Genomic DNA, 69,484 nt, shown 5'->3' on the forward strand with positions numbered 1-69,484 from the left:
TACTACACAATGCGTACTGAGCATTCGGACGAGCTATATTTGTGGCGTACTACAAAATGCATACTATATAGCAGTCAAGTATGAGTATTCGGATTCAGCCGAGGTCTTGCATTTTGGCATGATGCTAACTTTCTGTCAATGTCATATGACGTAGCAGCACATGGACCCTTGTTTTACTTTTTTAACCAATGATAAGCAGGTCACCTGACACTGCTCTTAGCCGTCATTTGTTAGACCAGATATGTTACTGCGTTGGATGCATTTTTTAAAGTCTATGATTGGATATTGTGCTGCAGCCCAGCAAAGATGAAAAAACTCCGCTCTTCAAGCCTATGCCTCAAAAAGGAGGACAAATACGCGTCCGGCTTGATGCTGCGCCGGACGCCGGACAGGGCATTGAAAAGCCGGACGCCTGGTCACCCTAGGATCATGGGCATCAGGGCCATATATGTAGTCAAAAAAACAACTGGTATGACGTTATGCTAGCCGACTGCTTCTTTCAAAACATCACAACGGTGCTGCCGATTGGTGCTAGGGGCACCAATTGACGCGCGTGAAATGCGCACCGCTGCCGCTAGCAGTGACACGCTTTCAAAATAAAACCCTCTGAACTTATGTAGACATTTGTAGAAATTGCATGTTTTTTTTTATAATTTGACGTGAAATAAAGACACAATTCTCGATAACTTCTTGCAGTAAGTTATATGATCATAAAAAGTGATGCCTTTGAAACCTTTGAAACCTCACGTGCATACTTTGGCCAATGAAAATTGCATTGTACTTTGAAGTGAAGTACAGCCAAATTTCTACACTCTCTTGCAGTAAGTCATATGATCTTACATAGTGTTGCACTGACTAGTACACAATGAACCATATGATTTTACTGTATGGTTATGAGAAAATGTCCTTTGAAAACCACACGTGAATACTTCGGCCGTTGCAAATTGCATTACCGTAGCACTTTGACGTGAGGTATTCTCGTACAGAATAGTTGGAAAACCTCACATATTCTTATTTTTTGCTCTGTGTTAAGTGTAGACATGGGTACACAAGTTTTGAGGCTTTTATTTTGAATGCACGTAACGGCTAGCTTAACTGCGGGTGAACGAATGACTTGACCGCAGTGCCACAGGTAATTTATCTGACTTCAGTGCACTTGTTCAAGCCATGGACATAATAAAGGATGGACCACAGACTGGAAAATGGCCGCCCATTCATTCCTATACAAACTGCTCAGTGGCGCAGGGTAACATACAGGAGCGATTTGCTTCTGCGTTATGGGGCCAAGACACGTGACCTAGTCCGTGACGTACCGGATGCAGAGATCTTCTTCTTCTTCTTCTAGTTTAGTGGGGGATCATAGTTTTTCCCCTATATACCGCCACCTACTGGACTACTACACAGGAGTTTGTGACAAGGACGTTGCCAAATGATACTTTAAAGGGACTCTCACCTTTGTTGCATTTTTACACTTTTTTTGGATAAGGTTAAATTGGTATTAATAAGGTAATGACTCTCTAAAATGCAAGACAGACCCACCAGGAGTAAAAACAAACAATTATTTCACTCTCATAATATTTAGTGAAAACTTCAACCAATAAAATTCTTCGGACCGAAGGACCTTATTGACCGACAGACCTGTCTGTTTGCTGCATGGACATATAAGGTTTTCCGTCTGCTTCTTGTGGCGCAATCGGGCCCGCGTCCTCAACTAGAGGGTTTGTTTTGATTCCACGGCAGACAGTAGCGAGTAGCGACTGTAGCGACCGTAGTGACTGACGATGGCAGACCAAAGTGGTCCACGGCGTACTGAAACTGCACCATTCAGTCCGATGTCATGGCAATTTCTCTATCAGAGTTTGCGTCTAAGACAGATGAGATATTTAGATGCAAAAAAGCACACAATACTGTTGACAATTAATGATCATATTTATTTGTAATAAAAGTACGAACAAAGATACATCACAACATGCATCAACAAACAACACAACAGGCAAACATTACAATAATCTGAGGCCTCAGATGGGAGCTTCTCTTTGCGTGGTACTTCATTCTCTGAAGGTACGCTGGGGAGAAGTCCACTGAGTAGCTAAAGTCAGGAGCTTTTATACACTTAGATCGGATCCTTGAGGGCAATTGGCCCCAATAAACCAAAAACCTTTGTTAACCAGATGTTAATCTATTGATTGAAGTTTCTTCAGAGGTTAAGAAGGTGGTTGAGGCTGTTCCTTATCACCCTTTGCTTCTCTACGCTCCCCAGGGGGTCAAGTAAAACAGGCCCAAACCAAACTACATACAATACGGAAACGGAATGTGAAACCAGATTACATCACATGAAACACTAAGAATTACATATTTAGAAGACCTTGCAGAATAGCAAGATTCCAAGAACGGGATGTGAAACCAGATTACATCACATGAAACACTAAGAATTACATTTTATAAGACCCTGAACATAACTTGTAGATTTTCCATCACACCGATTAGGGGACTCATCTCGGACTCAGACTCACAGAGTTACCCTCCTCTGGAGCCTCAGGAAGACCTCCAGACTGTTGGCCACCAACTGCACCATTCAGTCCGACAAGGGGACCCGATACGGCCTCAGAAGCCAATTGGTCCCGCTCCCCTGGATGATTCTCAGGACCTCCAGACCGTTGGCAACCAACCGCACCACTCAGTCCGATTAGGGGACCCGTTTCGGACTCAGACGCGAAGTTGTCCCGCTACTCTGGAGCTCCAGGAAGACCTCCAGACCGTTGGCACCCAACCGCACCACTCAGTCCGATTACGGGACCCATTTCGGACTCAGACGCGACGTTGTCCCGCTACTCTGGAGCTCCAGGAAGACCTCCAGACCGTTGGCACCCAACCGCACCAGTCAGTCCGATTACGGGACCCATTTCGGACTCAGACGCGACGTTGTCCCGCTACTCTGGAGCTCCAGGAAGACATCCAGACCGTTGGCAACCAACTGCCACACTCAGTCCGATTACGGGACCCATTTCGGACTCAGACGCTACGTTGTCCCGCTACTCTGTTTGTAATGCTCATACACCTTTCTTATACTCAGTGGGACCACTGTCCTTCAACATGGGGCCTCAAAACGGTATCACACGAAGCCCATAAAATTACAGCTGCTAAATTTCTTGTTTACCTGACCTCTGGTAGATATTATGACCCCTGGGAGTCTAAACACAACCCATGGGAGTCTAAACACAACCCATGGGAGTCTAGAACTTTTGTACTCGCTTAGATAACGCTTAGTTTTGTACGCTTAGGGGGTGGGGCATTGGAGGAAGGCGGGATGATTTGAATGTGCTTTAATTCTCAAATGCAACAAAGGTGAGAGTCCCTTTAAATCATAAAAATAAATTCAAAGAAAAAACCAAACTAACGAAACAAAATAAACAAAATAAAACAAACTAACAAAATAAATGAATAAATAAAAGATATATATACTTAAGGTAAAATTCTTCTAATTAGGTTAGTATCTTTTAGCTAATTTATCAGCAATTTCATTGCCATATATTCCATGGTGGGCTGGAATCCAACATAACTGAATAACTAAACCAAGGCTTATAATATTTAAAAGAAGATGCTTTACCTCTATCACCAAATCTTCACGTATTGAATTATCTGTTATAAAACTTAGTTTATACAACGGGGGACCTAAATCCAGCGATCTGATTGGTTCCCAACTGTTGTATAATGAGCATATACATAACTGCTATGACGCCCGATCATTTTGTGAAAGTTTGCATATCACTCCGCGCCTAGAAGTAGAAACAGTTACAAAGTAAAACATGTGTTGGATGATGGAGAGGGTGTAAATGTTGTTACTCTGGGAGTGAGCAAGGCGATGGAGAGACTGAAGGCGGCTGCATGCTTCAGCGTTGGTGTTACGTTGTTGCGCAAAATTTACTCAAAGCAATTCATGCTCCCTTTTAGGTTGCGCGTGTTGCGCGTGTTGCCAAGCAATTTACCGCCAGAACAGTAGGTGGAGTAATATGTGGAGTAAAGTTTTTCGTTGAAGACGACCTCGAGAATGACGTCTTTGTCTGTGGGAGTCGTTGGTTTGTTTATGTGCCAGATCGTGTTCTCCCCATACGCAGTGAATGATGGCAACAGACAGAGGAACAGGGGTGATGAAGTTGTTGATCATTGGGGTTGTATAAATGTGCATATCTCTTTACATTTTAAAACGACATAATGTGTTGGCAGCAAAGTTAACTTCACTTCACGTTAATGCTTTTGTATATGAGCCTGCCGGGATACAGACCAGCAGACCAATCACAGCCTTGCAGGCTGCGCGGCTCGCGTAAAAGCTTACGTAAAAAATGACGCAAGTCTAGAAAAATCGCCCGACGCACGCAAGACGTGAGAAGTCGCGCAAGGGGTGCGCAAGGGCGCGCAAGGGCCATTTGCGCTTGCGCTTACGCTTACGTAACTGAGCATAAATCGGCCTTAAGGCGGCTGCATGCTTCAGCGTTGGTGTTACGTTGTTGCGCAAAATTTACTCAAAGCAATTCATGCTCCCTTTTAGGTTGCGCGTGTTGCGCGTGTTGCCAAGCAATTTACCGCCAGAACAGTAGGTGGAGTAATATGTGGAGTAAAGTTTTTCGTTGAAGACGACCTCGAGAATGACGTCTTTGTCTGTGGGAGTCGTTGGTTTGTTTATGTGCCAAAGTTTGATGATCTCCTTTCGCGAGTCATCCGATATCTTCCCGACTCTCACCAAAACCGGCCCTTGTCAGGGAGCAGCTGGCAGATTATTTTTTGTCAGATGCTGGCGTGTTTCCCCACCAGTACAATGTGCTACGATTGGGTATGCGCACTGACCAATATATATATATATACATTGGTCACTTGGAAGCATGACTTTTGATTCATTAGTTATCATGTTACACAAGTTACCTAATTTGGTTTACGTCAAACTCATTAATTCATATCCATATAAAATGTTTATACAACAGCTACTGCCTTGACAGATGAATGAATTATTTTAGTGTAGGCCTATAGCCAAAGGCTTTAAGCTATAGCGCATAATGTCCACATAAATTATATGGTAGGGAGCATTATTAGAGAAAAGGGGTTTATTTATCAAATACAGAAAATAGTCCCACCATACACGCACACATTTTTCATTCACTACACACTCACGCTTTCAAATTTCATTCACTCAAAGAGGCTACTGAACTTATGTTTCACACAGAACATGAACACTTATGTTTCACATAGAACATGAACACAAAACATTACGTAATTAATTCAAATAGGCTAACACTAAAACAAATAAGGCCAGTAGGCCTAATAGAACGAATATCGGGTGACAAGATCATTAAAATGGCTCACAATCCCGCATCAGCTGTATGATGTCGCGCATCGAAATAGCACTTTGCCCCTGTGGAAGGGTTCGCATAAAGGGTTCGCATAATTACGTGCCAGATCGTGTGGTAGGTGGCGGTATGAAAACAGGAAATGTGATACTCCAGACAGGAAGTAGTAACCAGACGAGCAGACCAATCACAGCCTTGCAGGCTGCGCGGCTCGCGTAAAAGCTTACGTAAAAAATTACGCAAGTCTAGAAAAATCGCCCGACGCACGCAAGACGTGAGAAGTCGCGCAAGGGGTGCGCAAGGGCGCGCAAGGGCCTCTTGCGCTTGCGCTTACGCTTACGTAACTGAGCATAAATCGGCCTAAAGGCCGATTTATGCTCAGTGCACCCCTTGCGCGACTTCTCACGTCTTGCGTGCGTCGGGCGATTTTTCTAGACTTGCGTCATTTTTTACGTAAGCTTTTACGCGAGCCGCGCAGCCTGCAAGGCTGTGATTGGTCTGCTGGTCTGTATCCCGGCAGGCTCATATACAAAAGCATTAACGTGAAGTGAAGTTAACTTTGCTGCCAACACATTATGTCGTTTTAAAATGTAGAGAGATATGCACATTTATACAACCCCAATGATCAACAACTTCATCACCCCTGTTCCTCTGTCTGTTGCCATCATTCACTGTGTATGGGGAGAACACGATCTGTCACATAAACAAACCAACGACTCCCACAGACAAAGACGTCATTCTCGAGGTCGTCTTCAACGAAAAACTTTGCTCCACATATTAGGCTACTCCACCTACTGTTCTGGCGGTAAATTGCTTGGCAACACGCGCAACCTAAAAGGGAGCATGAATTGCTTTGAGTAAATTTTGCGCAACAACGTAACACCAACGCTGAAGCATGCAGCCGCCTTAAGGCACACGGCGAGTGAACTGCTCCATAGGATAAATTGCCGGCGAACCGCTCTATCGGAGCCTTCTCTCGGAGGGACGCTAAAGTGTGTTGCATAGTGACCGTCGATGCATAGCGGCAGCCAGGAGGGACTACTTTTTTGTATTCTTTAACAAAATGGCTACTTTGACTTTCTTTGTTTCTTTTTAAATGTAGTGTGTCTATGACTTTCGTTTCGCCATAACAGTAACCGTTGTATAAAAGCAATAGATCACTTCAGTCAGTGGCATGTGCTCATTATACCACTGTGAAGGGGGTCGCCGGCCCTCCGCTGCGCGTTGGGGCCGGACAACGCCCCTTAACAGTGGTATAATGAGCACATACCACAGCCTGGCGTGATCTATTGCTTAATTATACAATGGGGACCTAAATCCAGCGATCTGATTGGTTCTCAACTGTTGTATAAAGAGCGTATACATAACTGCTATGACGCCCGATCATTTTGTGAAAGTATCACTCCGCGCCTTGAAGAGGAAACCGTTACAAAGTATCGTAAGAAACTTTATCACACGGAGATTTAGCTTGACCATGGAGGAGGGGATTCACCAGCGGGGAAATATACCCTTCGACCTTGAACCGCTCCATAGGAATAATTGCCGGCGAACTGCTCTATCGGAGCCTTCTCTCGGAGGGACGCTAAAGTGTGTTGCATAGCCACCGTCGATGCATAGCGGCAGCCAGGAGGGACTACTTTTTTGTATTCTTTAACAATTCTTTAAATGTAGTGTGTCTATGACTTTCGTTTCGCCATAACAGTAACCATTGTATAAAAGCAATAGATCACTTCAGTCAGTGGTATGTACTCACATTATACCACTGTGAAGGGTGTTACGTATTTTAAAGAATCTAAGCTACCCACACATAGACTCAATGATGCAGGACCAAACATATTAGCTGTAAATACCATACATAGCCACTAGGGGAGCCTTACTGAAGGCTGCAATAGATACTTTATCCACAAGGGACGGCACCACAGACCAAGCGATGAAAACCGAGGATTACGTCCCACCGGTTTTCTCCAAGTCTTCCGGTCCTATGAGTCCATAAGAAAGCCCCCTGGCCATGAAAACGGTAGAACTCTTCAGGCAGCAATAGGACATACGTGGGTTTATGTCTTGGATCAGCTAGGAGAATACTCTCGCACGTGCTAAGGCACATCTTCAATCTCTCTTAACTTCAGAGCATCAGTTTACCATACCGAAAATACTTTATACAAATAAAGTCTCTTTAAAGCTATTCCTTTGGATTCGACCCCTCTTTCCTTGAAGAACATTGCAATTGGTGAGCCCTGACGTTCTTGGAAAGAACCGGACCGAGACTGGCGACCGCGAGGCCGTTCGGAAAGCAGTACAAGCTACTTACAGGCGCCACAACAAAGGTAAACAGAACCTGTTGTCAATGACTAAACTCTGTATAGTTAGATTAGTAACATTAGGTGAATAGCTTGTACTGCGTCCGTCAGGCTGCGGGGACGTGTAATCTCGGACTGGTTTAAATTCATACAGCCGGTTACAAACGGCCTAGAATAAGCTAACAGATTGAAATTAAATAACGAGCTCACGAAGTATAAGGGCTAGGAGTGTGTTTTATATGGGTTTGTAGATAGACTGTATCCAATCCTGATTAGATCTAAATGTTTGTACCAACGTGGGAGACGTATTACCTGTGGTTAAGTGTTATTTATTTGGTGAAAGCGCCAAAGTTAAGCCGGGCCACCATAAGGTATATTTATTATCGACCATAAACTTCTAAACTCTTACGGCGGAGCGAGGAAAGGTCAGGTTTTTAACGTTAATCTAGCTTAGTTGCATATTAAACCGGATGCTTGGCCGTCGTTAGCCAAGGAATTCAAATCGAATTGATTCCTCACAGCCCGGTTCATGTAACATCTAATGTGCAATTTTGGTTAGTATAGAACGCAGTCGTAGAGGTAGACTTACGCAGTAATAACCCATCTGCTATCAAGTGCCTCGCTAACCCGCCGTGGGGACAAACTTGCAGGAATCTCATACTTCTTATAGAGATCCAATACATGCTTTTGACTAGAGCTACCTGGGTCAAAACTAGTTTGTCTCTACAGCCCTTTGGATGTACCACGTGGTGTACGATTTAAAGGGATCACGCGTCTTGGAAACGTGCGTTTCCTTTGTTCATACCATCAGTCGTTATAGTCAAACCCCTTTTTTGAAATAAACGCCATTTCTCTAAAGCAACGGGGGGCTCAACTTAAGTGTTACATTCTCTCTCTCTCTCTCTCTCTCTCTCTCTCTCTCTCTCTCTCTCTCTCTCTCTCTCTCTCTCTCTCTCTCTCTCTCTCTCTCTCTCTCTCTCTCTCTCTCTCTCTCTCTCTCTCTCTCTCTCTCTCTCTCTCTCTCTCTCTCTCTCTCTCTCTCTCTCTCCCTCCCTCCCTCCCCCCCCTCCCTCTCTCTCTCTCTCTCAACCCGCTCACTCTCTCATCTCTCTCTCTGCTGCAAGTCGGTAGGGGATGAATGGTCAGTCTTTTGTTAAGACTGCATAACCTCTGACCTAGGCAAAAGCAGATCTCTCTCTCTCGGTGCCGGTGCTATCTTGTGGCCTGGTTGCGCAGTCCGGTAGGACTGGAACAACTCGAATAGTTGTTGTACTTTTTCTCCCATACCCTAGAAAACCCCTTTGATAACCCCAACCCTTCTGTCTCTGTCTCTACAGATCCGGTCGTAAACCCCTTTGATAACCCCAACCCTTTTCTCTCTGTCTCTACAGATCCGGTCGTAAACTCCTTTTGATCTCCCCATCCTTTTGTCCAAATATCCCAAACCCTATCGTAAACTCACCCCCCCTCCCCACCCTTCTGTCCCTGTCCCCACATCCTATTGTAAACCCCCCTTCACACCCCTTTCATCTCTCTCCGCAGGTCCTGGAGTAAAAGCCCCCCACCCCTTTTTATTTTTTCACTTCTCCACCTTATCTCCACCCTCTCCGCAGGTCCTGTTGCAGATCCCTGTCCCCATCCCATTGAATACTTGTTTATTGACGGGTACACTCACAGCACGACGTGCGAATAGTGTGTGCTTGGTCATTTAAGTGTTCAGGCCTTGACAACCCGAGCAGTAATGGATGCGCGACATTCGTCATTTTAATCGTTAACATAACTACAAATATTCTCTTTTCTAATCAAGGAGTGGCAACACAAGCATTATAGTTGCCAAACACTCATCTTTTTACTTCTCTGCATTGATCTTAATTCTTTCTCTCTCCAGGCAATGGCAGTATAAGAACGAATGCCAAACACTGACAGTAATTATTATTATTTTTTTATTTTTTTCAGGTTGCTGAGCCCTTCTGTCTATTCAACATGCGTTTTGTGTAGCAAGACAGGTAGAGAACCAGGCTGGTTCAAATAGACACGGGGTTCAACTGCTAGAATAATATGTCGAATTAATAAATGGTGCACATGGTTTTAAACGGTGCCCAAGGAGGGAGTTAGCTCAACTGCGGTAGACACAATTACAATACGTTTTTTGCGAATATTAAATCTACATGGGTTAAATTCTGCTATAATCAGCTACTACATACAAACAAACACTGCGTGAAATGTTCAAAGGTCAACTATTACCTCCATTGGAGCGATTGCAATGGATATAATATCGTACCACAATATGCATGCATTATCTTGTATTCAACAATTAGGAAAGCCGGATTCCAGAACCGAAAGAAGTCCTACAAAAGGGCACCGACCCAGGGGTCTTGCATCAACCAGATCCCTGTACGGCAGTTACACAGTGATCTTAAAATAGCTAGACTCCACATCATGAACGGTTAGCCTTTAAAGTTGTCCATAGCGTGCATACCGCTCGTCCACAGAAGTCCGGGGTTATCCAGGCCTGGGGATTCTTATTAGAAGAGTTCTGGGACAACCTCCAATAGAGGAGTCCCCCCCCAATAGAGGATCCTGAGGACAAGCGGTAGAAATGCATAGTTCAACAGACCTGACGAGGTCCAAAATACCAAAATAAGAAATGGTTAGGATTGGTTAATTTTAATGCGCATGGCTGAAGCAATGCGCAAGGAGGGATGTAGTGTGAATATTAAATCAAGGATTGAAAGTTGTGTAGCAAGACAGATCACAGACCAGAAGCCGTCCGATCCAGAGGATCCTTCACCAACGTCGGTGACACCTGGCGAGTGGATCTGGGTGAAAAAACACCATCGAAAGACCTAGAAGACCGGTGGAAGGGGCCATACAAGGTATTCTTGGCCAAACCCTTTTCTGTTTCTGTAGAGGACCGACGTGGGGCCCAGTGGCACCACCTGAGCCGGTGCCGCAAAACAGATACTCCTGGCAGATCGTGGACTGAGACCCTGACCGACCTAGCTGCACTCCAAGCCAAGGACAAACACTCCTCATCCCAAGACGATGGGCCACAGCGTGCCCTTGGGAAAGTACCTGGTAGGATTCCTTCTGGTAGTCCTGTTCCAAGAAGGAGCGGGAGACAACATCGCCAGGTACCCACCGTCAAAACCAGCAACAACAGGTCAGGTCTGGTTAAGGTACTGTCGAGGGATAGAAAGTATCTTTGAGCTGAATTTTTGTGATATGCTGCCCTGTGGGACCAGGATGGACCGGGTCTACCAGGCAGAAAAGTACATGTGCGTAAGTACCAGACGAGACGGTAGCTACATGAGAGGTTATTCCTGCGAGGAGTGGTCTCAGGCATCGTGGCTTACCCATCCTGGGTACAAGGAGGGCTATTATCCCCTGTGGTCCAACTACAAGGAAATCCAAAAGGGAATCTCCCTTACCAGAAGATTATATGGCTATAAGGAAGTCTGGAGCAATAATGGTCTAGCAGTCAAGGGAGAGTCAATATTCATAAAAGTAAGGGCAGATTTACTCATTCCCGAAAACAGATCTCATAAGACAGACAAAGGCCTGGTTTTTCTAACGTTAAGGGCGGATACTTATGGAGAGGACCTAAAGGTAGTTATCCATCTATCAGGAATTGCATGCGGTCCCAATAAATTTCCATCTAGAAGGACGTATGATTCCTTAGAAGCGCCACATCTCTCACCACCCCCGGTAGTGCACCCAAATGGAGGGACGCACGAAGAATATTGGGAGGTAAAGACGGGTGAGCTTGATCAGAACATGTGGTTAAAATGGATGAACTACACGGCCCGAGCCCAGGGCAAGACCAACTGCATTATCTGTGCCGCCGGCCGCCCCTCCTTGACCACAGCCCCCGCTAGAATCACCCCGCATAATTCACCGCAAGGTTTTGTTTGTCTATTGGAATTATTCGTGGACGGCCACATCCCAGGGTGCACAATTGCAATAAAATCCAGACTAAATAACATGTATCCTCAGACCCCGATTAGATCTTTACCCCCAAGATTTGAAGTTAATTTAACTCCGGACTATCATTGTATCACAGGAAGGGGAACAGGGAGAAAGGTGGGATCATTTCCTCTTGACTCTTGTAACACCACTAGAGAGATAAAATTGTTGTCCAATATGACCCGTGCCCGTAGTGATATATGGTGGTTCTGTGGAGGTCTGATCCTCAGGGGAGTTCTCCCCTTTGAATTCTCAGGAACATGCGCAATCATACAGTTAATAATGCCCATCTACATTTTACCCGATAGCAAGACAGTGATGGATCTCACATTATCCAGCAACGGTGGTCTCCCGGACTTGACCCGTCGGAAACGAGAGTATGCACCAGTCCCGGGTAGTTTTGATAAAAACATATACATAGACGCAATAGGAGTACCCCAGAGGGGCCCCAACGAACATAAAGCCCGGAATCAGATAGCGGCAGGATTTGAATCAGTTCTATTTTGGTGGTCTACTATTAATAAAAATGTTGACTGGATAAATTACATATACTATAATCAACAACGGTTTGTTAATTTTACAGAAGAGGCAGTCAAAGGACTGTCCGAACAATTGGATGCCACCTCCCGGATGACTTATCAGAATAGGCTAGCTTTAGATATGTTATTAGCAGAACGAGGAGGGGTGTGCGGGATGATAGGGACAACATGTTGTACATTTATCCCCAATAACACAGCACCAGATGGGTCCGTGGCCAGGGCATTGGCAGGACTGCAATCCCTCAAGTTGGAGTTGGCCGAGAACTCCGGTATTGGTGACCCAATAGCTGGATGGATGGAGAACCTGTTTGGTAGGTGGAGAGGTATGATCCAGTCAGTACTCATCGCGGGAATAATGGCAGTAGCCGTGTTAATTGTTGTCGGCTGCTGTTGTATTCCTTGCGCACGAGGGCTACTGAATCGGCTGATCACCACAGCATTGGGCGCTACAAAAGTGCCAGGTGACATTCATGCTTACGTAGGAATCAGATATAATCCGTTGAACTTGAATGAGATACCACCTGAGGAACCTGAACCTATCCAATTACAATATATAGAATAAAATGCCACCATTTGTAGCACCTGTGTCTAAGATAATCAATATCCTGGATTTACTTGAATAATTAATTATTGAACCACCAAGACGAGTTGTGTTTGTTATTATATAGTATTGTTTAGTTGTGAGTACAACTCGTTATTTCTGAATCGCTGCATTAATAATGGTACAGTTGATCTTCCTTGAGGCGATTGTTTTACAGGCCACCTGTTACTGACACGACGACGACGGAGAACCTGTTTGAAGGCTCCCATGATGTAGGAGTAACCTCTCTGAGTTGAGCCCTTGACAAGGAGGGACGAGTCTTGGGTTCATGAATTACAGGCCAGACGGCGACAGAAAAAACAATGACTGCAATAATAACAAGCCCAAAACCACCCACATGAACCGGCGCACCAAAACACGAAGATCACCTGAACCCCCCAAATCTATGCCCAAACCACCCACATGAACCGGCGCACCAATACACGAAGATCACCTGAACCCCCCAAATCCATGATAGCTTATCAATTATTTTGAAATTTTAAAATTGTATTATGACTACCAATTTTTACTATGCTATACTTTTGCACATGATGAAAATTGTATGGCCTTGTAGCACATGACCGAAAATATTAGCTCAGGATTTCTATGAATAGTTTTGTTTGTGTGCTGTTTGGCCATGTGATTGTATGATACAGGATTTATGTTCATTGTTGTATTGTTAAATAATGACCTATATTTCCAATGAGACCCACAATGTAAATTCCGTTCAGTGTTATGAGCGCGTAGTGGTTTTTCTCTCCTCTAGAGTTGTTTCCATTCCGGTTGATGGTGTGGATTTTTCCACTTTAAATATTTTCGGTGTGGTAAATGGTGTTTATGTTTTAAAAATATTATTGTATGGTCATCTAAGATGACCAAGGAGGGATTGTTACGTATTTTAAAGAATCTAAGCTACCCACACATAGACTCAATGATGCAGGACCAAACATATTAGCCGTAAATACCATACATAGCCACTAGGGGAGCCTTACTGAAGGCTGCAATAGATACTTTATCCACAAGGGACGGCACCACAGACCAAGCGATGAAAACCGAGGATTACGTCCCACCGGTTTTCTCCAAGTCTTCCGGTCCTATGAGTCCATAAGAAAGCCCCCTGGCCATGAAAACGGTAGAACTCTTCAGGCAGCAATAGGACATACGTGGGTTTATGTCTTGGATCAGCTAGGAGAATACTCTCGCACGTGCTAAGGCACATCTTCAATCTCTCTTAACTTCAGAGCATCAGTTTACCATACCGAAAATACTTTATACAAATAAAGTCTCTTTAAAGCTATTCCTTTGGATTCGACCCCTCTTTCCTTGAAGAACATTGCAAGGGGGTCGCCGGCCCTCCGCTGCGCGTTGGGGCCGGACAACGCCCCTTAACAGTGGTATAATGAGCACATACCACAGCCTGGCGGGATCTATTGCTTAAATCTACAACCCATCTAAGAGCGGTTATTATTGTGGCCATCTCGATTGAGTATACTGATAAATTCATCTATATCCATATCCTTTTTCAAATTCTGGAATTTATATGCCAATACCACATTGTCCTTTGGGATCTTTAGAACCATCTGTAAATATTTTCAGATATCCATAGAATGAAGTATTTAAATAACTTGAGCAGGCATTAGCAAAACTTTGCTTGGTGAGATGCTCGCTTTTTCGAAATGGAATAAGATGCAGCTGGGTAGGCGCTGAGAGGTGATGCATGGAACGTTACTTTAAAAAAGTAATTAGTTATAGTTACTCACTACTTGTTCCAAAAAGTAACTGAGTTAGTAACTGAATTACTCTATAATAAAAGTAACTAGTTACCAGGGAAAGTAACTATTTGCATTACTTAAAAAAAAAAAAAGTTGCTATATGTGAAAGATTTGGATTTTTCTGAGCAGTTTTCACTTGGCCTTAATGTGTTAAATGGTTGAACTGCCCATTCAAGGCCCTGATATTCTTCCAACTGAGGCCCCGTCCACACTAACCCGGGTAAATCTACAAATGCATCAATATTCATCCGTTTAGTCCTTCCGTCCAAACTAAAACAGAGAATTCCGACACTGAAAACGATCGCTGAGGTGGGTAAATGTGAAAACGATGGGTTTGCGTTGCAGTGTGGACAGACGGAGGCTTTCAGAAACGATGACGTTCGATTTCCATGACACTGCCACAAGCTTGCGCTATAGATCGAGAAGCTCATCAAAAGAATGGCAGGTGAAATGCAAATGAGGATCTCTCTGTACATTGTACTAATTTATCTCCAGAAACAACTCCATATTGAGTCAAACATATTCGTTGCTCCAACGCCGGAGGCGAGCGCTGTACTTAATGTTCTTAAGTGATGGTAAAAAAAAAACGAAAGACGAAAGTTCAAACCGTAGCCTACTTGGAGCGGCGTTTCTGGACAAGACCGGGTCGAAAATGATTAACCAGCTGATCAACTGTAAATATCATCTGATCGTGCGCCTGTAATCTTAACAGAGAGGCGTGGCGGAGTAACGTAACCATGACAACAACTGTTTATCAAAATGATTTCAGTGTGGAACGTGGATGCAAAACATTCTGAAAACGATATGAAAACGATAGTGTGGACGGTGATCATTTTCATTGTGGATGTGCGTTTTTACATTTACCCGGGTTATGGTGGATGGGGCCTGGATTTCAATTTGCTTGGTTGCAAAGGCTGTGGAACATCTTCCAGATACTACAGAAAATTCCAAATTTTCATCGGATTGCTCCGGACTCGCCATTTCTGCTGCTTCATTGAATCGGTTTGGTGTGTGCGTTTGCGTGTGTGTGGCGCGCGTGTCCTGGCTTGTGTGTAAAAACACTGGCTCCGATTGGCTACCATGAAACATGACTCTGCCTTAGCCAATCATAATCGCTTATCTCGTTGTTAAGCCACCCGAGCCCTATACCACGAAGCTCGCTGAACATACCCAGGCTTTCTTAGGAAAACCTGGCTCGACAGAGCCGCAACTCGCAATCAGAGTTAAGTGGTACAACGAAGCTCACTTTAGATTCAATTAGTTGAACCAGGTTTTCCGCTTTAGGTTCAGTGCGCGTTCACGTGAAAGGGGCGTTTTTTGTCTATAGAATAACTATGCCAAATGCAGAATTGTTCGCCATTAATCCAAATAGAATGATGATGAAAAATGCATAAGCAACGTCCATCCTGCCTTATTCTATCATTTAGGGAATTCACTTTAAATACACCCTATGTAAGAAATGTATAGCATGTTTTCAACCGCTGAGAGGTAGCGGCTGTAGCGTAGTGGATTCGTATAAGACCCGAACGCCAGCGACCGGGGTTCAAATACGCCGGTCTATCATCATGCATTTTACCCCCATAGATGTGGTGCCAGCACGGCCTTGAAAATATGGGTTCAAGTTCGAAATAAGCACAAAAATATAATTCCATACGTTTTAGTGAATAAGTATTCCATATGCATGAGAATTGGGACCTTTTAAGCTTCACATAAATTCGCGTCACTTGGGAGTCGAACCCCCTGCGCAGAAATTCAAGACGCGCTACCTCCACTCTAGCACTCTGTCACGGAGACTCAATGCGCAACAGTAAGCATTGTCTACATAAGGTCCAAAAGGACGATCAAATAACGAACACCCTCTGATGAGAATCTGTATCTCTCATGAAGAACCCCAATTTCGTTGTTTGCATAATGAAAATAAAGTCTGAAATCTGAATATCGTCAGACAATGCCAAGGGATCGGTTCTGTCCCGTAAAACCCTCTGTCTCCGGAGGGATGCCTGTACGAGAAGTGCGCCGAGGTCCACGGGAACACCCACAAATGGTGACGCCATTGTCGGAGGAGGGGCTAGGAAGCTGCGCACGCCGATTTAAGTAGCTGATCTCCGGCTAGAGCCGAAAAACTGCTCCCGGGCCCTGTACCACGAAGCTCGCTTAGAGGGTTAGCGAGGTATGTTGAGCTCCAAGCCTGGGTTAGTTGTACCACGAAAGTCGATCTCTTTTAGCGTCGCTGTATCACCATGGTGACTCGGTGACATGGTGCTCGCAACCAAACCTGGTCGGGAGCAGTTTTTCGGCTTAGTCTAGCCGGAGATCGGCTACTTAAATCGGCGTGCGCAGCTTCCTAGCCCCTCCTCTGACAATGGCGTCACCATTTGTGGGTGTTCCCGTGGACCCCGGCGCACTTCTCGTACAGGCGTCTCTCCGGAGACAGAGGGTTTTACGGGACAGAACCGATCCCTTGGCATTGTCTGACGATATTCAGATTTCAGACTTTATTGTCATTGTGCAAACAACGAAATTGGGGTTCTTCATGAGAGATACAGATTCTCATCAGAGGGTGTTCGTTATTTGATCGTCCTTTTGGACCTTATGTAGACAATGATTACTGTTGCGCATTGTGTCTCCGTGACAGTGTGCTAGAGTGGAGGTAGCGCGTCAGTCTTGAGTTTCTGCGTGGGGGGGTCGACTCCCAAGTGATGCAAATTTATGTGAAGCTTAAAAAGTCCTAATTCTCATGCATATGGAATACTTATTCACTAAAGCATATGGAATTATAATTTTGTGCTTATTTCGAACTTGAACCCATATTTTCAATGCCGTGCTGGCACCACATCTATGGGGGTAAAATGCATGATGATAGACCGGCGAAATTGAACCCCGGTCGCTGGCTTTCGGGTCTTATACCAATCCATTACGCTAGAGCCGCTACCTTTCGGCAGTCGAAAACATGCGATACATTTCTTAAATTGGGTGTATTTAAAGTGAATTCCCTAAATGATAGAATAAGGCAGGATGGACGTTGCTTATGCATTTTTAAATCATCATCATTCTATTTGGATTAATGGCGAACAATTCTGCATTTGGCATAGTTATTTTACAGACAATATGCAGAATATTTTCACTTCTACGCATATAGACTGCTTGATCTATCGTAAAGGTGAGAAAAATGACGCAAAAAACGCCCCTTTCACGTGAACGCGCACTGAACCTAAAGCGGAAAACCTGGTTCAACTAATTGAATCTAAAGTGAGCTTCGTGGTACCATTTAACTCTGATTGCGAGTTGCGGCTCTGTCGAGCCAGGTTTTCCCAAGAAAGCCTGGGTATGTTCAGCGAGCTTCGTGGTATAGGGCACCGACCAGGTTTGGTTGCGAGCATAAGTCACCATGGTGATATAGCGACGCTAAAAGAGATCGACTTTCGTGGTAATAATAATAATAATAATAAATTTAATTTAGAGGCGCCTTTCAAAACACCCAAGGTCACCTTACAGAGCATATAGTCATCATACATTTTTTAAAAAACAAGACATTGTGGAAAAAATAAATAAATAAACATAAGCAATAAGAAATAAATAAAACAAAAACAAGACAAAACAAAACAAAAAAACAAACAAAACAGTGATCAGTTAGACGTTGTGTGTGGTACAACTAAAGGCGGCTGCATGCTTCAGCGTTGGTGTTACGTAGTTGCGCAAAATTTACTCAAAGCAATTCATGCTCCCTTTTAGGTTGCGCGTGTTGCGCGTGTTGCCAAGCAACTTACCGCCAGAACAGTAGGTGGAGTAATATGTGGAGGAAAGTTTTTCGTTGAAGACGACCTCGAGAATGACGTCTTTGTCTGTGGGAGTCGTTGGTTTGTTTATGTGCCAGATCGTGTTCTCCCCATACACAGTGAATGATGGCAACAGACAGAGGAACAGGGGTGATGAAGTTGTTGATCATTGGGGTTGTATAAATGTGCATATCTCTCTACATTTTAAAACGACATAATGTGTTGGCAGCAAAGTTAACTTCACTTCAGGTTAATGCTTTTGTATATGAGCCTGCCGGGTGATACTCCAGACAGGAAGTAGTAACCAGACCAGCAAACCAATCACAGCCTTGCAGGCTGGGCGGCTCGCGTAAAAGCTTACGTAAAAAATGACGCAAGTCTAGAAAAATCGCCCGACGCACGCAAGACGTGAGAAGTCGCGCAAGGGGGGCGCAAGGGCCTCTTGCGCTTGCGCTTACGCTTACGTAACCGAGCATAAACCAGCCTTAACCCAGGCTTGGAGCTCAACATACCTCGCTAACCCCCTAAAGGCTGGTTTATGCTCGGTTACGTAAGCGTAAGCGCAAGCGCAAGAGGCCCTTGCGCGCCCCTTGCGCGACTTCTCACGTCTTGCGTGCGTCGGGTGATTTTTCTAGACTTGCGTCATTTTTTACGTAAGCTTTTACGCGAGCCGCCCAGCCTGCAAGGCTGTGATTGGTTTGCTGGTCTGGTTACTACTTCCTGTCTGGAGTATCACCCGGCAGGCTCATATACAAAAGCATTGACCTGAAGTGAAGTTAACTTTGCTGCCAACACATTATGTCGTTTTAAAATGTAGAGAGATATGCACATTTATACAACCCCAATGATCAACAACTTCATCACCCCTGTTCCTTTGTCTGTTGCCATCATTCACTGTGTATGGGGAGAACACGATCTGGCACATAAACAAACCAACGACTCCCACAGACAAAGACGTCATTCTCGAGGTCGTCTTCAACGAAAAACTTTCCTCCACATATTACTCCACCTACTGTTCTGGCGGTAAATTGCTTGGCAACACGCGCAACACGCGCAACCTAAAAGGGAGCATGAATTGCTTTGAGTAAATTTTGCGCAACAACGTAACACCAACGCTGAAGCATGCAGCCGCCTTAAGCGAGCTTCGTGGTACAGGGCTCTGCAGTCGGTTGCACCAGCAGAACGTAAAGCCGATCATAAAGGCTGGTTTATGCTCGGTTACGTAAGCGTAAGCGCAAGCGCAAGAGGCCCTTGCGCGCCCTTGCGCCCCCCTTACGCGACTTCTCATGTCTTGCGTGCGTCGGGCGATTTTTCTAGACTTGCGTCATTTTTTACATAAGCTTTTACGCGAGCCGCCCAGCCTGCAAGGCTGTGATTGGTTTGCTGGTCTGGTTACTACTTCCTGTCTGGAGTATCACCCGGCAGGCTCATATACAAAAGCATTAACCTGAAGTGAAGTTAACTTTGCTGCCAACACATTATGTCGTTTTAAAATGTAGAGAGATATGCACATTTATACAACCCCAATGATCAACAACTTCATCACCCCTGTTCCTCTGTCTGTTGCCATCATTCACTGTGTATGGGGAGAACACGATCTGGCACATAAACAAACCAACGACTCCCACAGACAAAGACGTCATTCTCGAGGTCGTCTTCAACGAAAAACTTTCCTCCACATATTACTCCACCTACTGTTCTGGCGGTAAATTGCTTGGCAACACGCGCAACCTAAAAGGGAGCATGAATTGCTTTGAGTAAATTTTGCGCAACAACGTAACGCTAAGCATGCAGCCGCCTTAAGTTCGGGTGTAAAGTCTGCCTTAACCCTACGCTCGACGTAGCTAGTGTCAAACTAAAGGTGTTCTAAATTTTGGTTGCACCACCATAACTTAAGTTGTAACGTTACTAGTAGTGCATAAAGTGTACCAGTGTCGTTTTTAATGACGTTTAGATAATTTCAAGCCAATCATTGACAGATAACAATGTAAACAGGAAATACTGGCAAGTTTCCACCTTACCCGAGTGAAGACGCGTTAGCACCCAAATGAGAGGGCAAACAATACAGTTTCAGTCATTTATTCTCTAAAATTTGCTTGGACGGTATAGGCGTGAGGTTAAGCTATTTGATGGCGGATTTTATAATAAATAAATAAATATAATATTCCGCCCGGCAAAACCGAAATCGCGCATATAATTCAACATCATCATAATAAAGAAATGGATCGATACGGTCACGGACAATCCGTTCCCGGCGCATATCGCATTGAAACTCCTCTTCCCATTGCTCAAAACGAATAGCCATCATCTTTACCCTGCGTTAGTGTTGAAATCTTTTTACGTTTTTTTCTTTTAACGGTTCTTAATCGTTAGTATGGAACTTACACCAGCTAGAGGGGAGGTGTAAAAGATAAGTTATAACTTAGTGTTAAGTTGAAACTATCTGCTTGGTGCAACTGCTATTTTTTTAGTAGAGTGTAAAGTCGAACGTTTGGGTGATTTACGTTCAACGTAGCCTAAAGGCTGGTTTATGCTCTGTTACGTAAGCGTAAGCGCAAGCGCAAGAGGCCCTTGCGCGCCCTTGCGCCCCCCTTGCGCGACTTCTCACGTCTTGCGTGCGTCGGGTGATTTTTCTAGACTTGCGTCATTTTTTACGTAAGCTTTTACGCGAGCCGCCCAGCCTGCAAGGCTGTGATTGGTTTGCTGGTCTGGTTACTACTTCCTGTCTGGAGTATCACCCGGCAGGCTCATATACAAAAGCATTAACCTGAAGTGAAGTTAACTTTGCTGCCAACACATTATGTCGTTTTAAAATGTAGAGAGATATGCACATTTATACAACCCCAATGATCAACAACTTCATCACCCCTGTTCCTCTGTCTGTTGCCATCATTCACTGTGTATGGGGAGAACACGATCTGGCACATAAACAAACCAACGACTCCCACAGACAAAGACGTCATTCTCGAGGTCGTCTTCAACGAAAAACTTTCCTCCACATATTACTCCACCTACTGTTCTGGCGGTAAATTGCTTGGCAACACGCGCAACCTAAAAGGGAGCATGAATTGCTTTGAGTAAATTTTGCGCAACAACGTAACACCAACGCTGAAGCATGCAGCCGCCTTAAGTGGGACCTTACGTTCTGCTGGTGCAACTGGACCCTGGTCTCCTCACTAGCAGTTTGTGTTTGGAGCCAGGGGTGCGTTTGGATTACGCAGTTTATTCAATCAATTCATAGTAACGCACTGCATTTTTCGTACAGTAACGGTAAGGGCGTTGTAACGACGGAAATAGTAATTAGTTGGATTACCCCGTTACTAAAAAATTAACGGCGTTACGTAACGCCGTTATTTTAAACGGCGTTATTCCCAACACTGTGCATGAGGCATGATGGTGGCACGGCAGACAAGTAGAGGAGCATGATGGACTGGGATCTGATGAGGAAACAAAAAGTTTCCAGTTTCTGCAAACAGAAGAGAAGGGGTTTAATTAAGGCTTTGTATCATTAATAAGATAGACTGTGAATAACAAACGAAAAAATATAATGTTAAACTTCATAAATATGTAAGATTGCTCCATATAATACCATAGTAACATAGTAAACGTATGTAGGCCTAAAAAATTCAGTTCAATGTTATTGCTTAAGAAACAGATTCCTACCAACTAACTATTTACGAAAAATGCAATCAATAATTTATATCAAAGTAAATGTTTACATATCGACCAGCAACGAAGTTGGAGTAGCCTACCCAAATAATGAATTGTAATACACCAACATTGTCAACTGTCATACATAGCTAAACAAGCAAATGAAAATGAAATACCTACCAACGCAACTGAAATGTTAATATTAGACAATTAGCAATATTATGAAAATTACGTAGGTCTCCCATAATCATTCAGGTAATCAATACGTCCGTGCCTGTATTTCAATGATATGTGTGTTATATATCAGTGTTCAACGCCATTCATGTTTAGTAAAAGGACAAATCTCAGACTTTGGAAGTTAATGGAAGTTAATTCGGAATTTAATTTAATTCTGAAGTTAATGGAGCCGTGCACTTCAAAATAGGTCCATAGCAAGGAGCCGTTTGTTTCAGTACGACTCCTTTCAGCTGCCCAGCCGAACCCAACATAAACTGCTAAGAAAACGCTTGAGGAGGCGTTTTGAAAAGAAAAAAACTTATTTTTTTAGAACAGGGTAGAAATACAATTATGAGCCTTTGATTGATATCCAGACATTTTTTGCGGAGACACAATCCTGTTCCCCACTTGTATTGGAGTGGACGGCGATACCTACTTCTGGGCCACATGAAATGACGGACCCCCGTCCACAGCCAGCTTAAACAGCTGCAATACCAGGCTTGGCCTCTGAGCACTGGTGGATTGCGGAACTATACGCCTATCCTGGGGGCCGGGTTCAAGCCCATTAGAGACTGCTCCTCCCACTGAGTAGTTTGGGGGTTTAATCGCCTGCACTTATATCCTGGCCAAGTTCATTGGTACAGAGTAGACTAGAGGTTAAGAAATGTGTAAACCAAACTACCAATTCTGTTGTGCACATGGTGAAGTCAACCATTTGATCTTCATTGAGTGACTGTTACAAAAATGCCCAACAGCTACACATTTTTTATAACCAAATGCTTAAAACATGACTGAATTTCCTCAACCCTCAATTAGGAACTCAAATTTCTTATAGGCCCAATGAAAATGAATGGCGTAGCCATTCACAATAAAGTGAGGTGAGGTCAAATGTCCTGAACACCGTTACCTTCGGCACACTGGACTGGATGAAATGGCTAGAAAGAACCCATGATTAGAGTTACGAGATACACCAGTTACTCCAACATTCTTCTTTAAATAAGTACATCGTGGTAAAAGCCATTTGACATAATGAAGGAAAATCACCAGTGCGTTATTAAGGAAAAACGACAACTTTCCGTTCAATTGTAAAATAACGACACCAAAACCAGCACCTCATCAATTATGACATTTATTTGAAACCAAAACAATTTAACCAAGCTTGGTGGCGAGCTCCTTGGCCTTCGACTTCTCCAGCTTGTTGATGCGAGCTGTGGATTTGGCTCCCATGAGTCCACCTCCCCAGTGACGACGGATCTAGAAATTAGCATTAATGGTTAGGTATTGGGATCCTAGGTCAAATCACTCCCATCCCACTGGGCCAAGGCCACCTTCTTTACATTAGGCTAAGAGATAAGATCTATACAATGATCAGAACATGTTTAAAATTAAACTTAAAGGCAACTTTTAAACTGACTTTTGCTCAGGGTTAAAAAGCTCAATTATTCCACATGGTGATTCAGTCGAAGAAATTCATACATCATTGCAAAAGCCAGTCGTCACATGCTTATTCAAATATACTGAAGGGATATAAATTAAAAAATAGTTCCTCACCTCTTCATATCTGTCATTGTAGTTGGTCTTGATGGCCTCAACAAGCTTGCCAAGGGCTCCCTTGTCCTCACTGGAAGAACAGGACAGAACACATAAGCAAATTCCCTAAACCTGGTGCATATTGAAATACTGGGTGCTATAATACCAAGTATTATATTGAAAGGTTCTTTAAATCTTTACACTTCCATTTCGTCCCAGTAACTAACCTAATGGACTATACAAATCGGAAATGCAACCGTCTAAATGTTGAAACTGGTTTTATTCTTTGAAACAGGACAGGAACATTTTGCATCAGTGATCTTGGTGGGAGTCAGCATGGCTAATCAGTTAGCAAATATTCTTCACATCATCTGCAAGTTCCAATTATTACAAAAAGGTAAAAGTGATCAGGAAAAAAATATGCAATTGCTAGTGTCGAGTTGTTATTGCCCCAAATGTTGATACTGATAGTTCCTTAACGCTGTGGTAGATTTCTGATTCTGCACCACACTCAACTACCAAACCATTAGATTATAGTCAGCCGTGCACAAAGGGTATTTATTTCCATTATATGTCTAGACATGTGAGCTTGAATGAAATGGTGCGTTATGGGTAGAGCCAAGGTATAGATTTTTTTTTTACTTACGGGTTAACTTGCGTGATTGCCACTGAAGTGCATGTCTTCCTGTGTACAAGCCTTCCCAACCTGGCCTTGCCTTTGATGATGCAGTAAGGGACTCCCATTTTGCGGCACAAAGCGGGGAGGAAGACGACAAGCTAGGAAGGGGAAAGGTTTAAAAACATTACCACCCATTTTCAAAAAGGACATTTCTTAATCAAAGTTAAAAGTCTATGCTTTGGGTTTTTGCTCAGGGTTAAAAAGCTCGTGTTTTAGGATCTACATGAGAGATTCAGAACAACAAAACATCACTGCAAATAACCCCCTTTGGGATTCTAAACTTCAGAAAACAATGGATGGATCCAGGCTTACCTCAATAGGGTCAACGTCGTGAGCAATGACCACAAGCTGGGCCTTCTTGCTCTCTACAAGACTGGTTACAGAGTTGATACCTGAAAGAGGGAAGATCCATTAACCAAATGGCTCACTAAAAAAACATCTACAGGACACACCCTGGCCAATGCTCAGGGTTAAAAAGTTAAGGTAGCTTCATTATTTTTTCAGTTGAAGAAATTCAAAACATCACTGCAGGCTGTTGAACCACAGGATAATGCATAAGAGTATCTCACCAGCACGCAGCACCGGTGGCCTCTTGGTGGGGGTGTCTCCCTTGCCAGCAGCCTTCTGCTCAGCACGGGCCAGCAGCCTCACCTTCTTCTCCTGCTTGGTCTCTGGTCTGTACTTATGGGCCAGCTTGAAAAGCTGAGTGGCTGAGAGAATAGAAATAGGTCAAGTTTCACATTTGCTTGACAAATTAGCTTTCGTCTTGGGAGGTGGGAGACTAATTCATTTGGGCAAGTGCATCAGTGATCTTGGTGGGAGTCAGCATCGCTCATCAGATAGCAAATATTCTTCACATCATCTGCAAAAAAAAAACACTAGCAAATACGTTTAAAGCCTCGACAGTACCTCCAATTAGCCTAAGTTCAAGATAAATCACAAGGACAGTACAAGTGCTCTGTTTGGGAGACATTCATGGAACGCAATTTGCGAAACAAAATTTAGTGATATCTGGGGGTCGTTTTGGGGTTAATTCGAATCTTGCCCTTTTCCTCAACTATAATCTTTCCTAGTTTCAGTATTAAATAAAAAGGCTGCCGTCTCACCGGTCTGGCGGTCCAGGGCCTGGGTGAACTGGTTGATCGCTGGGGGGACCTTCAGCCTCTTGTACAGGATGGAGCGCTGTCTCTGCAGACGCACATAGCGAGGCCACTTGACGAAGCGGGTCAAGTCACGCTTGGGCTGGATGTCCTGACCTGCGGGGTGAACCACAAGTCATCAGTACTCTGTTCAAAAAAAGTTAAAAAGATTGTTTTCATTAAAAGAGCGCATCAGAGATCTTGGTAGTAATTCGTCAACATGATTGGTTTAGATAGCAAATATTCGTTTACATCATCTGCACATAACATGGGGTTAAATTGAAGACTCCCAACAGGTGGGTTTCTTACCAATGCCAAAGTTCTTTGGTCTCTTCTCAAACAGAGGGTTGACCACCTTCTTGGCCTCATGCTTCTTGGCCACTGAAGGGGCTGGGGCCACCTTCTTTCCCTTAGACTTCTTCCCCTTAGGCTAAAGGATGAAATAAGATGTAAACACAATGATCAGAAATTGTCGAAAATTTACAATTCAATTGCAACTCCTAAACGGTGACTTTTGCTCAGGGTTAAAAAGCTCAATTATTCCACATAGGTGATTCAGTCGAAGAAATTCATACATCATTGCAAAAGCCAGTAGTCACATGCTCGTTCAAATATACAAGTCCGTAGTGTCCATTGAAAGGATATAAACATAAAACGTTCAATAGTTAAATATCATCGTATCGTTGTTTCTTGGCACGCAAGACAGCTTTTAATGCAGCACGCATTTAGTGAGACGCAAAGTCTTGTTAAGGCCTGTTACAATGAGGCCAATGTATGGACCAATACTTTGTTGACTGGCTATACATTTAGTACATTGGCGAGTCAACTGAAGCAGTTTGAACTACCGACACAGCAGTAAATGGATAACACAAGACCGTAGGTGTATTAAGACCATTTTGTTGAAGACGTGCTGGCGATGGTTGGCCACTGCTGTAACGAGTGCTACCGTAGCGGCTACACTGTTGTTGGTCAACCATCTCATCTAAACACTGAAAATATCTTTGCCATAACATACAAGTATGCTTTAGAAGGATACTCACAATATAATATCACAATATACAGGGCTCAAGTGGCAAATTGTAACGTGATGGTCATAGATGAAACCGTGAAACATTTCCAAGCTCAGAGGGCTGTTCACTCACCATGTTGGTTCAGACCGAAAGGAAGACCGTGGGATTGTGGGTAATATTTAACGTCGACCTGAGCAGGGGGACCCCTTTAAGGAGTGCACACCTCTGCGTCACTTCCGTAAACAAGAAGCAGCTGGCTTACATACTAACGCTGGTTCTTCTAACCAATATCTGAATTAAATGGGGTGAAAATCAGATCAGTCTGTCCAGCGCAAAGTGGACTTATTTTTATCCATATCCAAATCAAATAGATCTTGAGCTGTTAAAATAGCTGTATATATATATAGAATAGGTTGATAGTAAATGCCGATACAATGTAATACGTTACTGCTATAAAACAGCATTATCGTGTTTCTTAAAATAATCTAATAAATAACAAGAAAGCGGAGTAGTCGGCCTAGTTCGGTGGTTGTCCGCCTCATCAGAGCTCTACGAGGGGTGTCTGCTCCAAGATCTGGTCGGCCCCTCGTCCGCCGGGTCTCCTGACCCACCAGGCGCCCAGTGGGTCGTCTGTTTACTGGAGGATGGGCAACACAGAGCATGATGTGACAGCTCGTTCTGATGATTCATATGGACCCATCATTATCCATGCTCAGTTATAATAAAAACACCCGCTATCTTGGTAACGGTAGTGATCAGGCAGGCCGCTGTGGTTCAGAGCTGTCGGTGTACAGCTATGAAGATGGAGGCGATTGTTGAGATTTAGCAAGGTCTCTTATCAGCGCTGGTGTCGGTCTAATTTAAAGTTCTGATAGCAGCCAGTGTAGGACAGCGATGGTTGTTTTATCTGCTGCTTTATGTTGTTAACTGTGATATGATCTTAGTTCGCTGCTGGTCTTAGACGCCCGATTAAATGTAAATATGTTCGAACAAGACATTTGTCCACACCTGGATTCAATAGGAGAGATAACAAAGGACGAACTTCTTCAGAGATCCCAGGTGGGTTTATTTTTTAATTTCCCGATTTCAAACCGATCGTGTGCCCCTCCAGTGGTCCGGTTCGAGTGATGCTCTAGTCTAGCCCTTATCGTCATTGATCGAAGCGGCTGAAATACGGGACACCAACTAATATTCCATCCTCCTCTTTTCTCCCTTCATTGTTTTTGTAGGGAACCTGCCAATCATGTGGAGCAGTAGGGCCAAACCTATGGGCATGTCTACAGGTAGGAGAGAGTTCATTAACAACTGGTAATTGTACACATTGTCTAAAGTTTCTGGGCTTTGGGTTATGGCTCACAACCCAGTCTTAAAAGTGTAAAGAACATTGTTTGACTCAATAATTGTCAGTTACTTGCTTAACTTGTTATGAACTCATCACACCTGGTTCTTCACAGAGCGACTGTCCGTACGTGGGTTGCGGGGAATCCTACTGTGATCACAGCACTCTACATGCACAGGTGATGTCAAATCCCTCCAATTTCTAGTAATTCATTGCATTAAATGGTTGTGAGACTGGATGGGGGGGTCAGGATAGTTTAGTTGCTAAGGTGTTCGACTCCCAGCAGAAAGGTGATGGGATCGACCAACCCCCTCCCAACGCTCATGCCCTCTTCCTCAAGTACCATTCCAAGGAGAGCTCAATGACTGGATGTGTTCTATGTGCATATAAATGAAATCCTCAGGCCAAGAAGCACAACCTGACGGTCAACCTGACGACCTTCAGGGTGTGGTGCTATGTGTGTGAGAGGGAGGTGTTTCTGGAGCAGAGGCCTGCCACGGGGCCTGCTGTACCGCAGCACTGTCGATCCACAGAGCAGGTACAGCCCTGACCTCCACTGGCTTCACTCCAGCACACTTTATACTGCTCTGGGGACAAAATAAATTCCATTTATATTTCTTGAAGGGGATGCTTTTTGTGTTAACGTGTGAAAACTCATCTTTCCAGGTTGCAGCACCTCATTCAGCATGTCAGCATTCGTTTAAAGCAGTGCCCATCGCTTTGGCCGAAGACGATGGCTCAGAGTCAGAAGAGGATGAGCACAAACCCAGAGGTAGAGCACACATCTTTGTAAACCTCACTGCTTGACTTTAGGCTCTGGGTGCCTCCATCAGCAGACAGACCATGCACACATTCTGCCAGTCAACCCCAATCATTCAATGGAGACTGCTGTTTACTCACACACACAAGAGAGCAGGGCTTATACAAACCAAGTAGCATTTTAGGGGTCCGAGCAGCGAAGCTGCTTGGCCCCTTTTGTTTCTGTAACGTTATTTTTTTTCTCAAATTCTGTAAAAGTCATACTGCAGCCTATACCGTAAGTCAAAAACTCTTGAAATGTTCAGGTATGGTTACCAATAACCCCCTCTACCCGTAAACCCAAATTTGTGGTACTACACCCAAAGGTGGTGCTATTGTAGAAAATCATGAATTAGGCCTCACCAGATTGACCCGGACTCAAAATTCTTTCAGAATATTAAAGATCCCATGCCATGCTATTTATGGATGCTTTAATATAGGTATTAGTGGGCCACAAACACAGTATTCAAAGACGTCCCCGAAATTCAGCCGTGGTGCAGAGTTACAGCCACTCCGAACCAGTCGCACATTGAGCTTCCCCCAAACGCGCTGTTTCGGTGGGCGTGTCAAGGCAGGTCAAGGAGAGGGGTGGGGGTGTGGCCCTGAGCAGCTTGTAGCCACAGTACAATGCGCTCTGGTTACGGTGGGCGTGTCAAGGCAGGTCAAGGAGGGGGGTGGGGGTGTGGCCCTGAGCAGCTTGTAGCCACAGTATCATGCGCTCAGTTTACGGTGGATGTATCGCAATGGCTCGTAGAAACCCATATTATACATAGATATCTATATAATATAATATATAATATATATTATCACCTGGCCCTGAGCAGCCCACGGTACCATGCGCTCTGTTTACGGTGGATGTATCGCCATGGCTCTTAGAAACCCATATAATACATAGATATCTATATCATAATATATATTATCACGGCCAAAAGCTGTGTGAGCCTCCAGACGATAGGCTATTATGAATCTCAAACGACCGCGTCTTCTTCAGATTGATGTGGAAGTGGAAGAACCAGAGACGTCGGAGAACCCGACGAAGTCCTTTGTGATTCATTATATCGTCTGGAGGTGCACACAGCTTTTGGCCGTGATAATATGTATTATTTGATATAGATATCTATGTATTATATGATATTATTTAGATGTAGAGCCCCAGGACTGTAACGCAAGTGTTGTACACTTCCTTGTTATTTGGATAACCGTTCTGCTGTTGGTGTGATGGCGCATAACACGTCGGACTCTCGTCTCTGGTATTTCTACAACGAGACTCGTAGTGGGGGTTATCTCAGCCATGGTTGAGAATGAATTGGGGGAAAGGAACTTTGGCTTTGACTCCCTGAACTACATGAACCACGACATGGAGGAGAAGGGGATTGATGGCCGCGAATGTATCCCGCTTGAGCCCTGCTTCCCGCCACCTCGGCAGCGGTCAGCGCTAATCACCGCCTCCTGATGCCGATGCGGTGGTCCACCGGCAGCGAGGCTCCGGCGGGAGACGACCGCGGTCAACAATCCCTATCTCCTCCATGTTGTATCATGCCTACTTCAGGGAGTCAAAGCCAAAGTTCCTTTCCCCCAATTCATTCTCAACCATGGCTGAGATAACCCCCACTACGAGTCTCGTTGTAGAAATACCAGAGACGAGAGTCCGACGTGTTATGCGCCATCACACCAACAGCTGAACGGTTATCCAAATAACAAGGAAGTGTACAACACTTGCGTTACAGTCCTGGAGCTCTATATCTAAATAATATCATATAATACATAGATATCTATATCAAATAATACATATTATCACGGCCAAAAGCTGTGTGCACGTCCAGACGATATAATGAATCACAAAGGACTTCGTCGGGTTCTCCGACGTCTCTGGTTCTTCCACTTCCACATCAATCTGTAGTAGACAGAACCGCGCGCTGCCTGCTGCCTGCTGCCGGCGCTAGGCACCACCGCCCGGCTGCCCGCTGCCGGGCGGTGGTGCTTCGCGGCGGTGGTGCCTCGCGGCAACCGGCGGCAGGCAGCATTTCACAGTTCATGTACTTCGATGTCGTTCTGCCATTGCATTCAAAATTCTGTAACTAGCCTGTTACTACGAACTAAGCAACTACCATACACGTATTAGCATTTAGCACTAGCTCAATCACGACTCCTTCAGAATTCTTGTGGGTGGTTACGAACCAACCAAGTGGGCAGGGCCATGAATAATAGTTTGACAACGCTACATCACAGTGTCACCTTATCCAGATCGGCTCATTTCTTCTGCCTTTTTCCTTTCATTGCCTATTGCATTCAGCAGACAAACTGCATAGATTTCAAACTTACCACAGCTCACAAACTTATTCAGACCTATGTTATTTAACAAACAATAGGAAAAATGTGATTTTAATGGCATGGGCTCTTTAATCTCTAGAATCGGACGCATTTATAAAATCCAATTTCATATTAAAGCTAAACATGATAAAAAGATTCACAGGCTACAAAAATAATCAAAAGTTCACTAAAATCGCAACATAAAATCTTTAGACCAAGCCACTCAAAAATCATCGAACAGAATTTGTTTTACTTAGTTCCATTTGAGAAATATTGGCTAATAAAGTTGGAGCACTTAGCCCATTTTTCTTATCTGACCATTTTGTCATTGTATAAAAAAAATACGACTATAATTAGGTGGATACCAATACCCCCCACAACTAATAAACCCAAATTGTGGTACTGCACCAAAAAGTGGCGCTATTTAAAAAAATATGAACTAGCCTTATTTGTCCTTACGAGATTGACCTGGACTCAAAATTGTTTCATCATATTAATCTCTAAAATCAGATGCATCTTTTTCACCCTGGTCCTCTGCTCTAATTTTTTTTATTTTTCCCACAATTTCATAGAAAAGCCAAACGTCCAAAGTCTCAACCCATTTTTCCTACATGACCATTTTGTTATTGTATAACTACCATACGGCTATTGGGTGGATACCATTAACAGTGCAAATTTTGAGATCTGTACTCTTTTAAGAAAGCCCTTAATTCTCTTGTGAAATGTGTGCTTGGAGTATTCTTGATGTTGTGTGCTTATCAATAGACATTTTCACCTTGTGAATGAGACTTCATGCAGATCAGGAATGTCAGTGGCTCACTGGGATAATGCCTTGTACTGGTCTGGTCCTTAGGTTGAGTGTTCGAATCCCGATTTGAGCATTATGAACAACCTGAACATGACATTCTGTCATTGCCACTCAATTAACAAACACAACATTGAACAGCTCCTGAAATTCATTAGGCTATCAATATTCCGGCTCATTGCTTTCCAGTAATCTGCCATTTATGTCTTTATGCTACTTGTTTTTTACAGGATTAACTGGAATGAAAAATATAGGAAACTCCTGCTATATGAACGCTGCTCTTCAAGCATTATCCAACTGGTGAGGTCACTTTCTACATCTACAGTAGCCATGACTAGTGTGCAATGTTTATCTCTAGTAGCCATGACTCTAGTGGCTATGTTTATCATCTACAGTAACCATGACCCTAGTGTGTGCCATGTTTATCATCTACAGTAACCATGACCCTAGTGTGTGCCATGTTTATCATCTACAGTAACCATGACCCTAGTGTGTGCCATGTTTATCATCTACAGTAACCATGACCCTAGTGTGTGCCATGTTTATCATCTACAGTAACCATGACCCTAGTGTGTGCCATGTTTATCATCTACAGTAACCATGACCCTAGTGTGTGCCATGTTTATCATCTACAGTAACCATGACCCTAGTGTGTGCCATGTTTATCATCTACAGTAACCATGACCCTAGTGTGTGCCATGTTTATCATCTACAGTAACCATGACCCTAGTGTGTGCCATGTTTATCATCTACAGTAACCATGACTAGTGTCTATGTTTATCATCTACAGTAACCATGACTCTAGTGTGTGCCATGTTTATCATCTACACAGTAACCATGACTAGTGTCTATGTTTATCATCTACAGTAACCATGACTCTAGTGTGTGCCATGTTTATCCATTAGATCCAACGTCCGTCAGCTGAAATGGTCTTTCCTTCTTCCTTCTTCCTCAGTCCTCCTCTCACGCAGTTCTTCCTGGACTGTAGCGGGCTCGTCCGAACCGACAAGAAGCCGGCTCTTTGTAAGAGCTACTACAAACTTATCTCTGAACTCTGGCATAAGAAACGGTAATGTATAGTTTTAACCTGAAGTTACAACGCAACTGTCTTGGGGTAGTGGGGGAAGTAACAATGTTAAAAGATAAATGATTGATGAGCAAGTTGGGGGTGACCAATAAAGGACCGGAAACAACATGATGGTGAACATGGGTTTACTGGGGCACTGGTGAACATAAGACATAAAAGCATATATTTAGATTCGCCTTTCGGGGATCTAGCAGATGTTTTTATCCAAAGTGACTTACAACCATTCATCCAAACATTCATACACAGACGGCGGAGTCAACCACGCAGGGCGACAGCCAGCTCGTCAGGAGCAGTTAGGGTTTAGGTGTCTTGTTCAGGGACAACTCGACACTCAGATAGGAGGAGCCGGGGATCGAACTAGCAACCTTCCGGCTACATGTCAAGTCGCTCTACCTCCTGAGCTACTGCATTATATTTATATGACGCCAAAGGATCTGGCAATCCTATCAACCTCTCACTAGCGAACACAATCAGGGTTACCCACGGCAGACCAAAGAGAGAGAGTTAGCAAAGCAAGCTTTTAAATGTGTGGCCGGCCTCCTCTGGCTGGGAACTGGCGAGATGATTGGTGGAACGGGAGGAGCTGGTGGGTATAGGTTTGACCATGATCAATGTGGTTAACTGCCTGGCAGCTGCTCATACCAAGACAGCAACACAGAGACCGTGGCCTTCACGCCTTATCTTTTTAAATGGAAGAATGAGCTTATCTACATATTTCATGATATTCCGTATGTGCCGAACTCCTGATCAATTCAAATATTCTCTCCCTTTGGCTTCCAGACCCAGTTATGTTGTCCCTACCAGTTTGTCCCATGGCATCAAACTGGTCAACCCAATGTTCCGTGGTTATGCCCAGCAGGTACAGCCTGATCCATTATTTAGTCTTGTCTTGTGTCCACGAATTTCTTGCTCAATATTGTCCTACAATTTTGGTATGCTCAATACTAGGAACATCCAAAGAACTGAATGTTAAGGGGGACGACCTGATTGGTTAAGGCAGGATAACGATAGAAGTGAATGGACAGTAATGGACAGGATGACGGAGAGACAACCAACCAGAGAACAACACGCACACGGTGCGTGCCACTGAGTTCTATGTGAGTCCCTGGGGTGGTGACGGGATCCTCTGCCCCCCGCAGGACACCCAGGAGTTCCTGCGCTGCCTGATGGACCAGCTCCACGAGGAGCTGAAGGAGCCTCTGTCCGAGAGCTGCGGGGCCCCCGACGAGGGGGGCGACGACCCCAGCGACCACAGGGACCCCGGCGGCGCCGAGCGCCCCCCGTCGGAGGACGAGTTCCTGTCCTGCGACTCGGGCTCCAGCAGCGACCGCGGCGAGGGCGGGAGCCCGGGGGCCCCGGACGACCCCGACGGCGGGCGGGCCCTGGCGGCGGGCGGGCCCATCTCGGTGAAGGAGCGGCTGAAGGAGAGGAGGGTCTCCGGGGCCCCGCTGCGGGGGGGCTCCCAGGAGATGGACGAGGACGCCGACGTGGACACGGCGGCGGAGCTGCGGCGGGAGGCCCTCGGGGCGCCGGCCCCCGAGGCAGGGCCCGGCGCCCAGGAGCCGGGGCCTTTTGGGACGGCCGAGGTCCCGAGCCAGGAGGACAGGCCGCCTGAGGGCAGCGCGGGGCAGACACACAGCAGCAGCACGGCAGGTAACACAACGCACTCACAGGAGGATACACACCACGATAGAGCAGGTGGATCCTCCTCACTAGGGGCTTCACTGTGAGCCCCCCAGCCCAGGGGGATGAGAGGCCCCTGGGAGCAGCTGGGCGAGGCCTCCAGACGCTGAGGGCCATAGAGCACTGCAGCACTTTGAGGAGATCAACACAACACATTGTGGCGGCAGTCGGCTCACGAGGTAGAGCGGGTTGGCTGGTAACCAGAAGGTTGCTGGTTCGTTCCCCGGCTCCTCCTAGAGTGTCGAGGTGTCCCTGAGCGAGACGCCTCACCCTCACTGCTCCTGACGAGCTGGCTGTCGCCCTGCGTGGTTGAGTCCGCCGTCTGTGTTTGAATATGCGCTTGAGTATTGTAAAGCGCTTTGACTGCCCACTGGTTAAAAAAGCGCTGTATAAATGCAGTCAATTTACCATTGTCGGTATACTATTACACCCACTGTGTACAAATATAGTCATTTTCCATCATAAGGGCACTCAATAACAATGGCAATTAATAATGAATATACGCGTGCATTAGTGTTGTTCCGTTGGTCTTCCATCCATAACGCTTTAATGGATAGAATGGAGTGTACTTTTATTGTATCACTTGTTGTAGTTGTAGTGTAGTGTTTTGCAAAATAATGCTACTGCATGGCCTCAATTAGATCAATATGTTGATCCATATCAATTCTGCATTGTTTTACACAACCATACACCCTTTGACTTACGTATTAGGCCTGACCATATCAGACGTGTCTGTATAGATTGGCTTTGTGGTGTATTATGAACCATGTTGAATCAACCCTTACCCTGCCAGTAGCTCCAGTCCTGCTCCCACATCTCCTCTCTGCCAGCAGGCCGTCTCCCAGAGCCAAACAACGAGGCGTTGATACCACAGAACCCGTCCCACCCCAGCAGCCCTGCACGCACCCTGCAGGACCTGCACCCCAAGGCGTCCTGCAGCCCCCCCTGCTCCAGCCCCCTCCACTCGGCCTACTCCTTCAAGAAAGGTCTGCAAACTGATTCAAACGGGCCATGTTGATGGGTCCTATCCAGTTATTGAACTCCAAAGTACTGTCCCCTCTCCCCCAACCCTGTTGCATCACTAGCTGCCTGGCGTTTACAGCAGCTCCTGTATCCAGGCCGACCTGCCGGTGGAGCGCGCAACACACCTGCTGCACTGCCAACAACGGAAAACTAGAAACTGTTCAGTGCAGCTATAGAAATGAGAAAGACATGTCTTGGTGCATGATGGTGTGTGTATTACCTCTTCTAATCCTCCCTCATACTGTCCTACTGCTCCCTGCGGGTTCTCCTCCCCAGCCCAGCTGCTGTTCGGCGGGAGGAAGAGGAAACAGTCCCGGTACCGCAGCGTCATCTCCGACATCTTCGACGGCTCCATCCTCAGTCTGGTCCAGTGTCTGACGTGTGACAGGGTGAGGTTCTCAGTCTGGGCCAGGGTCAGACATGTGACAGGGTGAGGTTTAGTTCAGTTACTTCACCACTAGGGGGAGCGGTGAGCTCCGAGCTACTGGTACATTTCTTTAGGCCTGATCATATGTTACTATTACTGGTCATGTGTTCTGATTCTTATGGATGACCTGTACTCTGCTGGTTCCAGACCACCTCTCACCTGGGATTAATCATTTAAAAATAATATTTGTTATCTTATCTCAATTATTTTTTACATGCAATCAAATTTGATAAAAAATATATTTTTTGAAGTACAATATAAATGCCATGAATAGTACTTATCTCCATAAAATGTAATGGAGCTCACACCTACACGCCACTAACTCCACCCTCTGAACCTTAAAATCAAAGGGTCACTCGAATCTCTGATTCTAGTCTTCATCGGCCTCTTCATCCACAGGTTTCAACAACGGTGGAAACATTTCAGGACCTCTCCCTCCCCATCCCGGGCAAAGAAGACCTGGCCAAGCTGCACTCCTCCATCCACCAGAACCTCCCGGCCAAGCCCCAGGCCCTGTTCTCAGACGGCCCCCAGGGCTGGATCCCCTTCATCATGGACTCCATACGCAGGTCAGCTGGTGGCCAGGGGCCTGGGGCACTCAGGGCCAGCGACACTCAGGGCCAGGGACACTCAGGGACACTCAGGGGCCCTCAGGGGCCCTCAGGGTATTCAGACTCACACCCTCAACCAACATGCATTACCATTTATATTACATGATAACTATCCAGCTTATCTATTCATACTATATCTCTATCTATTTATACTATATCTCTTATATAGCATATCATAAAATAATAAATAATCAACAATATTTTCCAAGTCAGCAGTAATTAGAATTGAGTAGCGCACATGTAGTCTTTTTGGTCATGTATTCGTTAGAAGTTCATTAGCATAATGTACTATGTTTCATACAGGTTTGTCTGATATGTATATGTTTAAATATGTGGACTATGGACATGGCGATCGAACCCACAACCTCTCACCTGGGAGTCCAACACATGAGTCCAACACATCCGATACACGTTTAGAACATGCCATAAGTTATATATTATGCATACATTTTAGAGGAGTTAATAGATGATGGTCAACAACGCTCATGCTGGCAGAAGAGTGTCTTTGTAGTGGTGTGTGTGCAGTGTTTCTGAGGCCGTCTCTGTGCTGGGGTCAGGTCTTTGTAGTGGTGTGTGTGCAGGGTTTCTGAGGCCGTCTCTGTGCTGTGGTCAGGTCTTTGTAGTGGTGTGTGTGCAGTGTTTCTGAGGCCGTCTCTGTGCTGGGGTCAGGTTGGTGGTGTCCTGTACCCCCACCTGGTTCTGGGGGCCCCTGGTCACCCTGGAGGACTGCCTTGCAGCATTCTTTGCTGCTGATGAACTGAAAGGTAAATCCAAGTGTCATGTAGGATTTAAAGTCCTAATATTTCCATTCAAGTCATCACAAAAACATGGGATTGGGTTTAAGTTTCTTATTTTATTTGCAGGAGACAACATGTACAGCTGTGAGAGATGTAAAAAGTGAGTAAATTTGGACGAACATGTGCGAAGAGGTTGGATATAAACATTACAGAAGTGCATGGAAAACAAAAACATAAACACAAATGCTTATACTACTTTAAGCAAAAATGTTGATCCAAAACAGTATTCATTGAAAGGTAATAAATATTAAATTAGGTTTTAATAATATAACTTTTCTTTCTTCATTGCAGGTTGCGGAATGGTGTGAAATATTGTAAAGTGCTTAGCCTACCAGAGGTGAATGACTTATCATTACCTTCTCAATAGTCTTGTCTCACTGATGTTGATCTACATCAAGCAACCGTCTTCTGTCCCTTGTAGATCCTGTGCGTCCACCTGAAGCGCTTTCGACACGAGGTCATGTATTCCTTCAAGATAGGCAGCCATGTGGCCTTCCCCTTGGAGGGGCTGGACCTGCGCCCCTTCCTGGCTAAGGACAGCCCCTCCCAGATCACCACCTACGACCTGCTGTCCGTCATCTGTCACCATGGCACCGCAGGAAGTATGTGCACGCGTCTCCTACGTCTATTACCATATACAAGCTAACAGTGATCTCTCCATCTGTTGGGCAGCAGTTTACATTTGTTCTTTCTTGTACTTAACGGTGCATAACCTTTAACCACTCACTCACTCTTCATATGCTTATCTGGGGTCGGTCGTGAGGGGCAGCAGCTCTAGCAGGGGGGCCCAGATATTCCCAGGCCGCATTGACCAGCTTTGACGGGGGGATCCCGAGGCGTACCCAGGCCAGTGTGGAGGTATAATCTCTCCACCTATTCCCGGGTCTTCCCCAAGGTCTCCCCCCCGCTGGACGTGCCTGGAACACCTCCCTAGGGAGGCGCCCAGTGGGCATCCTGACCAGATGAACCACCAACTCTCTAGAGAGGAGCAGCGGCTCTCATCCGCGTTGCTCACGGATGGCTGAGCTTCTCACCCTATGTCTAAAGGAGACGCCAGCCACCCTCCTGAGAAAGCCCATCTCGGCCGCTTGTACCCGTCCTCATCACCCATCCCTCATGAGCATAAGTGAGGGTAGGAAAGAAGATCGGCCGGTAGACCGAGAGCTTTGCGTTCCGGCTCAGCTCTCTTTTCGTCACAAAGGTGCGGTAAAGCGAACGCAATACCGCCCCCGCTGCTCTGATTCTCCGGCCAATCTCACGCTCCGTCGAATCCTCACTAGCGAACAAGACCAGAGGGACATGAGGTCCTTCACTTGGGTTGAAGACTAATTTCCTACCCGGAGTAGGCAATCCAACGGTTTCTGGCTGAGAGTCACGGCCTCAGATTTAGAGGTGCTGATCCTTGTCCCTGCACCATTTCACTCTCGGCTGATGAAAAAGTTACAAATATAAAATCTTTCTCCGGGAAGGGTCTCTCCTCCAGGGTCTTCGCGGCTAGGATTTGCGTCTCCGTTACAACCGGGTTGCCCACCTTTAACCGATGACACGCTCGTCTTCAGTCGGTGACACAACAACGGACAAACTAATTGTAGCCTACTCAGTTTTAAATAATAGCATACGGTAACATATGATTTGTTCAAGAGATATTTAATATATTTAGGTTGTGTCCGACAGACGGAACACAAATATTCTCCAGTGTTGGCTACTTATTCTCAATAGCTCATTCAGAGCTGATTTCTTTCAGATTAGTTGGAAAATGTTTCACACATATTTCCCGCACAAATCACCCTCTGGGGCTGTAGGTGGACACTACATAGCGTACTGTCGGACCTGTCTGTCTTTATTGTCTGACCTGTCTGTTGTGCTGTAGGTGGACACTACATAGCGTACTGTTTGACCTGTCTGTCTCCACGGTCTGACCTGTCTGTCTCTACAGCCTGACCTGTCTGTCTCCACGGCCTGACCTGTCTGTCTCTACAGCCTGACCTGTCTGTCTCTACAGTCTGACCTGTCTGCCTCTACAGCCTGACCTGTCTGTCTCCACGGCCTGACCTGTCTGTCTCTACAGCCTGACCTGTCTGTCTCTACAGTCTGACCTGTTTGCCTCTGCAGGTTGACACTACAGAGCGTACTGTTTGACCTGTCTGTCTCCACGGTCTGACCTGTCTGTCTCTACAGTCTGACCTGTCTGCCTCTGCAGGTTGACACTACAGAGCGTACTGTTTGACCTGTCTGTCTCTGCTGTCTGACCTGTCTGTGGTGCTGCAGGTGGACACTACATAGCGTACTGTCAGAACGTGATCAACGGCCAGTGGTACGAGTTTGACGACCAGTACGTGACGGAGGTCCATGAGACAGTGGTGCAGTGCGCCGAGGCCTACGTGCTGTTCTACAGGTCTGGGAGAGCATCCAGAAACACGCTGCTTATACTTCAAGCATGCTCATCATCCTACCATATACTGTAGATCTGTTCATGCAGATGCTATAGAGCCTGCGGGGATTCAGTTGAGTTAAATGGATATGAGATACAGGAGGGGAATGGGGTTCTAGTTTGTGTTGACAAACTTGTGATATAACTAGCATAGCGTATGGTGTGTGTGTGTGTGTGTGTGTGTGTGTTGTCACCGTGCGTGTGTGTACATGCAGAAAGAGCAGTGAGGAGTCTCTACGGGAGAGGCAGAGGGTGGTGGCCCTGGCCAACATGGAGGAGCCCAGCCTGCTGCACTTCTACATCTCCAGGGAGTGGCTGAACAAGTTCAACACCTTCACCGAGCCGGGCCCTATCAGCAACCACACCTTCCTCTGTCAGCACGGGGGTCAGTGCTGCACCCGTTACTACTGCTATTACTCCATAGTGTCATTCATTGTCTTTGAATGGTATTGTATCTTCATGAGATGAGAATATGGACGTACTTGATTGCAGACAGGTTTGGTCCAAGTGCATCACAATGATTGCCCTCGGAATGATCCTAAGGAGGTCGAAATTTCATCTATAGAGAAAAATCTGATGCTGTACTTTAAATGGCCATATACATGCAAAATGCATATTTTGATTTCCTAATCATGATATGATATTTCTTCATATTGTGTAAACTTCGCAATGATTATTGTGGTACTACATTTGTCCACACCGCCCAGCCCAGTTCATATCCAAGGTTTTAGCAGACGACATGTCAGACTAGGGCTGTGCAATTAATCGAATTTCGATCGCGATATCGATTTTGGGGTCAAACGATCTCCAAACTCGTATAATCGAGTTGAAACGATTAATTTGACATTTTCCGTTTTACAGTAGGCCTAGAGAGTTTATGAAAGTTTATGAAAGAGACGCGCATGCGAAAGCATTCAAAGCGGCAAGAGGGAGTACAACAGGCGTGCTGCATCAGGAAGTATGCCGTTGGCAGGAGGCGGGACATGCCAGTGAACCGCCAATCAGCAGCATCGACTGTTGACAGACATGTTGGAGTAGACCTACCGTGTGGAATATTAAAGTTTCAGTAACGTTACAGTAGCCGCGTTTACATGGACACTATGCGGCATAGAAAATGGTCATATATACGCCTCATTCGGAATACAATTATCTGTTCGGCATAGATTCTATGCCGAATAAAATAGGTGGTGTAGTCCGTTTTAAATCGCCATGTATACACTTATTCCGCATAGATTGGGGTTTAATTTAGAGCAGCCGCAGTAGTTCACTGAGCTCCGTCGGTACTTTAAAGCACACCGAACTTCACCGCTGTCAAGGAAAGTGGATTTATTGCCTGATTCACGTCTTTGTTATCACTCCGTAAAAGTAGTCCGGTAAGCGTGTCCGGTTGTTAAGCGACGGGACATGGGTGTTTATTAATGAGGTGTCCGCGCGCGTCCGAGATAACTGTAAATTAGTAGGCTTCTACTAGTACTTTTGCAAGCTGAATGTTAAAATACTTCTTAACTTAGAGAGATGGCAGCTGCAGTAGGACCTTCGAGGATTCCTGGTCACTAAATTCCCGTAAGACCACTCTCTCCCACCAGTCTTGGCTGCGGACTCGCATCCAATTCCTATTGTTTGCGGCGGAGCATAGGGTAAATATAAAGTTCTGACGAGAAATTGACGTTGCTGCACTGTCCCCCTCCTAATTGAAGGAGCAGGCAGAGAAAAGCTCTCTCCTGCTGTGCTTTCATTAAAATCAAATTTAAAATCCCCGATAGTGATAAGACATCCATTATGTCGCCGCCGGTCCAGAGACGTGTCAGGTGTGCGCGAGAGACATAAAGGACACTTTTGTTACTGCCATGTATACAGTACATTCGGAACACATTTTAGGAACAGATCTATGCCGCATAGAAATCTATGCGGCATAGATCTGCCATGTAAACGCGGCTAGTTTGATGAACGTTAACAAGCTCCTATAGCAGACTTTAGAGTTCTTTAAGGCAGAACTGTCAAGTACATCTTGTATATGTATTTCTGTTTAACAACAATATGATTTTTATTAGCCATGTGTTTGTTATGGCTTTGTGACTTTTAACTTTGCTATGGAGAAACGCTGGGACCGTTGTTCTCTAGACATTAAATAGGGAATGTATTATTTCAGTCGAGTCATTCGTCAGTGCATTTGGCTGAATATATTGTATTCATGAAATGTTTTATAAAAATCAAATGTTAGATTCAGAATGTTGTGGCAGACAGTACACTTACACACGAAAAAGGTTTTATTTTGGATACTTACACGTGTTTCTATGTCATAATTGATTGTGTCAATAAATGCATGTTTTCAAACTCAAAAATAATCGTTTGAATAATCGTGATATCAATATTGACCAAAATAATCGTGATTATGATTTTTCCCATAATCGAGCAGCCCTATGTCAGACTACAGACTGGTAAGTCTCTATACAAATGTACACATTAATGCATGAACATGATCATATATTTTTTCTATTCGTGTACAGGAATCCCACCTCATAAGTACCAGTACATTGACGACCTGGTAGTGATGCTTCCCGAGAACGTGTGGGAGTACCTGTACAACAGGTGAGCCCTCAACAACTATCCGCTGTCATTAAGGCCCAATCCCATTTCTACCCCTTACGCCTTCCCCTTACCCCTTCAAAACAAGGGGGAGGGGTAAGGGGAAGGGGTAAGGGGTAGAAATAGGATTGGGCCTAAGTCACGTGTTGATTTTCCTTTAAGTCTTGATGTCTATGGTCCTGTACATCAGGAATAGTGACTTAAAGTACAATTATGGGTTATTATATAAAATTATGAAATGATCTTCTCTTTGGATGTTCTCCTTTCTGTCTGACTGCATCATTACTTCCTCCTCAGCTTCGGAGGAGGCCCGGCCGTGAACCACCTCTACATGTGTGCCATCTGCCAGGTGGAGATAGAAGCTCTGGCCAAACGCCGCAAAGTGGAAGTGGAGACGTTCATCAAGGTAGGGAGGCGCTGCTGAAGCGTCAGTGTACGGTCGTCCTTGTTATGTAACCAATCACCCCCGGGGGTTCCTGTCTGCAGCTCAACAAGGAGTTCCAGGCGGAGGAGGCACCCAGCGGGATCCTGTGCATCAGCATGCAGTGGTTCAGGGAGTGGGAGAGCTTTGTGAAGGGCAAAGATAACGGTACGAGTCCCAGAGAACACACGTTGGGGACGAGTTGCTCCCCCTTGTGGACGGATGTAACACACTCTATGACTGTGTCCTCCTCAGAGCCTCCCGGCCCCATCGACAACAGTAAGATCGGCCTCATGAAGGGAGGACACGTACAGCTCAAACAAGGTGAGTCTTCAGTGTGGGAGCACTGTTGAGCTGCTTGGTCAACTCGCTGGTTCTCCTGGTTGACTGAAGCCTCGAGCATCACCTAACCCCAACCGTTGATCCCACCGGGTCAGCCTCATAGTTAGGAGAGGTAATTCTATATATTTCAGATGTTTCACATTTTTTACTTATTACCCTCTGGTTTTAGGTTTAATTAGATCATTTGTATTTTTATAAAGTCAATCAGTAAGACAAACCACAGGAACAGAACGGAACACATCTCTCTCCAACGGCTTTGTCCGATCAGAGGCTCAGAGTACGGCCCAGGACTCACGCATCCCCGCTGGAAGCAGCACTGACCCTTGTTTAACCAGAGTCCTCCAGGCTGGAGCCTTGGTTAACCAGAGTCCTCCAGGCTGGAGCCTTGGTTAACCAGAGTCCTCCAGGCTGGAGCCTTGGTTAACCAGAGTCCTCCAGGCTGGAGCCTTGTTTAACCAGAGTCCTCCAGGCTGGAGCCTTGGTTAACCAGAGTCCTCCAGGCTGGATCTCTGTGTTGTAAGCTTGTGTCTGGGTGATGCTGTTTCCATCCAAGGTGCGGACTATGGGCAGATCTCTGAGGAGACCTGGCTGTACCTGTTGGGGCTCTATGGCGGGGGGCCGGAGATCGCCGTGAGGCAGACGGTGGCCCCCGTGGGTCAGGACATGCAGCAGCGGGAGAGGAAGATTGAGGCGGAGACCAGATCTCTTTAAGGTGAGACATATGAGCTGAAAGACTCCCCTCACCTTTGTACCTTATATCCTGAACACTGTTCAATGTTTTCTGACGCGCGCGCGCGCACACACACACACACACACACACACACACACACACACACACACACACACACACACACACACACACACACACACACACACACACACACACACACACACACACACACACACTTACATTTAGGGCATTTAGCAGACGCTGGCTTCCAAAGTGACTTACAATAAGTACATTTAACGTAAGAAGGTGAAATCGCTGTCGGAACAGTAAGGATGTTCATAGAACCAAGTGCCAAGGTTAACACATTCCCGTGTACAACAAAGCTAGCTTGGATAAGATGCTACACGATGCTAAGTACTATTTTTAAGTGCCAGGACAACATACAAGTGCGTAGGAGGGGTGGGAGGGGGTGGCTATTGTCGTGGCAATACCTTTACCAGATATTGCGTCTAAGACAGATGAGATTTCCAAACGCAAAAAGCATGCGATACTTGTTGACAATTCCTCCGTTGGGAGGAAGGGGCACACACACACTCTCACTCTCGCACACACACACACACACACACACACACACACACACACACACACACACACACACACACACACACACACACACACACACACACACACACACACACACACACACACACACACACACACACACACACACACACACACACACACACACTTTGACATGTGGTTTGACGTCATCCACATTTACTGGAAACCTTGGCTATAATGGATTCTGGAGACAGATGTTTTCCTCTACCATTGTTGGGGTGGTCGACCACACATGCCTCTCAGAAATAGAGGAAACACACAGCCATGCGTGGGAGCAGAAACAACAGTAGTTAATGTAGGGTTAGGGTTAGGGATGTAAAAATATTCAGTATGTTCCCGCAGTACTTTGTGTTAAAGTACTGGGTATGGTATTTGATTCCCATTCCTTCTCTCTGCAGGTATGCTCTCTTCTCCTGGCCCTCACGCGGAGCTGACACATCTGCACCCTGGCACAAAGCCATGTCAGTGAGGTGGGATCAACCAGAGTGCTGTCCTCCTCGCACAAAGCTGTGTCAGTGAGCACTTTGAAGCATAGCGCCAATCGTTGTATTGTCCCAAGAAGGCAGAGCAAGATACTGAATGTCTTATATTGGAGTTAAGAAAGTGTGCAATGTCATTTCTCATTTGACAAATGTGAAATAGCTATGGTAGCTGTGGTGTTTGGCAGGCAGGATAATGTTCACTAGCCGACAGTCGATGACTTCTAGGTCACACTCATGGTGTCCGATGATACGACACAGTATGCAACATAAGCATAGTACTTGTAACTTTGTTAGTTTACATTAACTCAATCATTTAACCACCATTATCCACAAACCTCTGACCCCCATGGACTGAAGGCCCCAGAGGGCAAGGTTGAACATTAAAAAGGACCTTAATAGGTCAATGTTGGAGATGCTTCTGGTACTACAGTTCCTTTTGTTTCAGTCTGAACTAAGGCTCTATTGTTTGCTTGAACAAGAAATATATTTGGACAATTATGCAATGTCAATAAGATGGGACAAAAACATAGTAACGATATTACATTTGCGTGCAAGATTATTAGATAGATGAGATATAACAAGATGCTAATTGCATGCAAGGTTAGATTTATTCTCCAGGAAGCATAAATTCCGGGGGTGACCCTGTACCCTGGTAAATACTCAATTAATTAAGTAGTTTAAATTATAGTTAATAATAATAACTATTTGGAGAACAGGGTTAGAAAAACTGTAGACAAAATATTGTTACCGCTGTTCATTCAATCTGGACATCTTCTGTCTTTCTTAAAGGGGACATATTATGGCGTTTTCACAACACGTAAACATAGTATTTGAGTTCCAGAAAACATGTTTTTGAAGCCGTTTGCTAGCTTTTACTCCTTTTAGGAAAAAAAATCTCAGTCCCTTCAGAATGCGCTGTTTCTGGTGTCTGTAGCTTTAATGCAAATGAGCTGCTGCCCTTTGACCAATGAGCTGTCAGACTGAACCGCAGCATGGAAAAGAAAGGGATTGTTGCCGTTTGAGGACTCCTGGAGCTCTATATCTATATGATATAATAATAATAATATTATATATGGGTATTTATATAATATTATATCTAATATCACGGCCAAAAGCTATGTGCGCCTCGAATGAATCATAAAGACTGCGTCTGACGTCTCTGGCACTTCCACAACAATTAAAGACTCGTAGTGGGGGATATCTCGGCCATGGTTGAGAAGAATTGGGGGAAAGGGACTTTGGCCTTGACTCTCTGAAGTCCATGAACTGCGACACGGAGGAGAAAGGGATTGTACTCCAGGAGCTGAGCTGCCGGACTGCCGCCGAGATCCCCATGCCGGAGCTGCCGAACTGCTGCTTCGGCGGCAGTTCAGCTCCCGGAGTACACCGCCGGAGCTGCCGGACTGCTGCCGTCGAAGCCGTTCGGACATCGGCGGCAGTCCGGCAGCTCCGGCGGTGTACTCCGGGAGCTGATCTGCCGCCGAAGCTTTCCGGCTGCTCCGGCGGGTGTCCTCCGGGAGCTGAAAAGTCTGGCGGGTTCGCCGAGCTCCCCCCGCCGAAGCAACTCGTCCATTGGTCCACAAAATCTTAGCTATGCTCTGATTAGAGGGGAGTGGGGAAGTGGGAGGTAATATTCAACAGTGCCCCCTTCCTACGTAGGAGGGGGCGCCAAAACTTACTCGCTCGTTTGGTAATTGTAGGCGGGTTACTTTCAGAAATGCATAACTCAATCAAAAAATCATGTACAGACTTTTTTCAAAGTTTGTATGCATGAGCACCAAAGACCCAAAACAACACCCCAAATCCCAGGAAAAGTGTTGTTTTCATTATATGTCCCCTTTAACACATTTGTTCGGTTTTAAATAATAACATCAAATCATGTTTGTACATAAGCTATTGATGCATATAAAAACCGATATTCTGACTTCCGTAAGCAAATGGCTGTAAAAAAGATTGTCATTATTTGATGTTCTGTAAATAAGGAAGATGTATTGTTTTACATTTGATTGAAATGGTCTCTGTAATTTATTTGTTGTGACCAGAGCTCGAATGCACACAGTCAGAGATGGCTGGTGGGTCTTGATGTTGATGAGTAGTTTTTAAAGTGCACAAAAGTTAAGGTCTGATCATGTACAACATGACAATAGGGTCAGTTTCCATTCAAAGTTGGTTCTGATTGGTGAACTTGATTCCACTTATCTGATCTCTGACAAGCAGATATTTAAGATGCATACAGAATTATGAATAAATGATAAATAGGAAATGTGTTGTCTGATTGGCATAATTCTTGACCTATTATTCTTCTCATTATTTTGGATGACATGGTTCCAAACAAAATGGCATTGTGTTTGAACCAACATCTTGTATGGTTATGTTTTTCTCAATGTGTCAGACTTGGTGTATTCATTTTAAAAGATGTGAGAGGAAATGATCAAGCATTTTGGAAGAACCACAATTGCACAGCCAACACATAGCTATCATCTTCAAAGTAAGCCCATAGCATTCATTTCAGAGATTTAAACCTGATTCACATTAAAGTAGTACAATCTTTGATATGAGCTATAAAACCCGTGAGGTAAGTGACTAAACCTACCCTGAAGAACAGCCAGGGAAGGATTCTAGCTGGTTTTGCTTCAATCCTTCAAGCAATCATGTTCATAACTTTACACAGTGTTATTCGATGACAGAAGCTTAAGAGCTTAGCTGAGGTAGCTAATCACAGAGTTTATAATCAGGGCGATTAGTAGTACAATGTTATATTGTATTCCAATATAAAACGGACAATGCCCTTGCTATCCCATACCACTTTGATGATCCATTATGCTTTAATGATACTATAGGCTTCCTTTTCGTTGTATACCAGCCTTTTATCATAAACATGTTCCAGTGTCATACACATGAAGGAGTTGGGAATCTTGTTGAAGGATGTCCTGGAGGTTGGACGGCAGAAAGCCTAACGGCTCTCCCTGAGACACAAGCCGTGCTGTAGGTTTGAGCATATCAGACCTCTCGTGGCATTCTCCAGGAAGAGGGAAAGCCTAATGATACTTTTTGTTTTTCCCCTTATCCGTAGAGTTGAGTGGAAAATACAAAGTTAGGTATTATCTTGATTACGGTCTGGAGTCGTTACGCCTCCAGGAGAGAATCGAAGCAGCCAGGAAGTTGGTGACTAATGTGGGGGCATTTAGTGATGATGGGTAACATGTTCAAAACTGTTCTGCGTATTATTTGCCAACCTTTTAGTTTTCTCCTTTAAAAGTATTCATAAACTAGAAAGCTGTCTTTATCCAGCACAAAAATGCAACAGGCAGATACTGGAAATATCAAAACTATAGATTGCTTACCTTTTAGATATATACCGTGATTTGTATTGACTGCAATGACTGCAACAGCTATTTTGCAACAAAGGGAAATGCATGATGTGTAAATGGTTCTTTAATAGGATTTGCATGAGTCTTCTTTTCTGTGCCTCATCTCCAACCGGTGATATCATCACAGCAGAACTGGTTTCTTCTTGGCATCAGCCAAGAATAAACATGGTTAATTAATTCTATCATGAATTAATTATTTATTTTTAAGCACAAGTTTTAAACCACATGGATTAAAACTGTCCCATTTGTTGGTGACACTATCTAGGCCCTCCTTCTATCTGTTCCTCCTACTAAACATTTACATACAATGTCTAGGTTGGCATGAGACAACCCTTCTTTAAAAGCAAGGCAGGGAGAAATAGTAAATTGTCAATTTTTCGGTATGTGAAAGTCATAAGGTAGGTCTCATTTTTGTGCAATAGTAAATACTTCCATCCATAATATTCATAAAGCTAGTATCAACCATGTTACACAATCTTAAGCCAGCCTATTTGAAATAAAGTAGGTTGATTCTCTTACCCATTTATCAAAACCATTCAATTCAATTCAAATTGTTTATTGTCATATGCACAATAAGAAACATGTTCTCAGTCATACAATGAAATTCTTCCATTGTTTTCCACAGACTGAATGCCAAGAAAGAAATATAAAAATTATGCAATAAACAATATACAAATAAAATAGAAAAAAGCTGCAACAATATAGAATATACAATTTACAAGATAAATAGAAGAGCAGCAACTTAATGAAATAATACATTTAAGTTAAAATAAATAAAATAAAACGGAATGGTGCAAATCCAAGAAAGTGTGCCGTAGTGACGGGGCAAAATGTAAACAGTGGCAGCAGTCCTGAGGTAGAATAATAATAATAACAACAGACTCCTATCTGTTGTTAAGGAGTCTGAGGGCAGTGGGGAAGAAAGAGTTCTTTAGTCTGGTTGTTTTTGACTGCATACTTCTGTACCTCCGTCCTGAGGGTAGAAGTGTAAACAGTCCATGCTGGGGGTGGGTGGGGTCCTTGAGTATGGAGGCAGCTCTCCTGTGGACTCTGTGGTGGTAGATGCTCTGCAGAGAGGGCAGTGGGGTTCTGATGATCTTCTCTGCAGTCTTTACCACTCTCTGCAGTCGTCTGCGGTCCAAAGCGCTGCCGTACCAGACGGTGATACAGCCGGTCCAGATGCTCTCAACAATGCAGCTGTAGAAGTTTCTGAGGATCTCAGGTGACATGCCAAACTTCCTCAGCCTCCTCAGGAAGTACAGCCGCTGTTGTGATTTCTTAACCAGCTGTGTGGTGTTGAGTGTCCAAGTCAGCTCGTCGCTGATGTGGACGCCGAGGTACTGGAAGCTGCTAACCCTCTCTACTTCAAGCTCCCCGATGAACAGTGGCCGATGAAGACTCCTTTTCTTCCTCATGTCCACCATCATCTCCTTGGTCTTGTCCTTGTTGAGGGTGAGGTTATTGTCCTCACACCATGACACCAGACACCACCTCCCTCCTGTAGGCCGCTTCCTCATACAATGAAACTCCAAAATATTGTGGCGTGCAGCTTTAACGTTTTACTACCTGGTTCAGGAAATGAACAAGATAGTAACAGAAAGTACTGCTCTTTTATTGTGGCTGCTCTGATGATATATCTTGCATCGTGGGTGCTCTGCACAATTGTTAGTGCTCCTGATGGTTGCTAAGGTGTTCCTGAGGGTTGCTAGGGTGTTCTAAGTCGATGTTATGGTGTTTGGTGGCTACAATGTTCTGTATGGTTTCTGCTGTGAGCTTGATGGTTGTTAAGCTTTTCTAGGTGTTTTTATGGTGTTTAATGTGGTTGCTAAGGTGTTCTAGCTGGTTGCTAGGGTGTTCTATGAGATTGCTGGGATGTTCCTTGTTGTTTCTATGTGGTTTTCTATTGTGTTTTGGCTGGTTGCAAGTGTGTTCTGGTTATTGCTTTAGTGTTCGAATGTCACAGACACCTTGGCTCAAAGGTAAGGACATAGGGAGGCAGACACCGACCGTCGGGTAACGTTTTAAATAATAATCCTAATTTATTTACACATAATTACATAAGTCAGTAAAAAAGCAAGCAAAGGTAAAGTTGGAAGCAAGCAAAGGTAAAGTTAAGTGTCATGCACGTTAGCAAAGTGTAAGTGTAATGCATAAAGAACAGGCATTGGGATCTGCTGCAGCCAGCCTTCAATAGCGTCAGGCCAGAGCAGGTCAGAGAGGCTGAGTAAGGCCACTGGACACAGTCTTTATTCCGGCAGCCATAAACACGGAGCCACGCCCCTCATTAGCACCGGAACTCTCCAGCTCCTCCTGCAGGTCGAAGTGCATTGGACAAGAGACATGACCAAACAGCAACAATACGCCTAGTGCTCAAGAGCACCATACAGGCAGAGGGAGGGAGAGGCGTAACGCTCCACGGCACAGCAAAGCCAAGGCGTCACATCTAGATGGTTGCTATGTTGTTCTGGGTGGTGGCTCAGGTGTTGCTAGGTGCTAGGTTGCTAGGTGGTCCCCGAGGGTTTATGTGTTTTTAGATGGTTGCTAGGGTTTCAAGGTGGCTGCCACAGTATAGGTTCTGGGTCAGTGGTTCCAAACCTTTTCTGACCCACGAAAATCGTTTAAGTGTTCATCGCGGCCAACGTCCAACCGTAATTAATTAATTAAGTAATACGGGAGCCATACAGTGCGTAGTCAGGGGCTGGTCAGAACAATCATATGGATTATTATCATACATACTGCTGAGGTGTAAATAGAGCGACTTTACACAGAGGTTGTATCAGGTATCAACTTTACTAGGTGTCTCCCAAAACATTCACAGCGATGTAGCTGTCAACAGATAACATTGCAACAAGGTCTGAATATAATAATGACTCGCACAAGATTTCCCCCCCTCCCCCCCTTCAAAGGGCATAAACATAGGTAGGCTGCTAGACACGTGCATAGCCATTAGGCAAGCTTTGTGCTAACTAAAAGTCAGTAACAGTCCCTGAGACAACCCGGCCGGGCCTGAGCCCGAGCAGCCGGGGCACCCAATCCAGGACTGGGAAAGATGTCCTGGTCAAGCCGTCTGTAGTGGAGGGCTGCTCAATAGAGAGCGGTTGAGTCTCTCCACGCCCTCGTTTGTCTCAGGGTGATATAAGGCCGTGCGGATGTGCTCGATGCCCCTCACAAAAAAAGGCTCCCCAGAGATGATATGCGGACTGATGTCTTTGTGATGGGTGTAGGGGTCCCTCACTGCTGTAGGGGTCCCCCACCAGGCGAAAAGTGAACTCAAGAAGTTTGTGGTGGTGGTGGTGACGGACAGAGCCACCTCTGACCACCTACACTGAAGGGTGTAGACCCCCATAAGGAAGCGGTGATTGTGTGGGACACCATGGAGCCGTCCCTGTAAATGACCAGCTTAAGATGCTCCTAGATATCTGCTGGCCGTCACAGCGGCTGTATCGGTGGTGGCACAGGAGGTCCGGTTCTCCCACACACAGGGCGGGCTGTACAGTCTTCCACCAGGGTCTCGATTTCCCGGTCGATGTGGGGAGCAGAGCCTTCTGTGTGGGTCTGGTGGTCCATTCATGGGCTACTGCTCACATGCCCGTACACATGCTAGGGCCTCCCCCGCTCGGCGTCCTTCTGTTGGGCCGAGCTCAGGGCCCCAGAGGTGAAGGCGATGAGCCGCGGTGGAGCTGAGACAGTGCCGCCCCTAGGGTTGTACTGGAGGCATCCCCAGTGGTGATGATCCACTGCCTCACATACTGGGAGGCAGTCCAGCAACTGAAGGCCCAGTTCATCCCACCGCCTGTGCTCTCCCATTTTCCCAAGCCCACTGGTCCATGTCAACACGTCCTTCTTTAACAACCCGTGCAGCGGGCGCGGTCGTGGCGCACAGGGAGTAGGCAATCATTCCCAGAAATGAGGCGATTTGGGCGGGGCTGGAGGGGAGCTGCTGTACCGCCTCCACGTCTGTTTGGAGTAGAGGACGACTCTCAGCTGTCAGGCAGAACCGACTCAACGCCGGGGACAGAGAACACACATCTGTAGCTATTGAGGGTGAGATGGTGACTGGCGAGCACGTCAAGGAAGCGACGGAAGACTTCATTGTGGAGGGCCTTGGCCATTTCGTCACAAAGGGCATCAGTGATTAGGAGGGGCTGGTGGTCGGAAGCTGAAGAGCAACCCTTGGCTCAACATGTTTCCTACCTTAAATGTTATATCGTGACTAGCTTACTTGGTTTAAGCATTTTACAGTTTTTCAAAATACATATTTTTTCTTTGCAGTGTTTTGGGGGCACCATTATCAAACATTTGTATTGTTTTGAGCAAATTTGGATATCAATGTATTGCCTAATACAAATATAATGGTGTCATCAATTCATCATTATGATTATGATGATGGTCCTAATTGTGGGGCCCTCTTTGCAGCTGGTGACGCGCGTGGCGGGAGCAGTGGCCCTCTGTAGTGAGGGCTGTATGAGCGACACAGCGTTTTGAATCTAGCCCGACTACTAATGACCGCACTGATAAAACCAACGCCTACAGGCCCACATCAATGTTGGACTAACACACATTAAGGATGCAGATCCTTCCTTTTTACTGTGCCTGATGCTAGGCACTATCCATTTGATTATCACCTCGAGTCCGTCCAGTGCACTGATCTGATGCTGCTACGTCTGGTAACCCTTTTTCACCACGGGGTTATTTTCCCTCAGTAAATATTTACGTTCTGCGTCTGGCAGATCCAGAGTCAAGGGGCCTGGTCATGACTGTGATCTATCAGCGGTCTACGTTGTGCTGCTCTGGGTTTAGACGGGGTTGAGATGGGGCTGTGTGGCAGTAGGCCCTGGGGTTTGTTGTAGGAGGAATCTCCACCACAGCCAGTCCTCTCCGTCCTCCGTCTGCGACTGTGTCACAGTCCTCCACTCTCTCTTTTTTATCTGGCTGCTACTCCATACTTTCCCTGTTTGTGTATGTGTGTGTGTGTGTGTCTCTCTCTCTTTCACTCTCTGGTCTCTCTCTGGCTCTCTCTCTCTGGCTCTCTCTCTCTCTCTCTCTCTCTCTCTCTCTCTCGCTCTCTTGCTTCCTCTAACGCTCTCTCTCTCCCTCTCTCTCTCTCTCTCTCTCTCTCTCTCTCTCTATCTGTGTTTCTCTCTCTCTCTCTCTCTCTCTCTCTCTCTCTCTCTCTCTCTCTCTCTCTCTCTCCTCTCTCTCTCTCTCTCTCTCTCTCTCTCTCTCTCTCTCTCTCTCTCTCTCTCTCTCTCTCTCTCTCTCTCTCACTTGCTTCCTCTCTTGCTCTCTCTCACTCTCTCTCCCCCTCTGACCTCTGACAGGATGGGATGTTGTATAAACACATTTGTCTGGGAAGTACAGGCTTACACGCATATCACACACATCAGCACAGCACACACCCACACTACCCTTCTGGATGGCCCCTTCCGGGAGGCATGACTCACATCTCTATCCAGTATACAGCCCGGTCTGGTCTGATCCTCCCCCCCCCCGGTCAGAGGGGCGTGGACCCCGACGGGGCTTCCTACTGGAGGACCTCCCTGACCCCAGGTGGACTGCTGTGGCTTTGCCACGAGCGGCTCCGAGTGTGCCAATCCTGTGGACCTGCTGAGCGTGTCTGGGGGCCGGACCCCAGAGGGCCCGTGTAGCTGGTCCCACAGACACTGAGGCATCCACTACACGTCCTCCTTCACGGACACCTGCGGCCGTTCTCCGGAAAGACGGAGCCACAGGACAGACGGCGTGACGGCGGCTCCAAGGCCGTGACCGCGAGGGGACGTACACTGCACCACAGCTCAGCAGGGTGACTATACATTCTGCTTTATGATCTCCGCTCTTCTACTTCCTTCTCTGGTGTTCTCTTATCTTGTTGTTTCTATTGTGTCCTTCCCCCCCCCCTCATCTCCTTATCCCTTTCTTCTTGTCTCTCTTCTTCTCTTCACTTCTCTTTTATTATTTTATATTTGCTCCTTTTTCCACTCTAATCTTCTCCTTTCTACTTTCCTTAATTGTTCTATTCTCTTTTCCTCTCTAGTCTTGTTACTCTTTCTCCGCTCATCTCTACTTTTCCTCTCTCTCTTGTGATTCTATCTTCTCCTCTTCTCCTTCAATGTTCTTCTTTTCAGTACTTTTCTTCTCGACAACTTGGGAATTGGAGGCAGAACTACCACAAAGATGAGCCGTGTATATTAAACACAAAACATTTTGGTTTGTCTTGTTTTAGATGCAGTTAACTCCTAAATAAAATGTTCTTGATTATTATGGCTTTATCAAAGGATAACTTATGGATCTCTGTCGTTTTTCCATCACTTTGGGTCTAAGATACGAATGTGAACAACCATCTGTGAGAGTGGTCCAGTGTTGAGGGAGAACGCTGCAGACGCTGTCCATGAATCAGGCTGCACGGATCCTTTGGGGCTATGGCACCCCATAATGTACGTCCTCTGACAGTGCTTGTTTCTTCCACCGCTCAGATGGTTATTACAAGCGTTTGACAGAATTATGTAAATGATCCCTACAGAGAAATACCACTTTAGTCTTTACCTTTGGCCTGATCTGATCTGTTTGTAATCATGTGTTACCAGGTCACGCTCACGCAGAAGTCTCCAGACGGTACGGAGCAGCTGTAGGATTCAGTTCTGAAGTGGAAGAGCACTTTTTGGCACCACACTGGCCAGAGTTTGTTGTATTGGACTACAGAAAGCGTAGCTTCATGTTCTCTTAAGAATTGGGGTGAAGGAGGGTTGAGATTTCCCTCCTCCCGCTCAACTCTTCAGAATGAGAGATCTTTTCATTAATGTTGTCAGACACTAATAATAACATGAAGAAGTATTATCAGATCATAGTGCAAGTTTCAAGTGTGTTCTATAGTTCTCGTCCTATGCTTTATTCAGGCGAGGTGGATAAATTACGTGATGAACGCTCAACATATTTATCAACTAAAAGTGGGGGTCAGATGTCTGGCGCCAGGGAAAATGTGTCCTCAGCTAACAGAGGGAACAACATGATGCAACACCATATCTACATTTCTCAACAAACAATCTGAGCCTGTCGGTGGCAAGAACAACAACTTTTAGAATTTAGAGGATGTACATTGATGGCTCGCTGTTGCTTGAAATTGGAACATTGCAGCTTGTTTCGCAGGTTACGGCTTGAGCAGTGACATATTATATCACCAGGTGTGAGTGTTATTAGCCGTTACAAGCCGTTTTGAAAATATGCCTCTTCTGACATCACAAGTGGGCTTGTCCACCTAGATGTGTGCTGGATAGTCTACCAATCTACCCAGTGGACTGTCGCAAACTTTGCTTATCTATCCGTCATACATCTAGGTGGACACGCCAACTTGTGTTGTGATGTGTGAAGAGGCCGTTTTTCAAAACGGCTTGTAGCTGCTAATCACACTCACACCTGGTGGTATAATATGTCACCTTTAAAGTCTTTGTTAAATACTGGACAAATTTAAAAAATGGTTGTCCGCAATACTCCCAATGCACTCCGAAATTATGGGAAAACAGAGTCCAGGTAAAACAAAATCCTTCAACGGTTGAACAAAAGGTAAACATTGTTGCAGCACAGACCAGTGAGAATGTATCTTGTTATGGAAATATGTCTTGTTTTGTGTCCAATCACAAACCCTTATTTTGGTTGATTCTGTCAGGCTTCTGGTGGATGACATCTTGATCATTTGTCATTTAACGAAGATACAATTCCTGAGGGGTTCAGCTATAGAGCTATTTCTGTAGCAACCTGCATTTTCCTTATAAATGTGTCATGGAAATTGCTAGGAACAGGTACACAATTTGCCTAAGCTAACATTGAACAACAATTACAACGTCTCATATTGTTGTTCAATGGCCCTCACGTTTCCCTCAGGCCTGTACGCCTAGCAGAAAGAGTTCTTTGATGTTAAGCCAGGAATCAAAGCGTGTTTCATTTTGACCCTATTTAATAACATGGATTAGGCTCCAGAAGTGCTTGTTCCGTCTAAGGTGTCATTACGAGGTTTCCCCATCCCCACGCCCAAAGACTGGTTTGAAGAATTAAATTCATTAAAGGGGGCATATCATACCACCAGGTGTGAGTGTGATTAGCCATTGAAAACGGCTTGTAATGGCTAATCACACCACTCACACCTGGTGGTATGATAGGTCCCCTTTAAGTGCTAAAGATGTGTGATGCAATGCAAATAAAAACAATGCTCATTATTTTATATTTAATTATTAATTGTGTTTATTGTTTCGGTCTGTCTGTCTCTCTGTCTGTCTCCATCAATCTATCCAGCAGTCATCTAAATGGTGTGTGTATAATATATTTTTTCACGTTGACAAAATAATACAGAACACATTTATATTTTAACGTTGGTTACTATCTCTACATGAGTATATATCATTTATACGAAGGCAGTATGTAGATCCGGTTTATATATAATTTATATATATATATATATATATATAATATATATATATATATATATATATATATATATATATATATATATATATATATATATATATATATATATATATATATATATGTATATGTATATATAAATATATACAAATTTGTATTACAGTTCAACAGCATTTGGCAATAAACATGGTATAAGGGCCATGTTTTAGTCCTGATCGCAGCGACCCGGGTTAGAGTCCTGCTTGTAGTCCTTTGATGCATGTCCTCCCCTCTCTCTCCAATACTTTCCTGTCTATCTCACTCTATCATAAAGCATAACAATTTAACAAATTAATAAAAATAAACGTGATATAAAAGATTCAGGTGAAAGCGTAATTCCAGGCAGGGGTCACCAACAAATTCAATAGTATGTCTCATAATGGGGGAGGCCCCTTGTGCGTCATAGCCTTTAAAGCCCGGAGGTCCTCAGCTCACTCTCACTCTCACGCTCACTCTCGAACTGCGGAAACTTTTCTCATTCTCCACGAACGGTCGGACTTCACACACATCACCACCATGCTGAGGAGTGACGTGTTCTCCTGTTTCGTGTTCTACGCTGTGCTTCTCATTTTAAAGATGTACCTTTTAGCGATCCTGACAGGACAGCTCCGGCTCCGGAAAAAGGTGAGCAGGGTTCCTCTGCAACCGCTTTACAAATACAAAAAATACAAATAACTAACGAAAACCAACCCTATGTAGCAGAGATTACTGTATTTATGGGAGATTAATAGCTACTTTTTTGGATTCCAGGCTTTTGCGAACCCAGAAGACGCGGTGAGACATGGTGGTCTTGAGTTCTTCAGAGAGGACCCAGACGTGGAGCGCTGCAGAAGGTGTGGTTTGAGTCTGTTGTCAGACCAGTAGAATGACTGCTAATAGCCTACTGTCACCGTGAGACAGACCATTGGCTTACTCAAGTACCCTCTGGAATGGATGGGAACAGATCGTTGTACCTAAAAATATTACAATGCAACCCTATAAAGTTTGACAGTTCTGCCGAAGGGTTATTTTTAAGTCTTGATTAAGTTATAATATAATTAGTTGATATAAATTTGGACTACTACTTTTACTTTGTCCAATGTTTAATACCAGTATTCTTATATGGCATACAGTGATTTGTACAGTATGTCTGTCGATTGGAGATTGCATTTTTATTATGTTATTACATTTCCAACACTTTAAATCTCGCAACATTGGTTTGATTCTAACTTTGTTAAATAGATGGACTTGATATCTGGTGTCACACCTATTGGTCCTTTGTTCAACTGCTGTCTGATCAATCATAGCTGAGCAGATGTGAGGGGTTAACCCACAAAATCAGGGGTTAGTTCTGTTTAGGAAATGGTTCTGGGGAGTACAGAAGTAGAGAGTCAATTATGTCAATCCAATGAATCACAGAGAAATCCAAACGTCAAATACTACAGGGTTGTGAAATAAAAAGCCTCACTGATGCTTACGCACATTCATACTTTCAACCTTACTTCACTGTTGGAAACGATCCGGGTATGAGATTAGTCTCCCATGGTGACGCCACTGTGAATGAAAGCAGATGTTTGTGTTGAGGTGTTTGACAGTAAATGAGGCTTGGTCCAAAGAAAACGTGGATGTCATGAACGTTTATTTCTGTATCTAACACAGCGGTGTTCAGTGACACGAGCAGAATGAATGAAGTGTCTAATTAACTTCTTTCCAACCACTTTCCTTCTAGAGCTCACCTCAACGACCTGGAGAACATCCTCCCCTTCCTCTTCCTGGGTGCTGTCTACTCCCTGACCGGACCGTCACTTCCTGTGGCGCGACTCCACTTCCTGGTCTTCCTGCTGTGCCGTGTGCTGCACAGTGCGGCCTACCTGTTGGCGTTGACCCCTCCCACCCGCTCTGTGGCGTACGTCCTGGGCCAGGTGCCTTGCGTGTCCATGGCGCTGCAGGTGCTGGTGGCGGTGGTCCCGTACGCCTGACGCACTCCGCTCCCCTCGTGAGGGCCGCTGGACGCTGACCCACTGGTCACCCTCTTCAGCGAGGACAGGGGCACCCGAGATGCAAGGAGAGAGAATACACTACAAGACCAGGATTAACAGTCAGACTGCAATATGTGGTGTGTGTGCTCACACCAATGGTCGATCCTATGAAGTGCTCACTGCTCAGTATTGTGTTTTGGTCATTTTGTTAACGTAATATTCAAGATGTGATACTGCCCGAGGGATATGTTGTTAAGTGAAGACAAATCATGTACTGTGCATTTATTTTATTTGATATGTTTTTGTAATGCAAATGAAGGTTGAGTTTTATCGTGAAGCTTCTCTTCATCAATTAAATGACCTCACAGAGTTAGGAAAAGAGAATGCACGCACACACAGATACTGCTAGAGCACCAGAATCCACTGTGTTCCCTTGGCCTCCACGCAGCAGACGTCCTGATGGGGCCAAGCTATCTTTGACGTCTGATTTACGTTCACTAGAGGCCGGATACATACGAGTGGACAGTCTGCTAGTGTCCTTAAACCATCCGGCCCCAAGCCAACCTTGCTAACTGTAGCCGCTCGCTTACAATCACGTTTGTTGAACAAAGCAGCCCAGAGGTTGATGAGGTTTATGGGTTCATTCATCTTTCCACTGCATGGGTAGCACAACATTATTATTTTAGAATTTGTCAGATAACTTATTTTAAAGAAAGTATGAAAAAAAACAACTGCCGTTTTATTTTTGTAGCATTGCCTCGCTCTGTAACTTTAACTCTGTAAATTGAACAAACTGTCTCTAGAAATGACATTGTTAATATTGGACATAATAACATACAAAGTGTAAAGGTGCAACCTGTCATTTTTTTTTATTTTTTACTTGCACTTTTAATGGTTTTGTTATTTGTTTGCCCTTGTTTTAAATTGTTTTAAATTTGTAAAGTATCCTTGAGTGACCTGAAAGGCGCTGTTAAATAAAATGCATTATTATTATTATTATTATTTGTTAAAAACATTCAAAGATTAACTACAATTTTCCACAGAATGTAAAGAATGTAGAGTTTTGACGTGATGTCAAAGACCGCTATGTATTTTGCTGCAGAGATATTTACTGAAGGTAACCACTGGCGCCCATACTGTCTGGTGATATCACGTGAACCTCAAGAGGGGACTCACTGCAGCGTCCAGACGGCCCTCAGGCCAACATGAGAGGATGGAGGAAGGGCTTATCTGACCTCTGGTCAATCATGTCAGAAGTACCCTGAAAAAAATAATTCTGGCTCTAAATAAGCGAATCACTTGAAGGAGAACAGATGACTGTTAACAGTAAGCTGTACTCTTTATTCAGTCAAGTGATGCGTTACAGGGGGCAGAGGAAAAGTGGGGAGGAGGAGGGACCAAAGATATTTGGAGGCACTGTGCATTTCCTTGAAATCCCAACTTGACAAAGACGCAGGCCCTATTTTGTGGACTTATCCGACAGTTGGCCAAATCCTACACGTTGCACCATTTTGCATAGGACCTTGTTTTGAATTACAATGATCACATTCATTTAATTCGTTTTACATTTTAAATAATAATAACATTTTAGGAAATTGAACTGAGCTTTCTCTTTACAGTTCAGTTGACAGTGGGTTTTGGGGGCAGGGATGCCCCATTGTGATCACGTATGGTGTGTGTGCGCATGAATGCATGAGTGCGTGTTTGTGTGATTGAGCCTACGTGATTTCCTGCATGCACAGGTCTGATTATCTGTGCGTGTTTGCATAAGTGAGTGTGTGGGTTTGTTTGAGTGTGTTTCTGTGTGCATGGGCCTTTGTTTCCATGTGTGTGTGTGAGTGTGTTTATATGTGTGTGTGTGTGTGTGCATGAGTCTGTGTTTCTGTGTGTGCGTGTGTGTGAGAGATGATTGGTGGGCTCACAGAGGGTCCAGCATTCCTGGGCCTATTATGTAAGACCTGGCTTCACTGGTCCACTAAGCAGTCCAGGACTGAGTCAGTATTGCTCATATCCTCTGCAGACCAGGGCAGTCTTCCCATTCATATGTTCATGTTAGAATCTGAAGCAAGAATCTGTTAGAGGTGCTGTAGGTCAGATGTAAGAGCTATTATTTGAGCGCAATCTGTTCGAAATGGCTGGTCCATCATTCAGCTTTTAGTGAATTAAATGTGCTTTAGGAATATCTGTTTCAAGTTAACTGCACCTGTCTTGTTTTGAGCATATTTAGATTATAGTCCTGGGTCATTTCTAACCAATAAGGTCATCTCTTCCCTGATTGGTTTGGAGAATTCGTCTTGGCTGTTCATCACAGGTGTGTGTAATCAACACGGTGATGGAGGAACAGGGAGGAGGCAGCAGAAAGAGAGTGGATATTTGATTTGTTTTTTTAGTTTCAAAATCCTTTTCTCCTTTTGTTTTGATAACATATACTTTCACAAAACCCAGTGGTTATACTAACATTATTTCTGTGATTCTGTGTGTTTGTTAGTGAACCTGTGCATGTGAGTCTTCATTGTGAGAATCTCCAGGCATCCAGAGCTTGGCACCGGTAGTGGACTACCCTCATGCAGACCATACCAAACAATCCTATCTTTTCCCAAATTCTTCAACAGGATATTTCTTAATGCTGGTTCAGAAAAAAACTCACAGAAATGTTTGTTTGGAGGCCCAAGTTATGTAAAAGCAAAACAAATCCATCTTACCTTCTAAATACCTATGTATAGCAAAGACATAGCAGAAAAGGCTCCATATTTCTGAAGTCCACAAACTCAGAGCCAGAGAGCGTCATTCCAGCAATTTTAACACCTAACTGTTTTCTTTGCCGTGTTTAAACCTTCATTCCACGATTTCTTTGAATTATTTCTACCAATGATGTGACTAGACATGAGAATTAAGAGTGCAATTGTTAAAGTGGGCCAAGAATGAAGAACTGTAGTTCCACTGTGATAGAATTATGAGTTCCATTTGTTTATGAATCCTTTACTGTTGGTAAAAGAACCCCATCCAAATTGCAATAGGTGGGAATTTACTATAACTGGTTTTGAAGCAGTTTGGGCATGCCTTGTGTGTACACATGTGCTCATACACGTCTGTGTAATGGCATGCCCATGTCCTTACGGCATGTCTCGAGCAAAAGGGACCCACTGGTTTCTCTCTCTGTTCCTTTGGTGGTGTGTAAGCCTACTCCTTTCTACTCCCAAACAGGGGACAGATAATGGGGGTAAGAAGTGATTAGAACCCAACTACAGTCTTTAAGATTAAACCATTCAAAATAAATGTAAAATGTATATTCAATATGTTTTAATATTCATGTCTTGCTCTGAGTCAGAGCAGTATCTCAGGCTCCATGGTATATTTAACTGTGACCGACTGCAGGTGTTGGCACTTTAAGGCTAGCTGGCACCAACATGCAGTTCCCATTGAAAGTAATTTGATCCTTTCCTTCCAATTAAAATGATTACTGCCAAGTTCCACTTTGTAAGTAAATGAAAAATGAGAGGCCCTCGTTAAGGAGAGGCCTGCATTAAGGAGGAGAGCAGGAAATTATGTTCAAATGCGAGTTATTTTTCAGGTCGTTTAACAACCCCAGACCCAGTGTCGAAGGCCGTCTACCCGCCCGTATGGTTCCAACAGTTAAATAAAGGTTGATTAGCCAGCCCCCCCTGAATGGTAGAGTATACGCCGCACTTTCCCATAAACACAATTTGGAGTGGTTGGCTCCAACTCCCAGTGAGATGACCAGATGAACGAGATTACACTGGACGTGGTTCTGTACAAGACCACGAAGCAGACCAACAAATCACAACCTTTAATAATGACGAAACGATTCATTATATTTTTGTAACGGGTTCACAGACACCAGGTTTGCTTTTCCAATAGAAAGTCATTTTATTTCGATCGCTCAGAAGTCCAACAAAACACAAGTCCTTAAACGTAAATCATAACTCCGCTCAAAGCGGTCAGAGGGTGCGTTGCAGGCGATCTCTGGCGGCGATCGCCCCCGTCTCTCTGCTCCCGCTCCTTCTTGGATTCCTTCCCTACTACAACACAAAGCATGCACATAAGTACCAACACTCCCTGATTGGCCCGAGTGCTGACACCTGCTCGCACTCAGGTCCAATCCCCCCACAGCCAATCCGGTGCGCTCCCAATCTGCCCATACTCCCCCTGCAGGCCAGACGTCGCACGTCCCCCCACACACCCCCACCGCCCGACACAGGCCGGGGTCACATCCGGCCGCCAACTCACGCCCCCCACCCAGAGCGGGAGAGGAAGTCCGCCACGGACATCTGCGCCCAAGGCCTGTGCACGACCCGGAAAGTAAAGGGTTGCAACGCGAGGTACCACCGGGTGATCCTTGCGTTGTTGCCTTCATGCGGTGGAGGTACTGGAGGGGGGCGTGGTCGGAGTAGAGGTTGAACGCGCGCCCCAGCAGGTAGTAGCGAAGGGTGCCGACCGCCCACCAGATTGCGAGACACTCCTTCTCCACCGTGCTGTACCGACCCTCCCGGTAAGATAAGTTCTGGCTCAGGTACAAGACCGCGCCCAACCCCCTATCCGACGCGTCCGTCTGCAGGGAGAAAGGGAGATCAAAGCTAGGAGCACACTGGACCGACTTTCCACAGAGGGCTGTTTTAATAGCCTCAAACGACACCTGGCATGGCTCCGACCACTGGACTGTACATGGGGCCCTCTTACGGGTGAGGTTGGTCAAGGGGCTGGCCAGGTCGGAGAAGTGTGGTACGAACTGTCGGTAGTACCCCGCCAGCCCCAAGAACCGCCTCACCTCTTTCTTGTTCCTGGGCCGAGGGGAGGCGGCAACGGCTGCGGTCTTCGCAACCTGTGGCCGGACCTTCCCCCCCCCCCCCAGATATTGGATCTCCCTCTGCCCGATCATGCACTTCCTCGGGTTGGCCGTGAGCCCCGCCCGTCTCAGCGACTGAAAAACGGCCGCCACCTGCCGGCTGCCGCATATGCTGCTCCCACGTTCCACTATAGATGACGATGTCATCAATGTAGGCAGCAGCATACACTGCGTGGGGCCGCAACACCCGGTCCATCAGCCGCTGAAACGTGGCCGGGGCCCGGAACAACCCGAACGAAAGCACCTTAAACTGGTAAAGACCGAGCGGAGTGGAGAAGGCTGTTTTTTCCCGGGCTGCTGGAGACAGCGGAATCTGCCAGAGGCCCTTCATGCAGTCCAGAGTCGTATAGTAGGTGGCCATGCCAAGCCGGTCTATGAGCTCGCCGAACCGAGGCATTGGATAGGCGTCAAACTTCGACACCGCATTCAACCTACAGTAGTCTACACAGAACCGGACAGACCCGTCCGGCTTCCCCACAAGCACGACGGGACTCAACCACGCCCAACTCCAACATGGTTGCCAATTTGCGCCGCACCACATCTTGTTTTTGGACGGTCAGCCTGTAGGGGCGTGTCCGCACTGTTAACTCGGGCTGCGTCTCGATGTTGTGAGTAATTAGCGGGGTGCGACCGGGCAGGGGCGAAAAGACGTCGGCGAACCGGAGTTGCAGACGCACAGGGACCGCATCGTTCCACCTCTTTAGGAGGTTGTCGGGGTAGACCTGCTTGTTTTCGCCCCTGTCTGAACGCGCTACCTCGTAATCCACGTCCCCGACCCGCGGTGTGACCACAAAGGGCCCTTGCCCCTTCGCGAGTAATTTGTTGCTAGAGGTGGGCAATAGTACGAGGACCTTATCCCCTTACTTACGGATCATGGACTTTAACGTTCGGTTAAACCTCTCACGCAAGCCGTCCGTGGCTGGGAGATAGACGCTTGTGCGAATGGCCTTGACCTTCAACAATCCGTAAAGTTCCCTAATCGTGCGTGACATGAAATTGGTGCCCTGGTCAGTGAGAATCTCTTTCGGGATTCCCACCCGCGATATGACATGAAACAACACCTGCGCAACACTCTTTGCGGAGATGTTGCGCAACGGAATTGCTTCCGGGTATCGGGTTGCGTAGTCGATCAGGACTAACACAAATCGATACCAGTGTGCGGAACGTTCTAATGGCCTGATAATGTCCATGCCAATGCGGTCGAAGAAGGCTTCCACCAGGAGAAGGGGCCATAAGGGAGCCCTGGGGACGGCCGGGGGATTCACCAACTGACACCCGGGACAGGAGGCGCACCACCTGCGCACCTCCGCCCGAATCCCCAGCCAATAGAACCAGGCCATTATCCGGTTAAGTGTTTTATCCCAAATGGCCCGCCATTGGCTCCTGGGTACCAGCAACTGGGTTATAACCTCCTCACTCTGGGTGTCACGACTCACCCGATAAAGCCTATCCCTAACCACTATAAAGTGTGGGTAAGTCAGCGCTGCGTCTGGCCGGACCTGCGTCTCCCATCAATAGCCATCACCTGGTGTCAGTGTGGCATCCCGAGACTGCTCGAGGGGGAAATCCTCCACCGGTGGGAACCTCGGCGCTGGGACCTCGGGTTGGGGATCCCCCGCCTCCCCCGATCCCTGAGCAGCGCCGGCCGCCCCCGCCTCGGCGCAGAACACAGCACACGACTTACATGTCCCTACCTGTCGTGTCCGCACCCCCATAGTCCCCCTAACAGCCTGTGGAAACCCCGCCCAGTCCAACCCAAGAATCAGGAGATGCATGAGGCTCGAACTTACCGCCGCCTTAACACTGCTTTTTTCCCCCACAACGAATTTCGATAGGGACCAAAGGATACTCGTGCACATCCCCGTGTATACACCTCACCGAAACGCTCGACGCCTCCACCAATGCCTCGGACCGCACCAGGCGCCGGTGGATCATGGTCTGCATGCAGCCCGAGTCCAAAAGCACCTGGTGCGTATCCCGCTGTATACGGTACGGGATACGGTACGCCTCAACGGGGCCGTGGGGAGGAGACGGGGCACCGGTGACGCGGACGACCAGACCCACCTCCATCATAGGGCACTCCCGCCGGAAGTGGCCAGGCCGCCCGCACTGCAACACCCCTCCCCTGCCGTCTGAGCGCCCGACTGTGGAGTGGGGGGGGGGAGGCGACTCATGTGCCCGCTCTCGACCGCCCCCCCCCCCATCTCGCCCTCGGCGCCGGGATTGGCCTATCCCGCCGTGGGGCAGCCGCACCGGTACGTGGGCTCCGTGTCGTTGGTCGATGGCTCGCTGGTGGTGGCCGCAGGTGGCTCTCCGCCAGGACGACCGCGGCGGAGAGACTCTCGGGCCGGTGGTATCGGACCCAGTCGGAGGTCCTAGCCGGCAGCCCCTCCACGAACCTCTCCAGGGCCACCTGCTCCACCACGTCCTCCGCCGTGTTCCGGTCTGGGACCAGCCACCTCCTTGCCTGGTCCCTCAGCTGCTGGGCGAAGGCGAAGGGTCGGTCCCCCTCGCTGAAGGCCAGCACCCGGAACCGCCGGCGATGTTCCTCCGGGTAGAGGCCCAGCCGGTCCCGGATGGCCCTGGTGATGGAGTCGTAGTCTCGCTGGGCCCCGGCCGGCAAGCTGCGCCTCTCCTGTTAGGAGCGGCAGGAGACGGTGTGCCCACTGATGGCGAGGCCACCCTGAGACCTCGGCCACCCCCTGGAAGGTCTCGATGAAGGCTCCCGCGTCGTCTACCTCCCCCATCTTCGGGACGTGTATGTAAGTTGCGGGTCCTACCCCTCGGGGTCCTTTGCCGAGGGTGCGTTCCAGGCGATCTCTCGCGGCAATCGCCCCTGTCTCTCTGCTCCCGCTCCTTCCTGGATTCCTTCCCTACTACAACGCAAAGCAGGCACATAAGTACAAACACTCCCTGATTGGCCTGAGTGCTGACACCTGCTGCACTCAGGTCCAATCCCCCCAGCCAATCCGGTGCGCTCCCAACCTGCCCATACTTCTACTGAGGTGCTTGTAATGAAATGTCCAATATTTATTGGAATATCATTATCATCATCCTGTTGTTCTTAGTATGACCGTTACCATTGATTTATTTTAGTTCGCCTTTCTTCAATTTTGTCCTATCTTCCTTTGTGTAAACAGACCATTCTCTGGTGTTATGGTGTACTGCCAGTCTCCATGTGGTTTTCCATAGATAGTATGTTTTTTCCAGGTAGATTGTTGATTCCTCAGCCAAAGTAGAGGCAGCGTTTTCTCTAAGCCCAGTCTCCAACGCCCAGTAGAGCAGTGTCTGCTTGACTGCTGTAGCGGGTACAATGTTTGAAGTGTTCATTGTTTGAAAAGCCTGGCCAAGATTTCACTATTGTAAGATGCACGCCAACTTGGGAATCACACCCAAAGAAATAATAAGTAGCAAGTAATAATGATAGTTTATCCCAACTCAAGTAATCATTTAAAAAGGAGAGGAAGGAGTCTTTATTCAAGTTCAGATGTAAAAGTAATGTATATTTATTTCATTATATAATGTTGTATAAAGGAAATTATGATGCAACAGAAAATGTTTTGTTTAAATGGCATGCAAGCCACATTATATGGAACTATCAGGACCACATGGAGGGGGGGGTACACACTACCGTGCCCACATTGTACTGTAGTGTGGTACTGTGCTGTGCACATAGTACATAGTACTGTACTATGTACTCACAGTCCTACATAGTAGTCCATAGTAGCTTACCAAAACGATAATACCAAAAGTATTTATACTGGTTGAAACCTACAGCAAAGCAAACAAAATAAGGTATTCAAAAAGTCAAGCACTGAACATAATCAAACTCCTACAAATGAAGAAACGCGTGCAAGGGAGTGAAACTCCAACAGAAGCCCCGCCCAACCCCACACAAACCTGCTCTAGCTGCCCAGCACACCGGATGGACCCCAGTTGGTTTGTCTGGGACACAGGAGCCTTGATATTAACAATATCAACAATATCAAGGCGTGTGCCCCCTACCCCCCTGTGGGTCCCCTACCCCTCTGTGGGCCCCTACCCCTCTGTGTGGCCCCTACCCCTCTGTGGGCCCCTACCCCGCTCTGTGGCCCCCTACCCCTCTGTGGGCCCCTACCCCTCTGTGTGGCCCCTACCCCTCTGTGGGCCCCTACCCCGCTCTGTGGCCCCTACCCCTCTGTGTGGCCCCTACCCCTCTGTGGGCCCCTATCCCTCTGTGTGGCCCCTACCCCTCTGTGGCCCCTACCCCTCTGTGGCCCCCTACCCCTCTGTGGCCCCCTACCCCTCTGTGTGGCCCCTACCCCTCTGTGGGCCCCTACCCCTCTGTGTGGCCCCTACCCCTCTGTGGGCCCCTACCCCGCTCTGTGGCCCCTACCCCTCTGTGTGGCCCCTACCCCTCTGTGGGCCCCTACCCCTCTGTGTGGCCCCTACCCCTCTGTGTGGCCCCTACCCCTCTGTGGCCCCTACCCCTCTGTGGCCCCCTACCCCTCTGTGGCCCCCTACCCCCCTGTGGGGCCCCTACCCCCCTGCACAATGGTCCGTTACCGGCGCCAGGTTCTTCCGATGGGCTATAGTGCATGGTGGTGATGGGAGCAGGTTCTCGGCAGCAAGCACACTTTGTGAAGGTTTAATGTGGTCTTCAGCAGGGAGTGGCACCAGGGGATGGGGTGGGCTGATGAATGACTTTTGCACGAGCAGTGGCGAACTTAGCCCTTTGGGGGCTCCAGGCGAACAGTCATTTGGGGGCCCCTGCATCTACCGGTCTCAGTACCTTATATCGCATAATGAGATACTCCATACAAGGGATGAACAAAAGTCACTATCCTTCTTTCATGCAAATGTTAATTATCTATTTACAAATTGAGAATAACATACAAAACAATAAGATTAGTTATGTTGACACATTACACTGACTGTTAACCATAAGTCCTCATTTACCTGAGGGTTTCCAGTAGCTCACAGCAGCTATCTGCTGTGAGAAACACGGTCTGCACTTTCACTGTAGACTAACCAAGACCTGTTCACCCTCTCACCATTTTTCATTACTACGTAATAGTATGCTTTTGTGAATCTGCGGCCCTTGGGCCAGAGTGCTGGGTCATCCACAAGAATATGTGTGCACCTGCCCAAGACACAGCAGCTTGGGCCAGAGTGCTGGGTCATCCACAAGAATATGTGTCTCGCAGTCATTGTTATCGTTATTGTCATAAATTTCAATAACCAAAGTGGAAGAAGGAGAGTGAGAAATATTCACTACCAGTTGTGCATCATCTCCGTCAGTTTGTTGACACACGTCATTAGCATCGCTGCTGGCTGAGCCAGAGCCACTTGGAATGAAAGGAGCAGTAACGTGACAGCAAACGACGTTGACGGCTGCTCTTGATCCGCCGACGGTCCCGCTGCCACTGCGGTGGCTGTAAAACAGCTGGATAGCTTTGGCAGCTTTGAAAGAAAGTCCTGCCTTTGGTCTTTCTTTTTATGTGACCCGCTTTCGTACGATCGCTTCATGTTTCACTCGATTTATGTCTCGCTCGATTTCTCTCTCTCTCTCTCTTACCGCTTACTGTTTTGAATTTGACATAATTTCCGCATACGCATGATGAGCGTGATGCGCGTAACATGGAATAGTCCATGTAGTGCAGACTGAAGGGGGGTGCACACGGAAAGATCGTCAAAACATGAGTAATAATTAGACATCCCGATGCTACTATTGTGAAGAGATTTTTATAAAAATAATAAATATGGGGACAAAATATATGCATTGGGGCCCTCTTGACCAGATCAATATTGTAAATAAGAAACTGTTCTTAATGTTTTATCGGGAAAAATAAAGGTAAAAAAATAAAATAAAATAAAATTAAAAAAAAATTGGGGGCCCCAAAAAACTTCTATGGGGCCCGGGGCTCCAGGCAA

At 45.9% G+C, this 69,484-nt stretch overlaps 3 protein-coding genes, 1 long non-coding RNA gene and 7 other non-coding genes across 12 annotated transcripts; 3 read left to right on the forward strand and 8 right to left on the reverse strand.

Annotated features, from left to right (window-relative positions):
- Positions 1–23,249: 23,249 nt before the first annotated feature.
- On the reverse strand, positions 23,250–26,727 carry rpl7a (ribosomal protein L7a). Its single transcript, XM_056578159.1, has 8 exons — positions 26,627–26,727; positions 25,794–25,914; positions 25,452–25,601; positions 24,915–25,055; positions 24,658–24,737; positions 24,313–24,443; positions 23,688–23,757; positions 23,250–23,390 (listed from the first exon to the last, which is right to left on the reverse strand). The coding sequence occupies exons 1-8, from the start codon at positions 26,627–26,629 to the stop codon at positions 23,286–23,288; spliced, it is 801 nt and encodes a 266-aa protein (XP_056434134.1). The 5' UTR covers positions 26,630–26,727; the 3' UTR covers positions 23,250–23,285.
- LOC130372918 (small nucleolar RNA SNORD36) lies at positions 23,552–23,622 on the reverse strand. Its single transcript, XR_008893431.1, has one exon. It is a non-coding gene; the product is annotated as a small nucleolar RNA SNORD36 (small nucleolar RNA).
- Positions 23,975–24,042, reverse strand: LOC130372910 (small nucleolar RNA SNORD24). Its single transcript, XR_008893425.1, has one exon. It is a non-coding gene; the product is annotated as a small nucleolar RNA SNORD24 (small nucleolar RNA).
- Positions 24,531–24,602, reverse strand: LOC130372905 (small nucleolar RNA SNORD36). Its single transcript, XR_008893421.1, has one exon. It is a non-coding gene; the product is annotated as a small nucleolar RNA SNORD36 (small nucleolar RNA).
- Positions 24,805–24,876, reverse strand: LOC130372906 (small nucleolar RNA SNORD36). Its single transcript, XR_008893422.1, has one exon. It is a non-coding gene; the product is annotated as a small nucleolar RNA SNORD36 (small nucleolar RNA).
- LOC130372908 (small nucleolar RNA SNORD24) lies at positions 25,145–25,212 on the reverse strand. Its single transcript, XR_008893424.1, has one exon. It is a non-coding gene; the product is annotated as a small nucleolar RNA SNORD24 (small nucleolar RNA).
- LOC130372907 (small nucleolar RNA SNORD24) lies at positions 25,673–25,746 on the reverse strand. Its single transcript, XR_008893423.1, has one exon. It is a non-coding gene; the product is annotated as a small nucleolar RNA SNORD24 (small nucleolar RNA).
- Positions 25,998–26,069, reverse strand: LOC130372904 (small nucleolar RNA SNORD36). Its single transcript, XR_008893420.1, has one exon. It is a non-coding gene; the product is annotated as a small nucleolar RNA SNORD36 (small nucleolar RNA).
- Positions 26,656–47,840, forward strand: usp20 (ubiquitin specific peptidase 20). Of its 2 annotated transcripts, none has more exons than XM_056578155.1 (24): positions 26,656–27,553; positions 27,724–27,777; positions 27,949–28,011; positions 28,237–28,371; positions 28,500–28,605; positions 31,977–32,046; positions 32,702–32,815; positions 33,614–33,692; positions 33,973–34,486; positions 35,347–35,502; positions 35,816–35,928; positions 36,366–36,535; positions 37,247–37,341; positions 37,441–37,474; positions 37,666–37,711; positions 37,796–37,976; positions 39,643–39,769; positions 40,021–40,190; positions 42,313–42,394; positions 42,689–42,797; positions 42,878–42,980; positions 43,068–43,136; positions 43,708–43,866; positions 44,844–47,840. In XM_056578155.1, exons 1-23 carry the CDS (start codon positions 27,476–27,478, stop codon positions 43,863–43,865), a joined length of 2,826 nt encoding a protein of 941 aa, XP_056434130.1. In that variant the 5' UTR covers positions 26,656–27,475; the 3' UTR covers position 43,866; positions 44,844–47,840. The 2 variants fall into 2 exon arrangements, with proteins under 2 accessions (XP_056434130.1, XP_056434133.1); XM_056578158.1 differs by having other exon boundaries at positions 35,350–35,502.
- A 5,889-nt stretch (positions 47,841–53,729) lies between these two features.
- Positions 53,730–56,711, forward strand: LOC130372538 (uncharacterized). The gene is made up of 3 exons (XR_008893356.1): positions 53,730–54,101; positions 54,620–54,732; positions 54,883–56,711. It is a non-coding gene; the product is annotated as an uncharacterized LOC130372538 (long non-coding RNA).
- A 195-nt stretch (positions 56,712–56,906) lies between these two features.
- Positions 56,907–60,362, forward strand: ptges (prostaglandin E synthase). Its single transcript, XM_056578450.1, has 3 exons — positions 56,907–57,373; positions 57,500–57,582; positions 58,458–60,362. The coding sequence occupies exons 1-3, from the start codon at positions 57,119–57,121 to the stop codon at positions 58,705–58,707; spliced, it is 588 nt and encodes a 195-aa protein (XP_056434425.1). The 5' UTR covers positions 56,907–57,118; the 3' UTR covers positions 58,708–60,362.
- Positions 60,363–69,484: the final 9,122 nt, after the last annotated feature.

Source organism: Gadus chalcogrammus, chromosome 19 (genome assembly GCF_026213295.1).
Source record: "Gadus chalcogrammus isolate NIFS_2021 chromosome 19, NIFS_Gcha_1.0, whole genome shotgun sequence".
NCBI classification, from domain to species: Eukaryota; Metazoa; Chordata; class Actinopteri; order Gadiformes; family Gadidae; genus Gadus; species Gadus chalcogrammus.

What these genes read in the sequence shown, in the direction of transcription:
- usp20 (XM_056578155.1), top strand. Translation starts at nt 27,476, where the DNA reads ATGTTCGAACAAGACATTTGTCCACACCTGGATTCAATAGGAGAGATA. An exon ending in GAACTCTGGCATAAGAAACG is followed by an intron (nt 32,816 to 33,613) that starts GTAATGTATAGT and finishes TTTGGCTTCCAG; the next exon opens with ACCCAGTTATGTTGTCCCTA. An exon ending in AAGTGCTTAGCCTACCAGAG is followed by an intron (nt 37,712 to 37,795) that starts GTGAATGACTTA and finishes TGTCCCTTGTAG; the next exon opens with ATCCTGTGCGTCCACCTGAA.
- rpl7a (XM_056578159.1), bottom strand. An exon ending in ACCAAAGAACTTTGGCATTG is followed by an intron (nt 25,602 to 25,793) that starts GTAAGAAACCCA and finishes TTCACCCCGCAG; the next exon opens with GTCAGGACATCCAGCCCAAG. An exon ending in GCCACCGGTGCTGCGTGCTG is followed by an intron (nt 24,738 to 24,914) that starts GTGAGATACTCT and finishes TCCCTCTTTCAG; the next exon opens with GTATCAACTCTGTAACCAGT.
- ptges (XM_056578450.1), top strand. Translation starts at nt 57,119, where the DNA reads ATGTCTCATAATGGGGGAGGCCCCTTGTGCGTCATAGCCTTTAAAGCC. An exon ending in AGCTCCGGCTCCGGAAAAAG is followed by an intron (nt 57,374 to 57,499) that starts GTGAGCAGGGTT and finishes TTTGGATTCCAG; the next exon opens with GCTTTTGCGAACCCAGAAGA. An exon ending in GACGTGGAGCGCTGCAGAAG is followed by an intron (nt 57,583 to 58,457) that starts GTGTGGTTTGAG and finishes CTTTCCTTCTAG; the next exon opens with AGCTCACCTCAACGACCTGG.